General features: G+C 39.8%; 2 protein-coding genes across 5 annotated transcripts; both read right to left on the bottom strand.

Annotated features, from left to right (window-relative positions):
* Positions 1 to 21,155: 21,155 nt before the first annotated feature.
* STK31 (serine/threonine kinase 31) lies at positions 21,156 to 57,981 on the bottom strand. Of its 2 annotated transcripts, XM_080582685.1 has the most exons (23): positions 57,530 to 57,981; positions 57,361 to 57,413; positions 55,831 to 55,929; positions 54,735 to 54,809; positions 53,894 to 54,052; positions 52,141 to 52,496; positions 50,417 to 50,606; positions 48,433 to 48,548; positions 47,448 to 47,607; positions 42,707 to 42,829; positions 39,920 to 40,099; positions 38,243 to 38,359; positions 37,096 to 37,215; positions 36,472 to 36,603; positions 35,044 to 35,145; positions 34,008 to 34,088; positions 33,579 to 33,704; positions 32,763 to 32,888; positions 32,381 to 32,467; positions 31,386 to 31,535; positions 29,538 to 29,663; positions 27,468 to 27,536; positions 21,156 to 22,838 (listed from the first exon to the last, which is right to left on the bottom strand). In XM_080582685.1, exons 1-23 carry the CDS (start codon positions 57,555 to 57,557, stop codon positions 22,578 to 22,580), a joined length of 3,036 nt encoding a protein of 1,011 aa, XP_080438811.1. In that variant the 5' UTR covers positions 57,558 to 57,981; the 3' UTR covers positions 21,156 to 22,577. The 2 variants fall into 2 exon arrangements, with proteins under 2 accessions (XP_080438811.1, XP_080438810.1); XM_080582684.1 differs by lacking the exons at positions 54,735 to 54,809; positions 55,831 to 55,929; positions 57,361 to 57,413; positions 57,530 to 57,981 and having other exon boundaries at positions 22,701 to 22,838; positions 27,452 to 27,536; positions 53,894 to 54,082.
* Positions 57,982 to 59,313: 1,332 nt separating this feature from the next.
* On the bottom strand, positions 59,314 to 70,633 carry FAM221A (family with sequence similarity 221 member A). Of its 3 annotated transcripts, none has more exons than XM_080582687.1 (7): positions 69,199 to 70,633; positions 67,326 to 67,499; positions 66,663 to 66,853; positions 64,207 to 64,413; positions 63,303 to 63,413; positions 62,512 to 62,600; positions 59,314 to 61,218 (listed from the first exon to the last, which is right to left on the bottom strand). In XM_080582687.1, the coding sequence occupies exons 1-7, from the start codon at positions 69,201 to 69,203 to the stop codon at positions 61,156 to 61,158; spliced, it is 840 nt and encodes a 279-aa protein (XP_080438813.1). In that variant the 5' UTR covers positions 69,204 to 70,633; the 3' UTR covers positions 59,314 to 61,155. The 3 variants fall into 3 exon arrangements, with proteins under 3 accessions (XP_080438813.1, XP_080438812.1, XP_080438814.1); XM_080582686.1 differs by lacking the exon at positions 69,199 to 70,633 and adding an exon at positions 68,835 to 69,156; XM_080582688.1 differs by lacking the exons at positions 63,303 to 63,413; positions 69,199 to 70,633 and adding an exon at positions 68,835 to 69,158.
* Positions 70,634 to 72,089: the final 1,456 nt, after the last annotated feature.

Below are 72,089 nucleotides of genomic sequence, written 5' to 3'. Positions count from 1 at the left end.
ATTCATACAGGAAAAAGCAATCAAGGAGTTCATTTGTTTGGGTTATTCTTGCCTCACGGTGTTGGAACAGACGCTCAACTTCCTATTCATTTTTTCCAGCAAAACCAAGTGATTACCACTTTATTTCCACACCCAAAGCTGAAATAAAAAACGGGATCCCACGCACTCCTTGTGCAGCCTCTACAGAGTGACTCTTTTTCTTGGAACAGGTTACAGTAATATGGACTTTCTTAGGCAAACGCTCAGCAAAAAAAAAGCAATGACTGTGATCTCCTTTTCTATTTTATGTCCTGAAAAGGCAGCCCAAAGGGGTTTTGTTCACTGTAAGACTTCTTTCTGTTTAATGCTTCTGTCAATAAAATTTGGGGATATCAGAAATATCTCCAAAACAACCCAGAGATACCAGGTAGGAAAAAGGTTTCTAAATGTCCACATCAACAGCTTTTCTTCCATTTGCCAGCACTTTAAGATAAGTCTACTTTACATAAAACATATAAAAGAGAACCATAAACAGTCTTAAACAATGAACCATGTGTCCTCAGTTAACCAGTTTCATTAGCTTATAATGCATGATCCTACTAATACTGTTCTTTCAGAAAAAAAACAGTGTTAGGCAAGATAAAGATCTTGTAACACAAAAGCAAGCAGCAAAAATTCTGGATGTAGCTCTAGTACATCTTAGAAGAGTAATGAGTAGTCAGACTCCTTTTCCCTTTTGCAAATGATTAAATCAATCACTTAGGAGCTTCACCAAATCCCTTCTCTACAACAGGAAGCTCCAATTAAATTAGTTATTAAACCCAATTAATTAAAGCTGCACAATTTCTATACAGATGCACTCGGTTTTGTGTGAGTCTTACTTGCGTTCAACCCTCTTTCTAATCAACGTAAGTAAAATCAATATATGAGAGTTAATAAAGCTTGCTGATAGTTGAAGGATGAATTCCAAGTCATTTAGTTATAGTTAATTTGGAAGAATGTTCTCTACTACACAAAGCCTGCCCAAATTGCCATTTTCTCTTATCTGAGAATCAATCATCCGACTTGATGACAAGAAGGGGTGGGGGGATACATCTCTTCACTCTACAGCATTAAATGATTAATTAACGTTTTCCAGGTAACATTTTAAGTGACAAATAGGAGAGCTTAGACTGTAACAACTTGTCAGAGCTTGAGGAAAGCCTCCTATCACACAGAACGGCCACAGCTGTTTAGCAGCAGCAGAAACTGAGCTGAAGAACAAGGAGTCCAGAAACACAGCCCATATCACGAGAGCCAAGGAAGAGCTTCACATTCCCCTGAGAGTCAGCCCCACTGAGCCAGTCTTATCCATATACACATGTAGGCGTCAGAAAATACAGAATTTAATTCTGCCATTGTAGACAAAGCCCTGGTCTTCCTGAGGCATGGAGACCAATGCTGGTGAGGTCTGAAGTTTAGTCCAAATTTGCCCAGGACAACAAATCCTAAATTGCAGTTGAATTCTTTGTAACTGCCTGCAGCCGTCCATGAGCTGCCAGCAGGAATAGCAATGGCTTTGTGTCAGCCAAAACCCTGCAAAGGAAGCAGCATGGCCCTACCCTTTGGTGTGAGCACCAAAGCAAGACCTTCCATTGCTGGGAACGACACAAGCTCCCACGAGCTGCTCTGCGCAAGGCCTAACACAAAAAGGTTTGCTGTAGTTTTGACTCATCTTCCCTCTCTTCCCACAAGCTTTTCTGAATGTTTTTCATTTATTTCTTTTTTTTCATTCCACAACTCTCACATCTCCCCCATTCATTCCCTATCCCCTTCACAACCTCTCTTGCCCTTCTCTCCCTTTATCTCCTGCCTTCCTCCAGTCCCCTCCCCATTTTTTCCTCTCCTTCAAGTCCCTTTGCAGGCACTTGCAAATGTGACTGCTCAGCAGTCAAACAGAATAGGAAAACCCAGGCATCAAGGGAACCTTACTGCTTCGGCCTAACCTGAAATAGACTGACACGGGAGCAATTAGAATGCAATTTTATGTAATAAGATGATTTATTCATTAGTACAAGGCATAGATAAAAGCTTATGGCTGATGAGAGAAGCAGGTTTGTTACAGCTGTCAGTTCCACCAGCAAAATGTATTAGTCATTTCATTTTTCTTTTTATTTTTTTTTAAACACCAAAAGCATCCTATAATTATGTGTATGTGCCCTTCCTTATAGAAGGAGGCTTTGCACAAAGTTATTTTCATAATAAAATAGCAACAATTAAAGTGTCATAAGATGATTGGTCTGTCAGCGAGTTTGATTGACCCGCGTATTCCTGATTTTTTTTAATATTATTTTCTAGTTTCTAAAAGATAACAGTAAGATTTTGGTATCAAAATATCTATCTTCTCCACAGTAGAAAGGTTAACAAACATCAGGTACTTTAAGCGTGCTCTTGGCCAACAGACCTACACAAAATTTCAGATGAATTCTTTTCAAGGCCAGTGTCGGTAACAGGAGTGTTCTTTTCTTCTTGTTTTTGAAATAATTTCACCACAGCCCAAGTACCAACACTAAATCTCTTCTAAAGTTGTCCTTCCAGCCAAGACTGATGAGTAGCAGAGATCACCATGAAAAATACCTGCACCACTGATGGCATGTGGAAGAGACAGCAGAGCTTTGGTTCACCATCTCACACACTAGCCACAACGCTTGAGACTCTGCAAAAAGCAAAGAGCACTCAGCTTTACCTTTCAGTGATCACAGCAGGAGCACACAGTTTCCCTTTTGCAGTAGCTCCAATGCTGAATTCGTGCTGGACGGGAGCACTCAAAGCCTGCCCCAGTCCTGCAATGGAGCACTTGGACCTGAGCAACATGCACAACACAGCAAGGCTTCAGACCCCAAAACAAACAAACAAATGAAAAAACTGACGCAAGACAACAAGAAGGTTCCCTGGGAAGTAAGGAAAACCAAGGAAGACTATGTTCCATTTGTGGATTTCTCAGTGCAAGAAGGCCAGGTTGTTAACCCCATCTTGAATGAGTTTGGGACTGCTTTAATGTCTGACCTAGGGAAATTACTAGAGAAGGCAAATGTCTTCTAAAGACCATGAAGTCTTCATTTGCAGAGCAGGTGCTGTGTTTGCAAAGGGACCTGTAATACGGAGGCTTCATATTAAAAAAAATAAATAAATAAAAATAAATAGAGAACATAAACACCTTAATTCTGTTTAAAACAACTCTTGTTATTAAGTGCTGTCATTAAATGCCCTCTTTCATTAGTGCTCTTTTTGTGAAAGAAAGGTGTCAGAAAAAGCAACCCTTTAAATAAAAATAATAATTAAAAAAAAACACTCAGTATCTTCCTGGTGTTTAGAGTCCCATTCATAGTATCCCTTTGTGCAAGGACACCTCTCCCCTCACCAGAGGGAAATAATTCTCCACTCAAATGTACTGGTCTCGCAACACTATTCAAAATAGAGGTACACACAATAGGTGAAGGGGTGTCTGCCTGTATTTAAACTGCAAAAGCAATACTTAGAAATAACAAGGATTAGTCATACAGCACGCAAGACACTTTGTTCTGTACTTTATGAGAAAGTATCAATTACAGGATGGAAGACAGCAGTATAGCATGGGAATAGACTGATGCTCGGTACAGACCACAGTGAGCAACGCAACCGATAGTCTCCATGGGCTAAAAGAAGAGATTTCTCAGAAGAATTCCCGCTTCCATTTCAGTTTGGATCTATGTTTCATCATGGCTGACTCAACACGAATCACTTAAGACAGCACATCTACTAAATTCTTACAACATATTTTACTATTTAGAGGTGGAAAAGCATTCGCGTAGTTCACTGTAGGCTTAAACCTGACACACATTACGCTCCCTTAGAGATTCACCGAAGCATGTCCTAAAGCCTCTTGCCAGCGGATGGCTCACATTTCCCTTGCAACAGCTGTATCAGGTGTTTTCCCTTCTTCTGTGCAGACTCCATGCCAGTCCCCCAGTTGAAACTGAAAACTGTGCCTCGTTCCCATTAAATCTGTGAAGAGATTTACCTTTAAAATAACAGGTCTGCCCTCAGTTTCAATGGCACAGCTATTTGCTCAGGCTCTCTAACCAGCTTTAATCTGTCATTTTTCTTCCCTATTTGCTTGCTTTTAGCACATAGCAATGTACCTTTCTAAACAGCTCCCAGATCTTTTTTCCAGTTCCTACATTCTTCTCCAAACCCCTGTATTTGATGCTAACAGTCTAAAAATGCACTGGTCAGAACCATCCAGATGTGATTACCCCAGACCAATACACTAACAGGCTCACGTTCCTCGGGGGCTAAATGGCTAGCATAGTTCTGTACCTCAACCTCACTGAAAGGTAGCTGAAACCAGATACAGAATTAGACAACTCTCAGTGAGATGAAAACCAGGAATTAAATGCATGCTGTTACCACAGCTCTTGAACAAGTTTCATTAGGATGCCATGGGATTCCCATTTCATAAGCACAGAATCACAGGATGGTTGAGGTTGGAAGGGACCCCCGCTCAAGCAGGGCCACATAGTACAGCAGGTACCCCCAGGACCATGCCCAGCTGGCTCTTGAAGTTCTCCATTGATGACCTTTCCAGGCAACCTATGCCAACGCCTGGTCACCCCCACAGCAAAAAAAATGGTCCCTGATGTTCAGACAGAGCCTCCTGTGTGTCAGTTTGTGTCCCCTTGTCCTGTCAGTGGGTAGCAATGGCCTTCTTTGCACCCTTCCCTCAGCTATTTATATACATTGATGAGATCCCCCCCCCTTCCTTGAGCCTTCTCTTCTCCAGGCTAAACAGTCCCAGCTCTCTCAGCCTTTCCCCACCAGAGAGACATTCCAGCCCATCATCTTTGGGGACCTTCGCTGGTCTCCAGTATGTCCACATCTCTCCTGTACTGGGGAGTCCAGCATAGGGCACAGCACTCCAGACGTGGCCTCCCCAGTGCTAAGGAAAGGGGAAGGATCACCTCCCTCAGCCTGCTGGCAATAGTCTGCCTAATGCAGCCCAGGATACCAGGCAGTAAGGACTTTCTTGTTGGTTTTGTTTGGTTTTCACTCTTTCCTTTAAGACTAGGACTCTAGATCCAAGACTTGTCACCCAAAACTTGAATGTCTCAGCTGGAAGCCATTGTGTTTCCACTAGTTCTGTACAAAAATAAGATATGCCTTCAGAGCAGTACCTTTGGCAAAAGCATCCTGCTTCTCAAAATATTTCAGAAAAAATCATTTGCTCTATTAGATACAGAGCATCCAGATCCTAAGTCAGCAGGTTCTGTGGCAATGAACTGACAAACCAAGTCATCTCCAGGGCCAGCAGTGCTGGTGCCCTTCCACTCAGATTAGCTGTGGATATCAGGCAATGTCATGACTAAGGACAACTGGTGAGTTTGCAGCAGCCTTCAGCATGTTAGCTTGAAGATACAGCTATGTGAGTCATAAACTGTCTCTTTTAGGAAAACATCAGTACAAATATTCCTGCTCTCTATATAAAAGGCACTGCCATTTAAAGGGTTAAGGTGCTGATATGTTCAAAGAAGTGATCAAATACTGCATTGAGGGTGTAATGTAAGAACATAAAACATATTTTGCAAACTGTTGCACCAAAACATCCAAAGATCAAAGTAAAATCCAACAAAAGCAGGACCATGTCATGCTGGTTCCATTAAAAAAAAAAAAATTAAGTGATATATATCTTTGCAGAGACTGCTTTACTAGAAATTTTTGTTCCAGGTTAGTGATACATCCTGAAAAACATATCCCCACTTCTCGCACAGGTGGTAGAAACTAGCACGAAAGCAAACGCTGCTGTTGAAGTCAACAGGTGACATGCTGAATTACACTGAGAATGAATAGCCTCCTCCTGCCAGCAGGCAAAGCTGCCGTACAGTTATTGATTCAGCTGCACTGAGGTTTTCAGGATCCCTGCAGCAGGCAAGTGACTGCCCACAATGAAGCAGCATCCAGAGGTTCCTCTCAAGACTCTGTGGTTGTTAAGCCACAGAAGAAGTTCATACCCAAAGACCTTATGCTCTGATTTTTTTCTAAATCATGTGGAAAAAAAAATGGGTAACAAGTAAGAAGTGAAAGAAAGAGAAAGACTGAAGTCAAAAAGATAGGAGACTACAAGGTCTTACAGTGTATAAGCCAATAGCAGTTCCAGACTGGATTTAAAACGCACACAGGAAACCCATTATCTGTAGCTGCTGCTCCGTCTGGCCACTAGCCTAATTTCTCACCAACATCACAGAAGTGTTACTCTGCATCCCAATTCATTAAAAGCATCCAAACTTCCTACAGAAATATCCGCATAAGTGCCATACTTTCTCATACAAGTGAGAAAATTTCCCTTTGGTTTACTTGCATCGAATATTTTCAGGCTCATACTTGCCACTGACGCTGCAGTCACCAAGATCACACCACGTGAAAAGCACTTACACACCCACGTAGCTCTGCAAGCACATGTCACTACGTTCAAACATCCTGCTCAGGGCATCCAGCGAGGGGTTTTCCCTTTTCTGGGGCAGTGGGAGAGTAGCCTGCCCGTGTCGGCTGAAAGAACCGTCTCCAGCATGCCAAGGGAAGCAACCCTTCCCCTCTGCCCAGCACCGGTGAGTCAGCTGGAGCACTGGACCCAGTTCAGGACTCCCCAGTACTGAAGGGACACGGACATATACGAGCAAGGCATAAAGATGGCTACACGGACTGGAGCATATGGCACACGAGGAGAAGCTGAGAACTCAGCCTGAAAACCAGAAGGCTTAAAGGGGAGTTTATCCAAGTGTACAAATATCTGATGAGAGAGTGTAAAGATGACTGAACCACACTCTTCTCAGTGGTGCCCTGTGAAAGAACAAGAAACCATGCGCACAACCTGAAACACAGGGAATTCTGTTTAAACATAAGAAAGAACCTTTTTTTTAATTTGATGGCGGTCAAAAATAGAATATTACCCAGAGAGGTTTGCAGTCTCCATCCTTGGAGATATTCAACACCCAGCTGGGCACAGTGCTGAGCAGGCTGCTTCTGTTGATCCTGCTTTGAGCAGGAGGTTGCACTGGACAACCTCCAGAGGCACCTTCTAGCTCCATACATTCTGTGACTCCGTGAATATGTTGGCTCTAAGTGTCTGTTGTTAGCTTGAGTCAAACAAGCAAGCAGCACCTAAGCCAGAGAGACAGAAAGCACACATTTATTTGGCCTGCATAACCTTATCGCAAAGATTTATTATTTTTTTTAAACATTGCATGTGTACATTACACATCTGTCTACCCACATGCTTGCTAACAGCTGTGAGGTCTGCCTTGTCATGCCCTGAGTTTTTCACTTCGTTCTGGGAAATATTAAATTAAAATGCCAGCTTTCAGATTCGATACATTTGAGTGCTTTTTTGCATCTTTGTCATCAGCAGAGTTCAGAGACGAAGATCTCTGAAGATCTCAGATGCAAACAGGCTTTGCCCTAACATTTACTGACTCCTGGAGACAAGTAACTGAGTTGAGTCACAGCTCAAAAAAAGAAATGAATGCAAGCACATATACACACACACACACGTGTTTTTTAATCATCACCCCCAGGAGGTTGCACTTATTTCAACACTTTGAAAAAAGTATAAGGATTCAAACCCCTCTTCCTTCATGAAAAAAGTAACTACAAAGAAATACAATTCCCAACAGGCATTTTATACACTTGTTATAGAAAAAATTTAAAACGTGTCAGCATCTGGAGAAATCGAGTAGCTGCTGTGGCTGAAAAATGGTGCAAGTGAACCATGGACCAAAGCTAAAGGCCTGATGCTGTAATGAGGATTTTCTGCATCCTTTAAGTATCCTGTTAAAGTAAGGTTTGGGTAGTCACCTGCATGTGAACAGAGATCCCTTCTGTACCACTACATAGCATATGAAGTGATGCAGTGATGCAGCCCCTTGAAGTTACCCTTAAAGTAGAAAAACAAGTGTGGCAGAGTCGGGGATTCAGTGCAGAGGAAGACAAGATCACAACTTGCAGACTGAGAAATCAATGTAAGATAAATCATTTCATTAATGAACTGGAAAAATCAGTTTTCCACCCCATTTCTGCATGGGGCAGCACATTCCTTGGCATGGAGGAAATGGCACAGCTGTTAACTTCATCTCAAGAGGACACATACGCATCCAATATATATCCATGCCAACACCACCTCCCTTCACACCTACAGTGGTTCAAGAGACACACATCAAATCTAAGTGGTGTTAACAACTTAAATCTAATCTGCAAAAAAAAAAAACATTGACATTGATCTCTAGATGGTTGTTGTCTACACCAATACAGGACACTTTCAAAGGGAAAAAAAACAAACCTCAAAATGAGAGCTACAGTCAGACAATGGAAACTCATTCCACGCAAACTCATTCCCAATGCATTTGGGCATTTTGGTATGGCATTGCAGTATGAAACTTCACATCTCACTCTGGAAGTCAGATTTTTTTTTCTTCACTTCCACCTTTTAAAATAGCCCATGAAAAGCACAACGCAAGTGTTAAAAAAAAAAAAAAAAGGCAACAAATCAACCACTTTTTACATATTTTAAGTAATTAAAAGTGGGATTTTTAAATCAATTTCTTTTCTTCTCATGATTATCTGGTATATAAAGTGTGAACTGTAAGGTAAGATCTCACTCAGGTTCCAGACATCACCATAAGAACTATACGGAACGTACAAAAAATTTAACAGAAAACATTTCATTTCTTTTGCAAATAAAAAAATAAAACCTCTTTTGAAAAGCTGACAGCTTTTTATCATATTTTATAATAATAAATTCAGAAGTCTGCATTCTTAGATATTTCATTCTGATCTTTCCTTAATCCTAAAGTGATGAATATTAAACACTTGAAAGTAGTTTTGAGTAATCAAATGAACAGTGAACTTCAGAAAAAATCCTCGAAAACCCTCAAGTATTACCTTGTTTTTTTAAAAAAAATCTGTTTTTAAATAGGTCACTGCTACATCCTAAAGTTTTAATAATTCTTAATTAAGATGTATAGAATTCCTTTCAACACTCACATACACATTAAATATACACATTCTCAGAACAAAAACAAACCAGAAAAAGCCCACATACGTAGTTCTGTACAGCAAAATACGTCATAGCTGTGCTTTGACAATAGGGTTCCCTTAACATCACTGAAAGCAAATCTTTTGAAACCATTTCTCAGACCAACGTCCTGCTTCTAGCACAGCTCAGATTTTTCACTGATACTCCTAGGTCAACGCTAGCTTAGCAGAAGACATCCTTTGCTCAACCTCCTTCAGTGGAAGGCAAGAGGAAAACATGCCTAGACATGGCAGGATAATTATGAGTTCCCAGAAAACACAGCTAACTGGTTATCTTGTGAACTGGCATCAGAAAGCCCCTAAAAGTTGCATTAATGATGGAGAGAGGGAAAGGACACAACAGGAGGAGGCAACAAGAGGACACAGAGTGCTTCTCCTTCAACACACTGCACAGTTTCAGGTTCTGTTAGACAGAAGCCGTGCCATGGCTAACAAATTCCGATAGGGAATTCCTTTTCTTTCTGCTGGCAAACTTCTGAATAATTACTTGTGGTTTGGGTGGGATCTCCACAAGCAACAGGCTCAATTGCACTGAAGAGAAAGGTTTGGATTCCAGAAATCATCATTTGCATTGTACTTATCTAGAGTTTGCACCTCTACATTCAGTGATCACCATAGTTCACCCATTTACTGTAATAAAGCTTAGTCCTTAGACCCTCAGCATGGCAGAAACTTAGTCCAATAAAAGGCAGGAAGTTAAATCTTGGTAACTGCTCTTTGTCAATGCTATTGCAAGAACACTGACTCATAAGTTTCTCGAAGCACTGAAGAAAAATGCTGCTTTGGATCTGGGTCCATATACCTACATGAAACTCTGAAGAAACCAAAATCAGGTCTACCATAGAGACTTACTGCAGCTCTCCCTGGAAGTGGAGTGACAACTGTTGTTTGTGTCCCACAATAAAAATCCTAGGAGCACATACTTGCAAGGATTGCACTCCTGTTTCCTTTGTCTCTGGTCCGTTAAGTTCCATTTTCATGAAGAACGAACTCTTAAAAATCTATCACTAATTTAACAGTAACTTTTCGCCTTCGATTTTAGATGCATTTCTTTATGTTCTTGGCTTATCTCAGATCTTTCCCACATGGTGTAATAATGCAGACTTCCTCTCTGTACCTGATGAAGGCTATCCTATTTCAACACATACCATGTGGTAACGGTTAAACCAGTAACAGGTTTAGAGAAGCAGACTTCCAGCCCTAAACATGATGCCCCCTGTCTCTCACTCCAAATACACCCTTTTATCATTTCCTACTTAACGGTATATACCTTTCCATTACCATTTCAATTAAAACTTTGTAACTGCAAGAAACTTTACAAGTCTCCACCAAGAAACACTGGATTATTATAAAAACAAACAAACAAAAAATCATTTTTCCCATATACTCCGTAGAAATCAAATTTAATATTTACCAGGAAATGACAAAGGCATTGTGTACGTATATAATTTGGGAATTATTACGGTAGCCATACGTTATTGCAGAATCCTAAAAGAAAGTACACATACTTCTATCCATAGTATTCTGCTCTGGATCAGCACTACAACGTGCCCATCATTCCTGTGCAGCAACCAAAACACTCCAACACCAAACTTACACACAGCCAGACTTACACATCCTAGTCCCAACATGTTGATTTAAAAAAGCAGCGGAGCAGAAGTCTGTGCACCAACCCTTCCAGGGCTGAGTCAGTGTGCAGCGATCCCCTCCCACCCACCTCTCAGCCCCAGTGCTGGTGCACAGCTGAGGTGTCTCGTCATCTGGGCTCCAGCTGGCAGAGGAGCTCAAGATGCTCACTTTATTAACAAGTTACCCGAGAATCTGCTACTACACACAACGCACCCAAGACAATACAGAGCACTCCAGTTTAGTTCGAAGGAGTTGCATTTGCTAGTGCTATGCATTTTTGGCAGAAGTCCTCAGTTTTAGAACCTCTCTCTAATTTTCTAGAGCCACGGTCCATTTACACTACATACATACTTCAGATGTCTCCCTAGTCAGAGGAAAGAGGAGGAAATAGGATCACGGATATAAGAAGGGAACGGTATGAGGGACATGCAGGAAAGCCTGACGTGTTACCAGGAAAATTTCCGGAAGTTGTTAAGCTACGTGGAGCACTAGCAGTATAGGACTGCCGTGAGTGTAAATGCAAATGCAGTAGAAGTGACGGTAGTAAATATATTTAAAAAAAAAAAAAAGTAAAAATGTTTAATCAAACAATACAGCTTGGCCTGGGGCAGAGGCCAAAATGCTTTGTCTCACAGAAATCCTTGCAATTTCAGTCAAGGCAGGCTAGGCATTAGGCCTCACAAAGAGGTCTTTGCCACACAGAGTTGCAAAACTTTGAGTACACAGATGAGGAAACAGTGATACTGGTCCAATTTCACGAAGCCACTCAAGGCACCTGCTTTAATCCACCTCCACTCGGACATTTAGGCACAAACTGAAGCACTTTGTTAGTCCATACCTTGAAGTCACTGCCTGTGGGGGACTTAGAGCTGTGGCACATACTCTAACCAAATTCAGTACAATTTCTAGGGTCCCATCAGATGACTGAAAGGTCTTCCAAGCGAACCACCACCCTGACTGCATGGACACCACAAACAGAACACACCCTGCTATGACCGTCTCAACAACTGACCTGTGAGAGAAGGAACACTCCACTTTCTGTTTTGTCAATTCAATTCATGCAAAGGGCCAGGTGAGCTTATTTACCCTCTGCTGGTTCAGGATTCCCCCTTGACCTTTGATTTTCAGGCTTCCTGAGAAAGAGGCCGATAGCAACAATTCGGTACAGAGCTGATGGACCAAAACATTCTACATACTGAGACTCTTCTGGAACACTTGGTGCATCACTCCGTTTCGAAACCAGTCAGCTTGCAACACATCTTGTATTTATTTTTTTATATTACTCCTACCAGGGACAGCTGAACAAAAGCAGGTGTGTTTTTCAGAAGTTCACCTCGTGCTGCGGCATATTCCCCTGCCTTAAGGCAACTGTGACTAGATCATTGTAACCATCTCCGCAGCAGGTATGCCAAAGAAGCACAGCAGCTGGGGAATTGACAGCAAATGACAACTGCTATAGAAAAGGAATCTGTTTTCATCAGTGGATACCTTTTGGGAAAAACAAAACAAAAAAAGATGAGTTGCAAGAACAGAGGACAGGAATTTGGTAACCTCTCTCAAGTAGTAAAGTAAGTTCCACTTAAAATCAGATTTTTGGGGGGTTCCATGTAAACGTGGGTGTAAATGCAGCTTCCTACACAGTCCAATGACAATTTACCAGCAGGTGGTGCGTTATCTGGCAATTCTTTCCCCGTGGTGGCAGACTAGATGTATAGGCACAATACTTCAAATAGAATGTTTCCCCACAGGATGAGACATCCGTGGGTGTTTTCAGCCTTGTATCCAAACAAAGCTCAACGTATTACTAATCATATACCCATAACATTCTGGCCACAGAAGATGGTGCTTGCAGCAGCACATTTGAAAACTAGCTAAGGACAACAGGCCTCCATGTAAAATAAATTAATTTAAAATTGATTTGCAGCTCTATTCAACAAGACTTTACAACTGATAAAGCTTTTGCTTAAGTCATCCTTGCAGGCCAGGTCTATTATTTTGAGGGCTGCAGGTCTCTGCAAATGTCAAGCTAAACCTTCGGTACAGAGCAAGCCATGCGTGCAGCTTCCAATGAAGAGAAAAGGCTAGCAACAATTTAAGCTTTCTAGGGCTAGAACTGCAGGTGGATGTGGATTGCATGCAGTTAACCTATGTCTCCTCTCCCTATGATCTGCAAAAGGCATACTAACCCAGGTTTCCACATCTTAATTGACACAAATTCAAGACATTACTCCATGTTCACATACTATTTTTATTGAGGAAACCAACCTACCTAATAGCGAGCAAGGAAAAGTGATATATTTAAAAATATGTACTACAAAAGACATAGCCAAGTAGAACAGAAGAGTTATCCAGTCCATCTTCCTGCCAGATGGCTGTCTCAGTACAGTACTAGAGGCTTCAAGCCTCCTTAAGCAATGCCTAACTGTGCAGAATCAGAATGTTTCTTTCCCTAATGTCCACCCTCAATTTCCTTTGCTGTACAATTCAACCCATTAATCCTCAAAGGGCAAAAGTAGCAGTAACTTCATTCTGTTCATCTCTGTTCTAGGAGGCTTTTACCTCTTTTGAGGACTTAAAACCCACCCTTTCTTTACTTAAGTCTTTTTCTCACGTCACAGATCCTTGTTTGTAGACCTCAGTCTTCCTCATACACTTTTCTGAACCATCTCTGAGTTTTTACTCTTCCTTGATGTGTGATGTCCAAGTCTGGAAAGAGTATCTTGGCCAAGAAAAAGTCTACCAAGGAATCCCTCTTATTTTATTGAGAAGACATACAGTAGCACTGAAGTCACTAGAGATGGTTTTTTTAAGTGACCAAAACTCCTGTCATCCCCCACTGATTTACCCCAAAGTTCTTTGGCATTTAATTTGCTACAGCTAGCTCAACCTGATTTTGAGCTACTAGGATGATCAGTGAATGGTCAAAAGACATGATTTCGCATATTCTTTAAAATTGACCCAATCTTGCACAGCAGATTACCAGCAGGAACAGGGAGGTGATTGTCCCCCTGTACTCTGCTCTGGTGAGGCCACGCCTTGAGTGCTGCGTTCTGCTTTGGGTCCCTCACTACAAGGACACCGAGGCCCGAGGCATCAGTAAAGATGATACAGGGCCTGGAGCATCTCCTCTGTGAGGAAAAGCTGAGAGACCTGGGTCTGTTCAGCCTGGAGAAAAGAAGACTGAGAGGGGATCTTATCAATGTTTACAAATACCTGAGGTGTGGGAGACAGAGGGATTTGGCCAACCTCTTCTCAGTGGTTTGTGTGGACAGGACAAGGGGTAATGGCCACAAAATGGATCACAAGAAGTTCTGCACCAACATGCAAAAGCACTTCTTCACGGTGAGGGTGACGGAGCACTGGAACAGGCTGCCCAGGGAGGTTGTGGAGTCTCCTTCTCTGGAGATATTCAAGGCCCGTCTGGACGCCTACCTGGGCAGCCTGCTCTAAGGAACCTGCTTTGGCAGGGGGTTGGACCCGATGATCTCTTGAGGTCCCTCCCAACCCCTACAGTTCTGTGATTCTGTGTAATTCTGTGTGTGATTCTGTGAGAGGCTGGAGGAGGAGGTGCGCTGAGTGCCCAAGCAGCTATTCACCACAGCCTGTGGAGAGCCCACACTGGAGCAGATGTTACTGACTGGAGCTGCAGCCCATGGGGAGCTGCAGAGGAGAGCTGCGAGGAGGAAGGAGAAGCAGAGAAACCCCTGGGTACTGGCCATAATCTGCCCCCCACCTCCCCAGTGCGCTTGGGGCAGGCAGAGGAGTCAGGAGGGAAGGGAGGAGGCTGGGCATGGAAAGGGGGGAGAAAAAGTGTTGTTTCAGTGCAAGTGTTGGACCCGATGATCTTTCAAGGTCCTTTCCAACCCCTTCAATTCTGTGATTCTGTGAGGCCCTGGAGTCTGTCCAGAGAATGGCTATGAAGCTGGTGAAGGGCCTGGAACACAAGTCCTGTGAGGGGCGGCTCAGGGAACTGGGGTTGTTTAGTCTGGAGAAGAGGAGGCTCAGGGAAGGCCTTATGGCTCTCTACAGCTGCCAGAAAGGAAGGTGTGGGGAGCTGGGGATCGGCCTCTTCTCACAGGTAATTAGTGATAGGACTAGAGGGAATGGCCTCAAGTTGTGCCGGGGGAGGTTTAGGTTGGAAATCAGGAGACATTTCTTCTCAGAAAGAGCAGTCAGGCATTGGAACGGGTTGTCCAGGGAGGTGGTGGCATCACTGACCCTGGGGGTGTTCAAGGAAAGGTTGGACGTGGTGCTTAGGGACATGGTTAAGTGGGTGACATTGGTGGTAGGGTGATGGTTGGACCAGATGATCTTGGAGGTCTCTTCCAACCTTAATGATTCTATGATTTCAAGTTTATATGACATTTACTTTCAATTAAGCTTAGAAATGTAAAAAAATCTGAGGATACTTATTTTATTTTACTACGGCAGGTACAAAGATGTCAGTAATATGTTCATATACCTGTAACTTGTTTCTCCTCACCCCACCGGCTCCTGAAAAAGCAATAAGCATTAGAGAAAATTAATTCCTGTGAATGTTGGAAGTACTGATTTAGAAATCAGTCTCTACCTATCTACACGAGATTTCTGTGGAGCTTTTCAAACTTCAAAAAAGTTAACAGGTGGCACAGCTGGTATAGCACTTAAATAGAGGGGGCACACCAAAACAAATCATGCTACTTCAGGATTTTAAACTGAAAGTAAACCTAGAGAGGGTAATGAAAAGGTTAAATTTTCTCTAATTAAATTAGAGACATGAACTATTCAAGAACCTGAAAGTACTTCTGTAGTAGTGCTGATTTAACATTAAGCAAATGCTGATTGCTTCCCACTTAAGTCAACCCAGGATCACTCTAAGTGTCTGTGCACTGATCTATGGTGCAGGTCACCTTCAGCAAATGAACAAATGCATTTTAAAACAATTTCAATGAATTCTAAATTTTAGGTTAAGATAGTGGTCATTTGATAATCCGAATGTCTTAATCAGCAAGTGTTCCACTGCACTGCAGGAAGTTATTTCACAGATTTAAGAGGTTCGAGGGAGATTTACTACACGTACGTAGGAACAATCAAACCTGCACGCTCTCCTACGACCGGGGTGAGACAAGACAATTCTGCCACCTTACTGTTGAGCTATTTATCTGATGACACACTAAAAAAAGAAACGAATAGACTTATGAATCATAAAATGATACTAACTGCAGCGGATGATGAAATTCATGACTCAGGCTACTAAGATTACCGTGTTCCAAATTATACTACTTGCATTTCTTTTATGTATTCCTTTGCAGCTAGTATAATTTGTAGTTACCATCAATTAAATGACACTAATAAATGGAGTTTTAAAAGATAAAAAAAAATGAATCGTGATGTTAAAAAGCAAATAAAAATGTCAAAAGATTAACTTAGTATTATGCCTCAGGGCATTTATAAAGATATTAACACAACATGCAGGTCTATCAGTACTCTTCAACTAGGAAATGTTTTACATTTTCAGTAAACCACGTTCAGCATTTTGGCCCTTCTAACAGCAATAACAGGTGATTTCCTGCCACTGTGTTCTTGCAAAGGAGAAAAGTGGTAACTTCTTGTAGAGTTAGGACTCACAGGAAATAACAGCATATGGGTGGTAAATATAAAAACTATCAAGTACTCTTCAGCTGTACTGCTGAACAAGTTTCAGTGCACATTTCTTAAGCTTCCTATCAAAAGCCATCTTCTTTTAAAGTCACTTTCACTGAAGAGAAACACCCAGGAAGGAAAAAAAGTGGTGTTCAAAGACCAAGTCACAGGTATCCAGCATCTCCTTCAGTTCTCCAGCCGTGGGAGCAGATGACCACAAGAGTGAGGTTTGTGAGCCTGATCTTTAAAGATTAGCTGCTCCCTAGTAAAACAGGGGGACAACATGCAGCACAAATTCAAATGAGGCTGGAGGCCTACTATAACGTTGGAGGCTGCTTTGTGACAATCACTACGGCATACCCAAATGATCAGTCTCAGTTTATGCACATTAGCAGTCACATTACTGGCAAACAGCATCATGAAATAAACAACAGTGTCTCCAAGCAAACACAAGCACCAAACCATTCCCATCCTTTACGATAGTCGCATTTGTAGAGACAATGTAAAGAATTACATACTGAAGTACAAAGGCTGTTGAGTCAGTTACCACACTACGAGGCCCTGACAGCAAAAGATGTCCAAAGAAGTTAACAACTTCGCAGGTATCAGACAGTAATACAACACCATCAAACTCTGTTTAACAAAATATTTCAGAAGAGCACTAGCAAAAGGCCATTAATGTGAACATGCTGTCATCCACCAGTAACAACTTGGCAGTATCTTTTCACATGATGCGTGGGAAACTGTGGCCCTAGCTGTACCTGCAATTCAGGAACATTTTCACCTGCTCCCTGAGCATCCTGCATTAACAGGCACAAATGGCAGACGCTGCCCAGATAAGCCTCAACTCTCCAGTGCTCCTCAGTATTTAAAGGAGGAGAGGCCTCTGGGAAGGTAATGACTATGCACATCCTTCCCATAAGAGAGTTTCATAGACCATTTCAGTTTAAAAAAAAAATAAAAAATAAAAAAATAAAAAATGGTGTATTGTTCAGTGTGAAGCTACCTGGAAAAATAGGATTGCGTACAAGAACTATCTGTCAGAGGCTTGCCTCTCCCCCACTACTCCCTTGGTAGAAGTTATTGCTGTCAAGAAGTATCTTTCACGAATAATGGTTGGTGTTGTAATCAAGTGTACGGTCACATACTAGAGAATCTCACTCCCTAATAGAAAACAGGAAATGGAAAACCTGAACCAGAGGAAGCAAAAACAGGAAAGGGGAGAAGTAGAGAACAGAGACTGCCAATAAACAGATTAGTTTGAGCAGTCCCTGAGTAGTGAGGTACAGCACAGAGCAAAAAGGACAGAAGGCTCAAAATACATACATACATACATGAATGAATGCCAAAATAGAAGTCTAATTTGTTAGACCTGGATGCTTGAAGTAGCCGTGTTCCTCTGAGCACACCCTGAAGCATCCTTAGGCCAACAGATGAGTTAAAAACACGCAAACAAAAGGTTCCAACTAGACTTAAACAAAGAAAAAACAAAACAAAACAAAATAATCAAAAAAAAAAACACTCACTTAGAACAGGGGCAGGGAAAAAAATTTATCTAGGAAAAGTGACAGCCAGAAGAACACATGAACAACAGCTCCACCTCTTGCTGGCAAGGACAGAGGATAAAAATTTCAGGCAGAAATCCATGACTGATGATCATATGACAACTACACACCTGTAACATGAACACTACCAATAACCACCCTTTCAATAACCAGCCTTCGGCAAGTGACTAGCATTGCTTTTGTGGAATCATTGTTTTGACAGTTATCTTAAATTAGGAGAAGGAAAAGTTACTTTGGAATAGATCTGCAGTTCCCAACAGTGCCCTTCAACTTTAAACAAAATCCTACCAGAAAAAAAATGCTTTCAAATAAAAACCAATTCCAGTTCTAGCAGCCTCCACACGCATATTCTCAGCAGGCATTTACTTTTGAGTGCTCATCCAGCTTTAATCTCAAAAGTTGGACCAAATCAACTTCAATCTATTTTCTCCAAAGAAATTCTCCTGGTTATACACAAACTTAACATTGTATGCAACTTTTACACTGATCAAGACTCCTTAAATGTTTGTACAGACTTGCAGCCACTAGGACTTGCACAGCATGTGGACACTCTGCATGCTTCACACAAACAGCAGGAGAAATTTGTGTGCTGTTTATCACTTCAATTCCCCCTACTAAACCTTGAGACACCCAAAAGACCTTCCAGTGGATATATAACACTTATATGCTCCTTCAAGAGTTGCCCACATGTCTAGTCTACTCCTGTCTTTGTGAGGAATAATTTAACTCAGCACAGGGTGCATATGGTAATGATATTAAGAGCTTTCATTTCACAGATTTTCAGGTTCTGGTCATCACCATCATGGACTACCTTTGAGAGCAACAGAGAAACCGTATTACCAGGCCGAAGTCAGGAAACAGAAGAAAAGATCAAGGGGTTGTCTAGAAGCAGAAGTTTCAGAAACCTGCAAAAGATTCAGCAAGTGACAGCGAGGACACAATATGTGTTCCCTCAGCCCCTGGAACTAACGCCATGCAGCTCTATATTGCTAGAAAGGCTCTAACACATTTAATATGACAGGTACTCTAGACTACACCTGAGAGAAGAGACAATCCAAGTCACAGTTGGTAAGAGTCACGTGTGCTGTTGAATATTTATAGGACTGATACTTGGCATCTCAAAGCCTCAAAGCTTACACACACACCATGCTCTTCCACTTCAAACAAGGACTCTCTTCAGAGCTGCCAAATCTGCCCCCATCCCACGTAATGACACCAGGCGCTACACCTGTTGGCCTTGCTGAAACAGCAGACTGCTGAGCTGGAAAAGGAGATGATAAAGAAGCCAGGGGGCTCTCAGATTGCCAGATTAGTCTCCTAATAGCACACTCGGAATACCAAAACCTTCTGGTCTATCCTGAGACTGCTGAGATGAGACTGTCCAGATCCTTTCTGCTTGACCATTGTACCAGTCATAAGGATTGGGAGAAAAAAAAAAAAAAGGCTGAATAGCTGTAAGTCCACAAACAAAGAAACATGTCAAGGAGTGAAGAAACATGTCAAGGAGTTCCTGCAAGCTCTCCCAGCTCTGCTCAGCAAGTTTCTACCTGCAGGCCCTTTGCAGCTAGCTACTGAAGTAAAACAAATAAAAATACACTTCACTTCTTTGCACAGCAAACAGTTTCTCTCTCCACTTACTGGTGACATGCTTTACAGCAGTAACACACACACCAGACAAAATGGAAAGAAACGATCTGAGTTTTACTTCTGAAGATGCACCTACATAGTGCGATCTTGATGTATTTCCTTGCAAGCTGGGAAAATGAACAGACTGCAGATGAAAAATCTCATCCAGGGAAGTCCATGAGGCAGCTGCTATGAGGGAATTCAACCCACAGACTATACAAACCTGCATTTATCAGGAAAAAAAGTTAAAACACCAGTAAATGCCTAGATAAAAGACTATTCTGGAGTACAAAAAAAATCTCAAAACTGCACAGACAGAAATGTTGAATAGTAATGGAGTGACCAACAAACTACATGGAAAGATGTAGTAAAGTTATTATGGATGTTGGAAGGAACATGCAGATTAAGAGGCAGTGAACAGAACAGCTGGAGTCTCAAGAAGTGACAACGTGTGAGCATTCAGAGAGGAGTAATTCTTCATCCAAACTATGGAGATAAAAAAATCTTCTTCACTCTCTCCGAATCTGCTGAAAGTAGTCCCCTTCCCACCGTAAAGACAATCCTATCCGAGCCCTGCAGGCTACATTAGGTAGAGTCATAGCAAGTGATTGTCTGCAGGTGCCTTAAGAAAGCATATCCTTGTATGTGACTTTGTTAGCAGATCTACAGGTTAGAAGGTGACTGCAGCAGGTGACTTGGGTATGATGTCCTGCACAGACGCTGAGACTGATACAGACATCTATCTGACTGGTGGGCACCGAGGCCAGGAGTGCAGAGAGAAAACTGAACAAGTAACAAGGCTACTGTCCTCATAAAAGGAAAAATATGTATGTATCAGCACCGAGACTTGGAACTGTAGGGCTATCATTAGAGGCCATAAGACGACATGAACACCTTCGAAGTAAGTAGAGCTGCTGTCATGTGTCCAAGTGAAGCAACAGTTAGCTTCTGAAAGTCCCCCATCTGTTTGGTCTGCACAAGGACACTCCTAAAAACTGCAGAACACTGGTACCAAGGAAGAGTGAGGTAAGTTTTGTTTGAGCTTCTTCGTAGGAAAACCTAGTGAGTAGAGACACTAATCCTACAGCATCATTTCAAGCTCTGTTCTCCAAGTTTCCATCTTCCAGACAGAAGAGATACAGTTTAAAAAGGTATGTCACAAACTGAACAGAAGGCAGTCCATTACAATGGATTAGTATGCAATTTCAGCAGGATAGCTGTGCAATGTGACCCTGAACCAACCTGTTTTCTTAATGCCTCTGGCAAATAAGGAAAGAAAAGAAAGCCAGAGCTACAAAGTTATCATAGGAAAGGTCAAAGTAGAAATAAACAAAACTGGTGACACTGAGAAACTGTAATCAATGCTTAATTCAAATAGAAAGGCTGTCCCATACCCTGACACTTGTATGTACCAGAAGCTTTTAAAGGCTTAATTGCAGGTTTTATAAATAATTTCACCTCTCATGTTAGGTTCCATGTGTAAAAATCAGCTTACTTCAGTTGGTGAAGAGATTTGGAAAAGATTGCAGTTTTTGAATCAAGCATAAACAGAGACTTCTAGTTTCAGAAAACAAAGGTTAGTAGTTATGGGATTTAAGAAGTATGCTTTAGGTTGCATGGACATGTGCAGAAAAACTGGGCAAAAAATTTATTCCAATATACAACAAGACACAAACCAAATGGAACTCAGTTCAGTGTTTACATTAATTAAAGTTAGCCTTTTGTTAACAGTGAAAGGCTACAATCAGATTTGGGAAGTATCTCTCAAAACTGCTACCAGTTGTTTTCATTGACAAAAAACAAGGCATTATTCTTCTGCGATTTCAGTAATGAAAATACATTTAACACACTAACCAAAAACTCTAAGTCCAAAACATTCTTAACAAAGGTTTTGATATCATTGATTGTATATGCAATACAAAAATTACAAAATCATTATAATTTAATGAAAAAGGACAAAGCATCTTACATGCTACTCTGTATTAAAAAAAAGTGATTTAACAAGTCTGTTTTCAGAGATGAAACTGCCAAGGTGACATCATCTACCCACTGTCCATTACTGTTGCACCTGAGGGCTTCCTGGTTTCCCTACTGCTGTGTCTTGCCCATTACATACTGGATTTCTACATTCTTCATCTAACAACGTGCAGCTTTAGTAATTCCTCTGCAAAATACTAGTCTGCCAACAGCACTGTCCAAGAGCAACACCCAGAGGCTAAATATATCTCTACAGAAACTCTGAACATTTTAACCATTTTTTTTTCTGAGAAAAGCTTCATGAAGATAAGCAACAATTTCCTGTAGAAATAAAGACCTGACAAAACTCTTTCAATGGTAATGTTAACAGAAAAGTAAGTAGGCAAACCCACTCAAAATGGCATTTTTATAGCTACTGTGAACAATGAGAACAGATGATTTACAGACACACTTATGTAGAGCAGGCAGATAAAAAGTAATTTTCGCAACATGCATGTGTATAGCATCCTGGTTAGCACAGCAGCACTGCAAAAGAGCAACTAAAATGATGCTCTCCTGAAAGTTAATTGCCTTTTGCAAATGCAGAAAAACAGAAGAGCGGCAGCCTGCTCCCCATTTCCTTGGCCAGTTGTCAAAGTTTTTTCTTCTTAAATCTTGAAGGCAAGTTGCTGTAGAAACACCTTGAGTACTGAACAACCTGCAACTAAAAAGGTAATACCCTAGAGCATCTCTAACAGGGATATCTAACCTACAATTGCAGCAAGAAGGGGGACATAAGACTGGATACAAAAGCGAGTCGCTACAGCTTCATCTTAAATACTTCTGGCATCTAATATGGTTATATCCTGTAAATTTAAAGCCTACATAACAGACAAATAAAAAAGACTGACAAACTAAGAACACAATCAGGAACACCACACTTACATCTCTGAACTCCTATTTAGAATCAAATGTACTCTGAAGAAAATGCAGTTAAGGTTATGTAACCCCAGAACATGACTGCACCTACCCAACTTTTTATATTTTGAGATTTCAAATCGGGACAACTGATTTCAAAAATGAACAAAAACAGAAGTTTCAATCAAACACATCATGGACAAGTTCCTTATCTACTAGAGTAGTGTCTATCCCATTCTCCTCAGAGTTAATTTTAATTGCATCTTCCTTTTTATCCATCTTCTCAGAATCATGCTCCTTGTGTGGCATGTGCTCTTCACCTGGTTGTGATGAATCTGGAATCACATCAACTAAGAGGAAGCAATCATCTGCCAGCACCTGCTCAGCTGTCAGTCTGTTACAGCAGAACAAATTCTGAAGAAGAGATTTAACTTTATCATCCTACAAACAGAGGGAGAAGAATTTCATCAGCAAAGGAAACAAACGTGATTCCAAACAACAACCAAGTATTTGACGAACAGGTCTCATAAATGCTTGCAGCCCATGGCCCTCACAAAAGCTTGTACCACAGCACTCTCCATGGTCTGCACCCTTCACAGACATGGTGCTTGTTAACAACAGAATAAAAGAAAGCTTTCGGCACCAGGTCTGCCAACTCGGTGCCAGCAGACTTCACAGAAGAGCGTGAGTTATGTTTTAAAACACTAGCTTCCCAGCATTTTAGAGAAATACAGAATCATAGAATGGTTTGGGTTGGAAGGGACCTTAATCATCATCTAATTCCACTCCCCCACACCCCGCCATGGGCTCTTGAAGTCTGCTTTTCTACTGAGAAGGAACAGAATGGGTGCCATTCACCTTCTACGACATCAACTTTTAACTCTGTCCTATTGATTTCTTGCAGAGCAATAAAGTAAGAAAAAAAATGAAGTAATGGGAGTAACGGGCTCTAAATCAACAGCAGCTGTTTTGCTATTAGGCCATCACTTACACTTAAGCTGTTTGGACTTCTCAGAAGGGATTACGTGCCTAAATGCTTAGCATATTAACAGTGCTAGACTCCATGCATAAAACACAAGAACACAGCTGCTACCCATATGCATGCATGTCAGCTGTTGAGGAAGGAAGGGCACACACTGGATTTGAAGAAGGGGACTGCAAGAAAATCTCAAATGATGACCTAGAGACATAGATTAATAAAAACCTATGTAAAAATAATCTTCCCACAAGGGGGCGTTCATGTTTGTAGCCTCTGCAAGCCAGCATCGCCTCTGACCTGGGTCAACAGAACAGCAAAGCACAAGATACCTGCGCACCACCCCCCAGCTATCTCCGTTTCATCCAGACAAAAATCTATGATGCAAAGGAATGTACACAAATTGTCAAAAATCTGGAGACAGAAACAAGCAGACAATTTCCAACTTTCCCACTGACCGGCACAGTGACTCAGGAGAGACCACCTCTCCCTCCAGATAATCTGAAATCTGGGTGGAAAGACGAGATCTGAAAACTGTTGAACTTGCAGGCATACAGGATTGTTAAATAGTTACAAAACATTCAAAACGCTTAAAAGAGAATCTCTAGTTAAAAACATTCAAACATTTGATGCACTGAAATGCAGAAGTAAATCATGCCTACACGCTTCCTTGGTAGAAGTAAAAATGAAGAAAGCCCAGGCATTTAAAGAGCTTGAAAAGTTTTGTACTTCCATATTCCCACTTCAAAAAAATATCAAAATATCATCAGCAAGTTTCCCCTTTTCACCATTTTCTCACACTAAGGAAACCTGAAACGGATCCCTTAAGTAATACTGCTGTAGGACAACATTTCATTGTGTTTACTCCAGCTGATTTGATCTTATTTACTCCTTTTAATAAATACACAAAACTGAATGCTGAAGTACGCTGAATACTGAAGCTCAGCATGGTGAAACGGAAGGTACAAGATCACGTCTCTAATCACTGCTTCTCCTCAACAGCTACATAAAATTAGTATCCCCTTGTTGAAACTTAATGTTACCTTCCTGCATTAATTTTCCATTTCCTGAAAACAAACAAACAAAAAAATTTAATGGTTGCAAGCATACAATTCCTCTAGGCATGAGACTGAGATGGAAGGGAAATTACCAGCCTGTCAAGGGCCTGCAGATGGGCATTGAGATTAATTCTGAATAAGCTGATTAAAGATAAAGTCCTTAAAAGCAAAATAGATTTTCCCCAAGAACTGGGACAAGGATTAACAGCCAGAGGTCTTTGAGATTCCCCAAGAAACTGTTGAAATATATTTATTAGTATTGCATTTCTTAGTAGAACCCTCATGGATGTTCCTGTGAACTGCAGGAGGAACAAACTGCTGTGCAGCAAACTTCGACAGTTTGTGCACATGCACGCACATGTATCCAGGATGAATCCTTAAACTACCAACAAAGATGCATTGATTAGGATTGCATCACCTGGCAAAGTTTTTAAAAAAGAAAAAAAGCTGCTTCTTTTTATCAGTGAAAAAGTATTAAGAAGCTTGCTCTTACTGAGAACTGTAAAATGAGTGAATCCCTGCTAAGAACAATAATGAAGAACATGTTGTTCTTCAGATAAAAGCCAATATTGCACTTCAGAAGATACCTATAAGAAAAGAACAAAAAAAAGTAAGGGAAGCTGAAACCAGACACTTATGCAGAAATCTTACAAGCAAAGTGAACCAATTCCTATTTTTATGTCTCAAGTAGCTCTTTTCTATTTCCTCAAACAAGTTTTCCTTATGTGTGAAAGAAAGTTAGTTTCTTTCAGAATTTAAGGATTATTATGCACAACCCTAAATGATGCACTGGACAGATGGCTCTGTGCAAGTTTTGTGGAATATTTTTGAAAACTGTAGAGTTTGCACTAATGATCACAGAATCTTGATGAATCGTTAAGTACTGAATCTTCTTTCCTACAGCACTACGTTTCATGAGACTCATTTAATTTTTAATAAAAACTGAGCAACTATAATGAGGAATAAGAAATGCTATTTACACAAAGACCTCACTGCTCAAATGCTACATTTTTTATTCCTTTATTTTTCACGATAGTGTCACACTGGAATTAACTTTCCAGACGGATTTGGTAGGCAGTCCTGTGCTTTAATAGTAGCGATTTCAACACTGGAGAACACGGCTGAAAGTTATTAAAAAGACACTGTAGAGGATATCAGTGATCTAATGGAACAAAATTATTTAGAGCACTGCGCTATGCAGTGATACACAAGCTACCTGGCCTGGACATTGGAAGCACTACAGCTGTGTTAGCCTAATACTGTATCATGACAGTTTCTGAGCTTAAATAAAGAGGATACACTAAGCTCAGAATGAACACAACTCTAGTAAATGCAGACCAATTTTTGCACCATGTTATCCTAGATAGCTTTGCAAAGCACTCACATCATTAATACAGAAGTACAACCAATAAAAAGATGGATTTATTAGGGCTTTGTTTTCCCTTGCTAAAACAACCAAAACTTACCTGGCCAACAGGGACTCTAGTATTTCATTCTACACTTTCCACTTAAAGTATTTTTCTACTTTTCTGAGTAATATGGAGACTTACCTCTAATTCCTATATTCCTTAGAGAATTCTGTTTATTAACACTTCACTTAAAAACTAAACAGCTTGCAGGGTTTTTATAATAGTATAAGACATGATTTAAAGAGTCTCACAGCCTTCTCCAATCCAAAATCAAAGCTATCGAAAAAAAAAAAAAACTCAAAGGCAAAGTTATCACTTAAAGAGAGGTCAAAAGAAAAAGCATTATGTTAGAAATATATCCCCGTAATTAAAAATCACAAGGGTAACCCACTCAGAGGAGGTGGGAAGGGCAAGAAGACAAGAACAGGTAACTAAAAGAGTCCAGCAGAAGTTTGAGGTAGAAACTAGTCTAAGCAAACTAGTGATTTAAAAAAGGCCCCTAAACCTCCCAGAGAATTTCTTTAAGCTTTATATGGTGGTATAAAAGTTGGAAACATGTAAGAGATAAGAAGAAAAAGGAATCACCTGTAGCAAACATAGAAGTTGAAAGCAGGGAAGAGAAAAAGTCTTAAGTCCTGGCCTGAGGACTGAAAGCTTATGGGAAAGAGTAAACCTGTGTGCCTTCATATTTCTAAACTTAAGTGTCTAACTCTGAAGACAATCCTTTGCTTTCTGATAGGTAGCATCCCATCTCTTGGATGTTAATCATGAGTAGATAACTTTATAGGCTTCTCCTTTACAGCCTATGCCTTTGTCAACCTGAGTATCTCTTTCCTTTGGTTTATTTTCCTCCAAGGCATAGAGAAGGCCATACAATTATCTACTTCAAAGGTGGGGACCTAAGTTGGGAAATACGAAGGCACGCAGGTCTACTCTTATTTTCAGAAGTCATCAAGACAGTGGGCAAGGGTAAGTTTCAAAAAACAGACTGAAAACATAGTTCAAGGTGGCAACAGTTGCTAGCATAGGGCAGGCATAGAACAGTGGCTGACAAAAAACAGTGAAAGCAGCAACATTAGATCTTATCACTTGAGGTCCTCTCACATCTCTGCACTTGTTTGAGGCATTTAAGAAAGCTTACATTTCACACACACACAAAAAAAAGCAGAAGATAAAGGGTACACTGTGACTTTACAACTGCATTAAGTGACTAAAAGGGAAATTGGCTGTTTTATTAATGCTCAGGAATTGTGCAATTATGTAGAAGACAGAAGAACAAAGCCAACTTCCCTGACTTCGGAAAAGACAGGCTTCTAACTCCAATACCTCCTTCAAGGCACGACTGTCAATGATTTATTCCCCGAGTCTGTAACTTGGTGTCACTCAATTAAAAGTTATCTATGAAGTTGTTCCTTCTAAGGTTGGACTTAATATTTAAGAAAATCCTGGGATTTTATACCTTCTCAAATATTACTTTATTTTTACTTGGTATTTAGAATATCCAAATCAGAACATTTTCTCAACCCAACACTTCCAATCAATTTTTGTTTTTCCTTTAAAAAAAGGTATCAGTTAATCACCTCTGAACAAGACCAGTCTAATCTACCTCACCTGACAATCAACATACCATGCCAATCACATCCACCTCAGGTGTTCCATCTTCTTTTATGCCAAATTCCTGGTTTTGAATGCAAAGCTGTAAATTAAAAGATACAAAATATGTAACATTGTTTTACCCTTTAGTTTAACAAATATCAGTCAAGGAGATTCCATGTTTCAAGTGAAAATGGACTGTTGTGAAAAATGGGCAGGGGAAAGCTTTTTTGTAGTTTCACAATAGGGTAAAATACATAAGTGGCTCACATTTGCTTTACACAGGAAAAAAAACAATAAAAACAGTATTAGAGAAGAAACTTTTAGAAATCAAAAGAAATAGACTTTTTAAAACATGACTCGAAGTCCATGCCTAATCTGTACATTTAATTATATAACCCACAGCATTTCTTAAAGAAGATGAAGTCTGCTGTAAAACAGCAAACACGAACCCTACATCCATAAGCAAACTGAAATTTCCCCAGCCCTTATTAACGCCTAGAACCATGCCTGTATACAGCATTTTTCAAAACCTTGCTTGCAAGTTGATCTGAAAATGCCTCTATTCTGTACAATTATAAAAACAATCGGAAGAAGCATGTGTTTTGTCAGGGCTGGGCTCCCGTGACACAGAGCAGCTGAGAACTCACAAAACCCCTGCTTCCATCTTAGAAGTAGTAGGGCTGCTCAACGAGGGAGAACAATTTCAGGTGTCTGCCATCAAACTGGCAATTGCTGAACATAAGACCAGAATATGAACTAGAATTTTCCATCAAATGATCAATACAACACCAAGACTGAGCTGGAGATTTGTTACACGTGGATTAACATGAAATTCAGCTGGAAAGCTTGGAGATCGGTTTTCAGAAGACTGCAGATCTTGCTGCATCCCAGATATTCTCTTCGAGCAGAGCCAGCCATTGCTAGCCCTCCATTTGTTATGGTGGTTTAGGTTTTTGTTTGTTTTGTTGGTGGTAGGTTTTTTTTTTGCTTTACACTCACTTTATTCATTCCTGCTTGTAAAAATAAATTATTTTTTTTTGAACAGAAGATTTGAATAGTGGCACTGAAAATGTTCCAACAAAACCGTACCACATTAATAAGTTATAAGCATCTACAGTATTAAGCTACACTTTAGTTCATCTATTTCAGAAGAAAAATTACTTAATTTTAAGCAACTGCTCTATATTGGGACAAAAACATAATGAAGAATGACTTTTCTAAGAACCAGCTTCATCTTCTCAACACAGGTAACTGATAACGGCTACTGATCAACTTGCAGCTTATATCCCTATCACAGAGTGTTTAAAGATAGCTTCAGCCATCCCTTCTGTGCCACAGGATCATTGTGCAGCTGATGGAACTGCCAGCGTCACTAATCTGAACCCCAACTGGTACTCAGTGAACCAGCTCCAATGGATCAGGTGCAAAAATCACTGCGTGGGAACATCAACACTCGCTTGGTAGCTCATCACTTTTAAAAAAGTCCAAGAGATTTGAAGTTTTCCATTTGGAACACATGACACTGGGACCCTGAGCTGAGGAGGCAGCAAAACACTAAGAGAACACAAAAAGGAGTAGGAAGAGGAGATGCTGCATAATGCGCAACCTAACACAGAAAAGCAGACTGCTTTCTCCTCCCTGACGCAGCACACACTAAGGAACAGAACACCCATCTAAGGATAGTTAGGATGTCCTGAAGGATATCCTTCACCAGGGATAAAGTCCTATCCTTACCCAAATCAAAAGATAGGGATGATCAACAAACTGCCTCATAGGCAAGGGCACAAGAAAAGAATCAAAAAGGGTTAAAAGGATGAATGAGAAGCATAGGAAGAACTTACAATCCCCAGAATAAGGAACAAAAACATAGTTTTTGGTCATGTAACTACAAATTACATTGTATAACTTACAGAAAAATGCACTGCCTTCTGCCCATAAACTCCCATTTATTCCACACCTACCACTCAGTTTAAAATATGCACACTTACTTCTCCAAAACATTCGAAGTAGAATTTGAAAATAACATTCATCTATTGCTGTTTATGAAGCCTGCTACAGTTCCTCAGTTTTATAAGAAACTCTCTCATAAGCCATAACTTACCCAGAACAGAAGGCAGCCATACGCATACATGTCAGAGGCTGGAGAAGCTGGCTGTCCCATCTTCAGTTCAGGAGAAACTAAGCTCAGGGAACCGACGACCATTGTGCTTGCAACAGCACGTTGTTCCTATGGGGAAAAAATTGTACTCTTTAAGTGAAACCAATAGCAGATTGAAGGAGAGGTATCTCCCTCTCTAATTTAATGGATCAGACAACTTTATCATAGCATTCTGTGCTGACCCCGAATGAAATGTAAAATCCTCCTTTACTGGTGGAAAATACGGGGTGTAAAAGAGAAAGGAAATAGTCACATATCTACCATCTGTAACTGTAATAGAAAAATAGTGCTGGCAGATTTTACTCCACACTGGAACTATTAAAGGTCATAAGGTAATAAAGAATACAAGTTACAAAACTTCTCAAATTAGAAGAAAAAATACAGAAAATGGTTAAAGACATTCAGTACTACTTTGGAAGACTTTAGTTCTATTATCAGTTCTGCCAGTTTTCCCATTTTCCCCTGTCCTTTTGGCCTTCACTTGAAACTAGCTACTTCCTTCTTGCCCGTTTCCAGCATATTTTAGGACTGCCTACTGCCAGAATAAAAGCTAGACCCTGAGTTTCAACCTCTCTCCATGACTGTAGCCACCACCAGCTACAGCCAGACTGCAGGAGACAAGTCTCCAGATTGCCAAGAGTATTCAGCAACACAGCTCTGCTCATCAATTCGTGATCAAGCAGAAAGCACAACCATTGAGCAGTGCTGTGACACTCCCCATAGAGCAGGCACAAACTGATCCGGGCTGTGAACCACACGTGGAACTTTCCTGCTCCATTATAACCTAGCTGCAGGAAGGAACAAAGATATGAGGCCCTCTTCAGCTCTTGCAACCTTCAGATGGCACCACCTACACTATGACCTTTCAAAAAATTCAGCTGGCAACACTTTTAGAACCTCTCTCCTTTGCATGCTGAAAACAGAAATTTATTTGCTTGCTGTCCAAGTATGACAAGATTCATTAACAGAGAATGCACTGACAAAACAGAGATCAAGATTCTTAATAAAAATTAATATAATACATATATATAATAAAAATAATGACATAATGTAACACAATAATATTATATAAACATTGCTATAAAAAAATAAACAAACATGAAGACCTCTAGCACCCAAATGTGCTCAAATCAACTTCAGTTTAGAAAGTCAAAATGTGACAACAAAAAGATACACCAGTAGTGGAGAGACTTTGCCATGTAAACTAAGTAAAACAGTAAGGGAGTAGATTGTGTTCTTAAAGAACATTAGGCTTTCCCCAAGAATGATTATGAAATTCTTTACTACAGAAACCGAGGACTAAAGAAAAATACATACAAATACAGGTATGTTTATATAGGTTAACATGTGTAATCTTGTTAGTTTACTGAGACAGGTCAAAACACACAGTAGAACCTCATTACCTATCACACAGAAAGGCAAAGTCTTCATACAAGAGCTAGATTATTCTTTCCTCAAACAAGTTCCTACTCTCACCTCTGCTGATGCTCATTACCAGTAAATATAGAAGAGAGCCAACTAGCAAGTACTGCAACTTCTGTATTTTTCTGTTTGTTTTCCTTAACGAGGGCTCATGCTCGGTAATTCTTTTCTTCCACATCCAAGACTAGATTGTGTTTACAAAAATCTCAGCAAGACTCAAACCACCCAACCCTATTCAGAACATGAAACAGGAATCCTACTGCACAGCACAATGTTTATCAATCGATCTTATGTAGTTCATCTATTTTGATACGTAACTGACTAAAAGTCACTAGGTTGTTTTTTTTTTTTAGTTGGTTTTTGTTTTACCTCTGGTTTAGTGAAATCAAAGTCTCCAACAATTCCTTGTTTTCGATTCAGAGCAAAAATGTTGTTTCCATGCAGAGATCCATGTACTATATTAGCTCCATGCAATGTTTGAAGACCTTGGGCAACTCCTTTCATCACTTTTAATGCCTCCTAATGATTTAATTTTGGTGTTCATTACAAAGATAGATATGGAAGAACCAAAAAACAATATCTAATGTTTCTATTCCAAAACTAAGACAGATTTTATTTATTTTAAGATTGCATGCATTCAAAGTTCCTGACAATTGTTTTATGAAGTATGGATTAATTCCCAGTAAGATTGTGATGACCTGCACAGCCAGTCATCTGATTGTTTTGTCTCAAACAAAACATAATTACTGGTTAACAATTCACTAACATTAAACAAAAATAAAAAAATAAAATCACGTAACATATTTTGCAATATATATATTTACGAGTGCCTCCACGTTAACGAGCAGAAGCTTTTGAGTTGTCAAACATAACTAGGGAAAAAACTGTACTGGCTTCTAGCTACTGCTTCTCTGAGAAAGGTTGGCTGGCCAAAATGCCAATGAACAGTGTGGGAAGGAGGGAAAGGAAAAGAGAAGAGAGAGCAGAACACCTCCTGCACACACATACACACCCCGGGGCCTCCCCCCGCCATAATTCCTCTAAACTTCAATACAAGAATGCCTGCACTTACAAATTTAACGTACTCACTCTAGAATTTTTGAAGTGTACTAGCAGTACAGCTGAGGCACTGATTTTAATAAAAGAATAAAGTGTTTCCAAGCAAAAGCTCGTTTAGAAAATGATAGCCTACTGCTTGATCAAATGCTCGTCAAGCTATGTTGTGCAACTCTGTACAGTCACTGGCAGCCACCAAAGGAAGACCACTGCTCACACACCTCCAGCAGCATAATATACAGCACAATGTTAAGAGTTCAGTCCAAACACATAAAAAGGAAAATGCTGGTCATCTCAGTTATACTTACTTGTAGAGTCAGAGGTGTATCAGCTTGTAAAGCTCGCAGACTTGCCCCCGGGTAGTATGGGACCATTAAGTACACCAGAGGATCAGACTTTAACAACAAAAACAAACAAAAGTTTAAGAATACATTCTTTCCAATATCAGGAACACTGGAAAATTTAACATGCCTTAAAGATGTGTGATAAATCAATTGATGCTTACTAAGAAAACAGTTCATCTAAACTGAAGTCAGAAATATTTTTCTGATTCAATACTCCAACTGAAAAAAATATCAAAGCCTTAAATTCCAAATTAAAAGTTCTTCTGCTTAAACTTAAAACAAAAAGCAAAACAAAAAACACAACTAAACAACAATAAACAAGCAACATTATCAATCTGAATCTTGCCTTGCAGAAAAGAAGAAACAACAGTTGTAATAAGCCAGATTTCTCCTTTTGTTGATTCCAGGCCCTGTGATACTTGGCAACTCTTTCAATCACTTTGCCTTCTGAGCTCACATCTACAGAGTATCCCTGAAAAACAAAACAGAAATACCCAAGCTCTTACTCCTAATATCTGTAACATTACTGCACAACACTTTTTTAATTAAAGAAAGGCATAATGTTAGGTTCCATCAAATAACTCTCCTCTATTTATCACAAAACTCAGTAACAACTGTCATAGATTGCTTCCATATTTATAATACTTAGAAAGTCTGTAACAACAAAACAAGAAGCAAGTCTCCCATTTAAGAAGTAAAAAAAAAAAAAAAAATTCAACTATGCCTCCCGTGATACTATAACCCTTGGTTTCTCAATTGCTAGCACAATGGAGAAGAAAAAGAGCAAGGGGAGCAAAGCAGTTCCTGAAGTTTCACAGTGATGTATCATTTGGAAGACAAAACAGCACTTGCATTTTTGGAAACACGAGTAATGAACAAGTTAAAGGGTTCACCAAATACGAGAAAGAACAGACAGCAGAGGCGAAGCACTGCTCACTACAGCTGCCCTCGAAAGAAGTGAAAAATCGGTAAGTAACAGGAAAACAATCCAGACAGAGGACAAGGTCTCGTGTTCTACAGGCCCTGACAAAAAAAACACGTATCAGAAAAAGGTTGTTAAATGCAGAACTACAAAAGGAACAGCAGCGTTCATTCGGAATCAGCACATTCCCAGGTCGGGATCTCACATGCAGCGCTAACTGAAAGCCAGGACCAACATTACCTTTAGAAGAACCTTCTGATCCTGGATTTCCGAACACACTAACGGCCGCTTTGTGCTCAGCTCCTTCATAGGCTCGGCATCTAAAAGGTCTCGCTCCAGGCTGTGCGACAGAAGTCCACCTGAACTCTGAAGCACACATACACACAGACAGCCAGAGTAAGAGTACAGTATTAACAGCCAGCAACACTCACAGGCTCTAACTCTCTCTTCTCTTCCTCAATCAACTTAACAAAGCACAAACACAGTGGGGACTTGTAAAAAACGAAGTGACCGCATCTGTTAGCGAGAGGCTGGCTGCACACAAAATGTCACTGTAAGGCAGCTAACAAAATACTGATCACCACCCAGAAGGGCAGGGAGTGGGACACACAGCCATGAGAGTGCCTTAAACAATAACTGACAGTAGATTCAATCACAACCTCAGCTTACCATATAGCTTAGAATTCCTGCTTCTGGATAAAGAAGGGGCAACTCAGGGAACCATTTCTGTACCAAGAAGGAAAGTTTCTCCTGAATGAAGGAAACAAGCTTCAGGTCATTAGCTTCTGACACCATATACACTAACATTTGCCATGTTCGGACCAGGACATTCAAATGGATATCCATGCCTGTTCCACTTTCAGTAGCACCATGCAAAATAAGACAGGGAAGGGACAACACCCCACCCCACACACTAATACAGCATTTCAATATGCATAGATAGATTTTGGAAAGCTCTAAGGGTCAATAAAGTTAAGGCCTTGAAGAGCTCACGTGCTACGAAGGAAAGACATCCCCTTTTTTTCCTAAAACAGGCTTTAGTAGGCCTAAACGAAGGACACGGCTTCACTAGAACTAAACAAAAGAAAACAGAAATCAAGTAGTAACATAGATCAAACCACTCAAGCATCTACAGATCTCACACAACCATAATGCAAGGTAACTATTTTGCACAAATGCTATGTCTGCAGAGGTAAGATACATCGTCATCACAATCCCTGGTACTCTTCTACTTCCTTAAAGGTGATGGTTTCAATTCTTCCCTCCATACAGAGGACTTAAAGAAAGGGTGATCTCCTTCACTTCAGGATAAAACCCTGTTTTACTCCACTCCTAGGTAAACATTTGCCTTACTTGCACAGAACAGTCTGTCTTCAGTAACTGAGCTTACACTTTAACCTGCAGCTCTTCTGGGTCAAGAACTGCAGCTCACATTTTCTCTCACTTCACCCCATTTGGGGGAGTGGAAGGGGATGCAAAGAAGTGTCTGAAGAGACTATGTCCAAACAGAAACAAACGAAAAAAAAGAATTGATCAGCCTCCCTTCCGTCTCCCAAAGATTTTGTCAAAATAGGGCCACCTTAACATTCAACACTAAAATTTAGAAAATGGGATTTTTGTATCCACGTCATACATTAAAAGCAACTGAAATGCAGATGTGCCTCGCAGAGCTTTATTTTAGCTGTCTAAATAATTTAATACTTACATATTCTTCACGTTCCTTGTATATTTCCTGAAGAACCCCATTTCGCAGAGCAGCAATTTCCTCTTTTATTCTTGTCATTTCAAGCTCACTGCAATCATCAGACTGCGTTAGGAATAACAAAGTTAGCATACAATTCCCATTCTGCTATTATACCAAACAACAGTTATCTACTATATCAGGATTAAAAAGCAGTTTCAGTATCACAGTTCTGGAGTTAAATGCATTCTGAAGTTTCAGTCTCCATCCTGGAAACCCAAGGGATTCTCTTAGAACCTAATCACAGGGAAAGGTGCACCATTTATTTACATAACAGACAAAATGTTCTAGCCCTTTGCCTACTCGTTTCTGAAGTCAAAGAGCTTTTTTTTGTTTAAAAAAATCAGCTGACCCCATATAATCATAACAGAAACATCGTTCATCTACCGGCAAAGCTACGTTCCTGAATTCATTCACCTTTTTCTTCCATAAGTGCAAATTTGCCTCATGCCACCTCATTTATCAGGAACCCTTTTACCAGTGGCTTTCATTGACGTCACTCATTTTAAATCCCTCTTGGAAGCTCACTGCCCCTTCACAATGCTTACAAAGACACACATGCAGGTTTCCTTTCCTTAAGCATCTCCAGAGTAATTAATGTGTGATCTATGCACTTGTGACATTATCAGTGCTGTTTATTTGATTTAGAGGTAATATTTGCATTCTTTCAACTTCTTTGAGGGGCAAGGGGGAACCCTGAAAATTGGAACAGACATTGACTTCTGCCTCCAAAAGGGAGGTACGCGCGTTATGAACAAAGTGGACATGGCTCAGAAGGAAAGCTTTGCAGGTTAAGGTAGAGGTCTAATTTACTTGCTGTTACACACTTGAACAGAAGAGGTAAGACAGACCAACTCCAGGAAAATGAGCACTACGCACACAAGTATCACCCTGCAGAGTGATCAGTGTCACAGGCATTACAGAAAAAGTAAATCACACAACCAGCAGGGTAAAAACAGCAGGACCAGACTATGCAGTACTTAGCAATGACGGCCACCAGATGGACCCCTTCCCTTTCCTTCCCAGAAGGGCTCCTTTCAGAGCCGTCCCAGACTTCACAGCAGCTGCGTTTTGTGAAGGATTTCCCATGATTTTTAAGATAGTGTTACCTAACTGCAGTTCCTAGCTTGACATGAAGAAAATGCAGGTATTTAGCTCCTCACACCGCTAGTTAAAAGCATCGGTAGTGTGGCTAGGGACTGAAAAAAAATGTCTATATAAAGTTAAAAGCAAATTCAGCTCCAGCAACTAAGTCTTGACTGAAGGGACACTTGAAGAACGTATCTTTAAAGCACGGAAGGCACAAACTGTTCCATGTAGTTACCACTGATTTGGACAAAGTTCACGTTCCTAAACAAATCTGAAACAACAAAAACTGTAACGTTTTCATACTTCCTCAAGGTTGTTCTTTTCGGCCAGTTTCCATCTTAAATGGGCCTTCACGCTTTTCACATTTTTTTTAATTGATAATAAGTTTTCAATATTAGGACTTTTATTCAGCCATTCCTCCGCTTGTTTTTTGAACTAGGAAAAAAAACCAGAAAAACATTCAAGCATTCTGTTTTAATATGCGTTAATCCAATATATTAGAGAAACTGCCCTAAGCCTATCTGAATTCAGTTTTCAGGGTTTTTCCCACAAAATAGTGTTTCACTGTGTTTCGTTTTAATGACATTAACAACCTCCTGGAAGACACTCTACTTAACCTTGGTTCCCTTAAGTTACATACTACAGATTTGTAATGAATCCAGAGATTCCAGCTTCCATCATTAAAAAAAAAGACAAGAAAATCACACAAACACACCACGCTTTGCATTTAGCTGAAACAAAGCCTTGGCTGAGGTAACGCACAATTGCTATTCTCAAACTTTAACCCAACCAATCTCTCATCACCAACTTACACCTAGAATTTCCATTATAAAATTAAAGAGAAAAAACAAAAGTGCATCTTTTAAAAAAGTGTCAGAAAGTGCTACTAATACAGGTCAGTGTGACAGAAATAAGGCACAAACTAACCTCAACACTGGCCAAGTATCTGTTTTGTATGACAGTGATCAGATTCTGCTCTTGACGAACTTTATGCACAACTTTACTGTATGCACTCATAATTATTCTCTTCTCTGCCTCACCATGCTCCTAGATTGAATTATAGACACAGAGTGATATTAAAGATTGAGTCATTCTCCATTCATACAATCAATGTTCCGTATGTAAAACCTTTACTGAGAAATTCCGGTGTTACTGGAAAAACTTGTCTATCAGTTTTTCCTCTTCTTAAAGACGACGAAAGGAGAAATTAGCAAGTCTAAGAGTTCATCCAATAGTTTCAAGAAAATAAAATCCATCAGCACTTCCATGCAGAGGATCCATTTCATATTCCACATGCTATGAGGGAATTTTTTTCATTTAATGTTTTTGAGGATAGAATGGTTTAATAGATATGAAGCATCGAAGTAAGCAACCATTCTTGCAAAGGAGTCACTGGTTCTGTTGCAGATAGTAGTCAGAAGCAGGATAAACTGTTGGTGTGCTGTTCTATGGTTAGAGGACAAATTCAACATTTGCTGGTCATTCTCTGGCACACAAGGGGCTCACTACAGAGACAACGCAAGTACCTCAAAGAGTCCAGCAACAGAGAACCGAGGAAACACTGAACAGGAAAGGTAAAGAACTGGAGAAAAAGTTAACGCAAGCATCAGAAAAAGATTCCCAGTGAGGCAACACTTGCCTCACTTGCTCCATGCAAAAAGGAGATGTATACCATTTTGTCACTAAGACTGGAAACAGAAAGTTTATCCACAAACATCCACAAGATGCAACAGAAACTTACTTATCTATATTTTCAGCACAAGCACCAAAACTCAGAGCACCTCAAAGAAACGTATGAGCTTCTCTGTGCATACAGAGGGAAGCACCGGCTTTCTCAGAATCTCTTAGTTCACTAAGTCACAGAGTTCAGTTCCTGTAACCCCAATCTGTCCTCTGCCTGTTGCCTAGAAAACATTCTTTTCTCTCTAAGGAGCAACCTTAGTGACTTTTTAATCATACTTCCACACAGAAAAAAAATGCTGTTCTGTAGTGAACAAACTTGTCTGGTACTTTAAGAGAAGCCTTAAACTGAAATCAAAGATGCATAAAACATACAGAAATGCTTAGAACTTACTGTTAAGTCAGTCTTCAGTTCTTTGCAAATATTCAACTCAGCCTCTTTGAGAACTTCATCCACATTGACAGCCACTTCCTCTAAATCTGAAGATGCTTCTGATGACAGGTCAAAACACTTCAAAGAAAAAAAAAACAGCCATGTAATTGAAAGTTAGAACTTAGCAAGAAGACAGCAAGAACCAGCAAAAAAAATACAAAGAATGAGCACTACTGGAAACCTAATCAGAATTTCTGTCAAGTATCACCTTTAACTGCCTGACACTTGAGTGATATAGCAATTTCTAGAATGAATGTAGCCATGATTCACCAAGCAAGAAGTTGAATTGTTCATGGAAAAGTTCAGGTTTGAAACAGGTAAATGAGTTCATCATTACATTAGCAAACTTTAGTCACTTTTGTACTTCAGTCACTTGCATATATGCAGAATAGCACTTTGAGTTGCACACAGCAATCACGCAAACCCACCTGCACGTATGTTTTCCCAGTCTAATAACTGACATGGTTATAAATATCTGCAAGTAATTCATAAACATTACGCTGCACACAACACGCACCAAGCCCACGCTGCTACTGAACAGTATTTACCGTGAGGTTAAGGCACACTGTTAATCATAACAACATCTGGCCACTGTAAATGGTCTGGGTAAAACAAAATGCAAAAATCTATTCACTACAAAATGGTACAACACTGATGGATTATGCACAATTCACGTGGGCAGGAAGGTTACACTGATACTATCCGAGAATATTTACACATGAAAGTGCAACAGAAAAGGCAATCAAGGAAGCTGGGTCTGCAGGAATAAAGAAAGAGCAGCTTACAGTCTTCTCAGTAAGAGTTCAAAACTCAGCAAGAACACAGGTATTAAGCACAGAAGCAGAACAGCAAGAAAGTTACTTCCCAACTTTGCACCTTTACAAACAGAGCTCAATGATAACCCACTTCCACAGTTTATCTCCTTTTAAGACAAATGCCATGTGTAGACATACTTGCTTCAATGCTCCCAACTTTCTACAACTCAGATCAAAAGAGCCCAAGCATCCATGTGGTATTTCAGCATCAAATATCGTAGGAAATGCAAATAAAAGGGGGCAATTTATTTGCATAAGTTCTCCACATTCAGTATTTCAAACGAGAAAAAGATTATATATTTGTCTGCAACCTGTATCTAGACCATTTTGAGTCAGATTGGCTTCTCCAACAATGTTAAGTCCTCATTTACATTGCTCTTTCATCTCTTTTAGCAGCCTTTATGAACTAGCACCTTTTAAAATCTTAAATATTTCTATCCAAAGGCTACTTGAAGGGACTAATGAAAGTATTTCAGTCACATAAGGCTTAGACAGAGTATTAGATAAATTAGACAGAGTTATGGTTGCATAAAAGCACTGATCTTTAGACAAAAGACATCCTTTCACATGCAAGCATAAACCCTCACTTGGTACCAGCTCACCGCAAAGGTATGCTAAGCACAGAGATAAATTAGCACTCTGTTCTTCAACACACACCTTCTTCCCCTGCAAGGAGGCGTTGACATTTAGTTCCGGTGCTCATATGCACAAGCTCCCTGCCATAGACAGCTGTCCCTACTAACGACTACTGCACACAAGCTTGGTTAGATGCAGCGTCATGCTTCATCTTTTTCTGTGACGGAAGTGGACTTACTTGACTTACCTTTAAGATACCACCGAACAAGTCAATGAGAATTTGCAAAGCAGCATCTGTATCATTTCTGATGTGAACAAACTCCTCCGTTTCAGCACACTTCCATGTAAAGAACTGTTGAAACACTTCCTCAGAGTCATTCACTTCACAAACCTGACCATAAACCATCTCCAGAGAAACAGACAATTCCTGTGCATCAAGCAAAGCAAACAAAAACAGCAGGTTTGCAAGCCAAAAGAATTTTGTGACAGTATACTATAGATAAAAATCAAGACATTTAATGCGGAAAGACTTGGTACTACCTCCTGACATAACTTTATTTCTATTACAAAATCCTTTCTGCATTAAGTGAAGTATTTTTTATATTCCACTTTCATATCTAGTAGCAGCACGTCTATCAGAAAACATAATGCAGAAAAGGATCTCACATTACAGAGTCTGATTCTCCCTCCGAAACACAGAAAGAAAAAACACCACAAAAAGCTTAGCAGATCATATCATATCATTCGTATTCTAGTCTCTTCTACCTTATGGGCCGGACTGTGAAGTTATGCTCATTAGGACAAAGAACAAAAAGGGGTTCAGTTTATAACGCACCAGAAAGCAGCCTTCCATGCAACTGGGTAGAAGTCTAACGCTCAAAAATATTTGAGCTGCAATGATGTTTGCATACAACTTGCTATAGCTCAAGAGGTAAAATTATCCCTACAAGAGGAGATTTGACTGGACAAACCTTTGCTTTTGTAATAATATGCCACGTCTTTCAGGCTTACAAAAACAGCTAGTCACACCAGAAGAGCACCTGCATGTATTCCATCATACTGTCCTCAAGCAAAAGAGTCTTGTAAGTCCCATTTCCTCCCATTTATCTTCCATATAAACATACTTCCCTAAAGCATTAGTACCTTGATCAGCAGGATAACAAGGTACCATACAAAGACTGCTCAATGGCCCACATGTACACAAACCAGTCTCCTAAGTGTGACAACTCACATTAGGAGGAACAAGCCACTGTAGGCTTCACTGTGCAGCAGAGGAAACACACGCTTACAGGCAGCTAACATCGAACAGCTGACAACTGTTCAGCTCGTACCCCAGCCTGCTTTGGAGTAACTTACATACATATCCATACTCTCAACTTTCCTCTTAACCAATGTAATATTACCACTTGGAAAGTGTGCAGCTAAACCCAACTGCTTGTTTCAGTCCCAGTCAGTTGGACTCAGCTGGGAGTGAAGCTTTTGGAGTTTGTCTGTAGTTCAGGCCAGCAATGGCTCTTACTGGAAAGCATAAAACATAAGTCAGAAGAAATGTGCGATGGGGTGGGTTTGCAACGCACCACCTCAGTGAGACAGGCATTAGTTCCCAAGCTCCTGTTGTTCTGAGACGCACTGAAAAATATTTTCTCCCAGACAGTACAACTGTGACCCTCTTCAGCTCTGAAACACGGCAACCAAGGTTCTCACTGTTTTTTGTCAAAGAGGTTATTTCCATTCTATTTGGGAAAGCTATTCCGATCATCTAGCTTGTAATACAAGAGAAGACCTTCAACACACTAAGCTAAAGCACAAAACTCATTTAACACACGTGGCCACATTTCAGTACTCCTTCAAATATTTTCAAAAAAAAAAAACTATTACAATTTCACTGCAGTACAATTATCCAGAGGATGTTTAATGTCTACCACCTAGTGGATTAGCACAGCATAACCCTTAAACACACACTACAAACACACCACAGTTTTCCTGTTTGAAGAAGCAGGATCTATGCAGGGTCTCCAGTGATAGGAAGCCATGAAATGCTACTCATCTAAACTGTAATTAGATGCTCATCTGCATATCAGACTAGCACCAAAAATAAGTGCATCAAAACATACTTGAATGGTGTTTAAAAATAATTCCACACTTTACTTCTATTAATACTGCTCCAACCTTACACAACTCTGCACGCTGCCTGTAACCGGGGTGTTTTTCATAGGAACCCAATCTTGTACGGGCGTAGGAGAATAAGCCTCCAGAATTTCTACAGACAAGCTGTTAAAACTATTGCTAACCTTTTTCCCTCTCCAAAAACGCTTGCACGATCAAAATAAAAGCAAGCAGTATTTCTGAAGTTTAAAAGAAGAAAATGTATTTCTAATAACAAAGCCCAGGAACACCAGTTTGATAATCCTACCATTGGTAAGACTATTTTTCAAGAGTTCCTACTGCATCTACAGAGTCTATCTCCTCATTTACTCCCCCACTTTCTGCTGTTGGGTTCACTGGGCGAGAGAAGACAGAAGATCGGGGGAGAGGTAGAGGGAGAGAGAAGGCAACTCCCAGTATCGACGTGACATTCTGTACTGTTTAATGTGCCTCTTAGACAAAAAATGCTTTAACCACTCTGCACTTTGCCATACTAGTCCAAACAACACAGCCAACTTAACAGAAAGAGCTAGGAAAGCTTATAACCCAACCATGAAATGCATTGACTTGTTAACTGTAGGTTCTCTCTAATGCTCACCTTCTAAGTTTTCCGTGCTTTGTGAATTTGTTAGTCACCAAACACAGCACAGTAAGAGAAAACTCTTGCCCAAACCCAAGATAATTTCCTTCTAGAAACAAAACATCCCGAAGACCACGATCACAAGTAATATTGAGAACAACATGTGTCAGATCTACAACTTACCTCAGAAGTATAATCTAAAGCTTCATCTGCTGCTGTTGAGGTCCCTAACTATAGGGCATTTAACGTTTAAGAAACATCTCCAAAGGTTCTCAGTGTTTCAGAATTAGTAAAAAGCTCCTGCCCTACCTGCAACATTCTTGAGCGCTCAGAGAGGAACAGCTGATCCACTTCTGAAATAAATTCATTAACTGCCGAATACAACTTCTGTTGCACCTCATTTCTCTTGATAATCAATTCAGCTCTTTCATCCTATGCAGAAGGAAAAGCAAATGAGCAACTCACACCCAGATTCCCCCTACACAGAGTGACCGAAATAAGTGGTAACCCTGTAAAATATACATAGTACACAACTGATGAGAATGAATGAAAAAACTAATTTGCTTTTGACACCCAACAAAATATGTAATACATCTGTAATATGAGTATGTATACACAAACAGGTTCAGAGTTTTTGAATTTACTTTATCCCATGAAAGCTTAGAAGATGACTAAATCAAGAGTTTGTAAGTATCCAAAGAAGAGACTAGAAACCTTTTGTCGGTAACAGACGAATGAATTAGATCCAGTGGTTGGTAACTGAAAGATGGACAAACTAGCTATGAATAAAAATTCAGGTTGCAGCATACACCATTTTAAAACTTAAAACCCAGACTAGCAATTGAGCAGATATTATTCAGCCAGACAGTAACAGACTAAATTAAGTTCTACCAGAGAAGTTAAACACAAAGTATTGTTTCTGCAGTTAAAAAAAAAAAAAAGCAAAGAATAAAAAGGCAGAAAAACAACAAAAATTGTTTAATAGATACTTCTGCACTTTCTGACATCTCTGGTAACCAAAAGCACACACAGTTTTTACAGACTTCTTGCTGTTTTATGCATGTAAGACATGAGCCAGCTTGAAAAAGAATATTTAACACACTGCATAAAAAATGTATAAGGATGCCTTGCCATAAAGAATACTTTCCAAGACAAATTTCTGCAAACTATTGCTTCAAAAACTAGAGCAATGGAGACTTAAGTGCAGTAAAAGACTCAACCAAGCAACCAAATTCCAGGTAATACTAGTCCAAAAACTAAGTAAATTCAACAGTCTACAAAGGACAGAATGACACTCCCGGGAAGTCAACACACAGCTCAAGAGCTACAGGACAAGTCTCCTTCCTCAATCTACCATTTAAGTGGGTACACACAACAGTTCATGCCTCATGGAACACCTGCTACGTAACTTCAGAAAGCATTAAGCATTTTAGAAGCATTTTACAAGAAAACATTTTACGTTTATAGAAGTATTTTGCAAAGACTTAAGCTCATGACAACAATAGAATTAAAACTCCTTTAGAACAGGACGAAGACTTCTCAAACTACACCTAGAAAATTTATTCTGTGTCTCAATCAATCTCACACCTCTCAACAAATGAGCAAAAAAAAAAAAACACCACCCCAACCACCAGACCTAGTCATGCCAAATGCCCATCTAGCTTATTTTGTTTCAGAGAGCTCCAGCAATGGGGTTATTACAAAAGACTGTAAAAGTAGGATATGCATGGTGCAGTCACCTGATCAATGCTTTCTTGCTTTAAAGACCTCAAGACAAAGATGCATCCCCTTGCACAGATACGTTCTAATCCACTTTTTGAGCCTATTTCTACTTTTGACCTCAGTTTTTCGCTTTCGTTAGTGCAAATTACTACTTTGCAGTATATGAAATAGTTAAAACTAGCTCTGGCATCAGCACCTTCATTAATTGCTCCCCAACTTTTTCTTTTTAAATTAAATTTACAACTAAATAATAAATGTATTATTATATGTATACTACAGTCTTCAATAAAGCAAATCTTGAATCAGCTTCTAGTTCTAAACCATAAATTAAGCAACGCTCCATAAAATACTGCAGTGTCTGAATATACAGTATTTTTGTTACATATATACACTGCGTTACCTGCCTATATTGCAATTAGTGCAATTTTAATCATTTGTGTTTCTTTGTCTGTAAAGCTGCCATCCTGCCAGTAAAGTTTTGTAAGAGAGCTGGTTACGTGATCAGCACCAATATCCCTCCCATTTGAGTACGTATCCTTCCTATACTGAGCACAGAATTTACATCAAATTCTATGATTATTTTTGGAAACATTTGAAAAGTACTTTCACTCCAGAAGAACTACCTTTGTTATTTTTATACAAACCATGCGCAAGGACTACCTCAGTTCACTGATTATCTTCTTACGTTTCCAAGACATCCACTACACAAATACCTTATTCAGGAACAAATAATTCAGTCACCCATCTTCAGTTGGAGGTAGCATCCAGACATGAAATTAATTCAATTAATTCAAAAAATTCTTCATTAAAGAAAAGAATAAAAATATCAAAAAGAATAAAACACAAGAATACCACCACTACACATTTCAAAGATTAAAAAAAAACAAAACAGGAGTAGTAATCAAGTTAAACCAGCACTAAAACTATGAAACCCCAAAAAATTAATACTGAAATGCCATTTTCTCTACATTCAAATTCTGTTGGGTTTACTCACCTGCAATATCATTTAAGATGTATTACACTTCTCCTAAGGCAAGACATTTGCTCCTAAGAGCTTACAAACAAATGAGACTTGGGATAGGGAAAGAGGGAGGTTAAAGGAGTTGTACATTGCTTACGCACCAAAGAGCAAGATTTAACTTTGCAAAGCCAATTTTGACAGATAAATTGACAGATTAAACAGAGTTAAAACAGTCTGTTATAGTTTAATAGCCAGCTATTTCACCCATCTATTTGGGTTCACTGGGCTTCCTGGGGTACCTCATTTTAACTAAACAGGAAACAAAGTTAGTGCAACCAAATATGTTGATGCCACAAACAAAAATATTTGTTATCTTACCTATTGCCAATATAATTTAAGAAGGGATGACAAGCAGAATAGCAAGCACACCATTTTACTGTGTGCATCTTGGACAGTTATCATATTTGAAAATACCGCAACGAAGACTCTAGCATGTTACAGCACATAAAATAGATTTTAAGCTAAAAATGATTCTCACGGGGAAAAAAAGCCAACACCTACACTGTATGCTAAAAACAGGACAACATTCCTAGCACAAGATACTCGTTTATTTCCGGTTAATTACCCTAGCTTTAGCAGGATGCCACCAAAGCTCATGTTATGCACACTTCACCTCCCGAAACCTTCAGAATACTTGAGACATGTTCTACAAGACCCTTGAAATGTCCTGCTTCCAGCTACTACCAATCCATCATAAAAAATAAATTAATTCTTCAGGGAGATCTACACTTAAGCACACTTTCTCATTTGCAAATGCTTTGCAGTTCTTGGGCGCTCTGGGGGATACCTGACACTTAGCAGAATTCCTGTCTTCTGAACATTTCCCAATTTAAAATAGTTGTGACACTACCATGACAGCTTTCCCTCTTCAGACAGCAGGAATTTTCAAAAATCATGGCATGCTCTTGAAATGTCTTAAGATTTTGTGCTGCCATTCATTTATGCTTTAGTTTAGGCAAGCAAGAACAATGTCAGAAGTGGAGAAAGGGATTCATTTCTAAACAAAGCCAGGCTATATGAGGTCACACCTCCCCAACACAAACACATGGCTAAAAAAACACATGGAAAAGCATGGTGTTGCATTTCCATAGTATTTCAACTATTTTAACAGTGTAACACACTATCGCGCATCCTACAGACGTTAACTTCATTGTTAGCCGCCATTCACAGCTAAAAGGGCTGGCAATATTAAGACAGTCTAACATATTCCAACAAATATGTCCATCAGAAAAACCTCAAGCACTCTTCAAGAATGAGATCTCTTTTCATTACGTTTCTCAGGGAAGAATGCTGCTTGCTGGGACTGTCAACTCAGAGAAGGAAAAAGGAAAAAAAAGAACTAGCTATTCTTCTATACATTATTGGCCTATACAAGGCAAGGCCAAAATGTCCATATTAACAGCTTAATGTTGTCATGTTTTAACATCTAAGTTTTTAGTACATAAAAGAACCAATTTTCACCTACAGCAACTGAACATGTCATGCTACAGTTGTTTTAATACCTTTCCCTGCACAAACAACAAAAACAGAACTTAATTCAGATCTCCACGTGGCTTATTATTTTTTAGTCTATTTCATGCGCTATTAAATTCAGCGCAATGCAGCAATTTCTCCTAAGCAAAGATGTTTAAAAGGGTTTAGGTTAGAGGTGAAAATACTCGTAGGTATTTGCTGTCATTGTCCCAGCTGCACAGCTACCTTCCTCTCCCTGCCTTACCACAATGCCTGCCACAGAGCAGGCGACCCTCCTGTTCTCAAAAGCAGCACCTCCTTACACGAGAGAAACAGTACATAAGCATTTTTATCATCACAGCCATTTCTACGTACCCAGGCAGGCTTGTGCTGATTGTTGCTGCTGGAAAGCTACACTAGATGGCATCTTTCCCCTGTACAAGCCCATCTTCCAACACAACTGCCATTTGCATACTGCTCTCCCTGCACACCTCCATGGGAGGGAAGCATATACTAGTGTAGTGGCATGCTCCTTTATGAAAGGTTTTAAGGATACACCAGCTGCACAGCTAAAGTATTTTATTTTATTTTTTTTAACTATTACAGAAAATAAACCCTTTAGCCACCATGCTCTGATGTCTTTATAAAAATCGTGGGTGTCAAAAAGTCTGCATTTAACAGAAAAATAACACTCCATAAACATAGCAGCTGTGACAAAGGTAGCAAAACTCTGATGTTACCTGGCAGAGGTTTCCATTCTGTGCTCATGATATCAAGCTACGCTTACAAGACTAAAATACTCTGTAAACAGCTATTAAACTACAGTGTTTGTGACAAAAAATAATTCCAACCTACCACGTTTTGGCATAATTGAATCATCTCTTGAGCCAAGTCATACTCTGTCCAAAGCTTCTGCAGTTTTTCCAAGGAACACGGAACAGTGAGACATCCTTCTGTAACCACTTTTATGGCTTGTGAAAGCTGCTCCCCAAAACCAGCATTCTTTTTTGCGTGCCTAAATTGTAAGGAAGAAACAGCACTGTACCCAGAGAATACCTTATCACCAGAACTCGAGCATTTTAAAAATCAATGCTATTTAGACCTCTTCAACATAAGGATCTTGAGATAGCACCTGCCATGTTAACCTAGTTTCTTCCACAAGGCAGTAGCAGCAAGTTGACTCACTCAGCTGTTAAATCCCTTTTTTGAGGAAGGAGGAAGTACCAAGAATACATTCATTATACCTCAGTATTAACATGACTCTATATGGAAATACTCTCTTGCTCTTAATGTCTCTTCTGTCTCATTTCCTCCCCTAGCAATTTCTTCATTCATCTGTCACAAACATATAAACCAATGTATATTACACAGAGTCCTTCTTAAAGGACTTCTTTAACCTTCTTAAAGGTTTTGTCCCTTCTTTTAAAACTTGAGGGGCAATTTTGGCTACCCAGTGAGACACCTCTATCAGCAATACAGAAACCTAGAGGGACTTCTGACTGCCCAGGTACTTTTAACAATTAGCTGCATTTACTAATGAGCATTTTCCTTTAAGATGGAATCAAAAGATCTTTTAACAGCCATGGCAAAAAAACGGAAGTTAACTGAAGTCATCTGATGAGCATTCAGAAGCAGGCAAGACGAATTCCAATGTGACGAAAATCTTAGGTTTCAGTCTTGGTCTTGGGAAAGGGTTGTTCCCAAACTCTGTACAAAACACTGCCCTTTTTTTTTTTTTTAGCAAACTACTTGGGAAACGAAAAGCATGCTTTCAAGAGATATCAAGAGATAAACACGGCAATGACAAAATGTACTACTTTAGAAACAAATAAATACATACCTTATTTCTTTCAACACTTTCACATTAGCAGCCAAATTTCTCATTTTTGTTCCAATGTGATTACGGAAGGTTTCCTCAAAACGTTCAGCAGTTTGCCTGGATGCTTCCTTCTCTCCCTGAATCATTCATTGATTTTGGAGCAATGTTTCAGAAAAAGAGGTAAAAGAGAGTCAGCTGGGGTTACTAACATGCAGACCATAATTTAGACTTTTAAAAAACAGTTTAAAAACAAAGAGACACAGCGAGACATCTTTGAAACACTAACAAAATCCCTAGAAACACATAAACCAGTGAGAATTTTTTTTTTGAATAGCTTCTTAAGAGTTGACAGTTCATTTTCTTCCTTTTGTTTCAGTAGTGATGTGTTTAAGCATGTTTCTTCAATTACTCCCCATTTGCTAGCAACTTTTCAGACAGTAAAGAACTGTTTTGAACACACAGGTATTTTTCAGCAAGGAAAATTTAGGGAAGTCAAGTTCAGGACCACATTAAACTCCTTACTCTCATAACCACACCTCAAAACAGTGCAGAAATAACTCTTGCCGTATGTACAACCATCCTGACCTTCCCACAAAGAATTTTCTCAGAACAAAAGGTAAAAACAAGAAAACCCCCATTAGGCTGTATTCCTCAAAGGACTGCCTAAGTTAAAAGTGCTTGCTCTCATACTACTGGAAAGTTCTTATAAACCCCATTTTAGGTAATAATATAATCTTTTCTAAAAAAAAAAAAAAAGACCAAAAAAAAACACATCACCACTCCTGCACAGAAGGATTTAAATAGTTGTGTATTAACTGATGAACATTTAGAGTCTCATGACAGTAGGGCATTTTTGAAGTACCCCTCGAAGTGGCAACCATCTCTTCTAAAACACATCATTGCCTACTTCAGTGTTTTTAGCTGGGAGCAAAGATTGTCATACTTCGAACATACACAACTTTTCCTTTTAAAGCAGCTCACTTGCAGTCAGCACAAAAAAGTAACTAAAACTTGTAGGAAGCAGCTTAAAAAAATCATCAGGATATAGAAAGTAAATGTTTTTAAGAATTCCTTGAATTCAGGTAACTTTTCTTGGCTGCAGACCCATATCCTGCTGTTTGTAAATTCAGATGCAGAGGAGTACACAAACACAGTAACTTTACTTGATGAAGAATCTGTACTGTAATAGGTTAGGCAGTGTATGTAGAAACACAGGTATTCTAGGCAGAGGTAACTGAGTAGCAAAGCTGGCTGGTTGTGAGTAGTTTTATTACCCCAAGAAAAAATAGGAAAGAGCTCTGAGCAATCTTAGGCTTGGGGTTGTCAAATAGATTGGTAAAATGACAGATTTTCCTCCCTTATCTATACAGGTAAGAGTTTGCAGATTTTTCTCAACTCATGCAAGAGCAACATCCTTTCACACAATCTCTTCTCAGTACTGCCTTTTATCACACGCAGAATTTTAAGCCTACTGGTAACTAAGTACTGGGCTTCTCACATAGCATTAGGTAGGAACTTCCCCTGGAAGAAACATAATTACGTGGTATCTGAATCATTTCTATTAAGCAACAATTAGGGAAACAAACATTTTTATCCACTCCTAAAATTCAACAGCTGCAATGATTCTGTGATGCTTTGGAATTTTCAGCCCAACATCCAGAAAGTTGCTTTAGCCTTTAAGTCATGAAAAAAGGCACGGACGACATCCTTATAAACAAAGCATGTTTTTCATCACAAAGTGCAGAACTCCAAGCTCAAAGTGAACACCTAGATCCAAACCAGCAACTGCAGCAGCAAGCCGGTACACACACCAAGGCAGGGCAGCCTGGACTGCCACAGAGGTGGTAACACATCGCCAGCATCTCCCTGCACGAGTGGGAGCTGAGTCTTTGGTCAACCAGTCAAGGCTGCTGGATTCCAAACAGCAGCGCAGAGCCCTGACAGCAGCATGATGAAACCACATCTGCAACCAGGAAAGAAGCACCTTCTTTGCAATTCCACATACCTGAAGTTCACCTTTCAGCTGCTCAACTTGCAGCTCTAGTTCCTTCTGCCTCCTCAAGAGATTTATGTTCTCCTTTCTGAGAGCTTCCTTTTCCCCTTGAAGCTTTTCAATCTCTTCAGCCAGCTTCTGATCTGGTCTTACTTGCGCCAAACTTCTGTTAAGCATTGGGGCCGAAGCTAACATTTTTTCCCTTTAAAAAAATTCAGAGAAATTAAAAAGAACCCACTATGATGTGTATTTTTTCATGCTACGGTAGTTTCAGTGACTACAGAACACCACGAAAAGACTGTAAGAGCATCTACACAGTTACTCTTTAATTCTTTACCATTTTTTACCCCTCTCCACTCTTCAGAGACTGTTACACAAACAAACAAAACCAGCATACACACATCATTTGAAGACAATACTTCCTATGTTTTCACACCACTAAATCAAATGTCTTTCCCATCCGAAAAACATCTTACGGTACCACACTGCAGACCCAGAAAAGCCAATGTCCATCATATTTCAACTCTTCTCCCTACTTTTGCCTCTTTTTAACAAACGGATTTGGAGAATACCTAACTCAGAAAACAGGCCAGATTAAGAGTATCTAAGTATCCACAACGAGGCACTTCACTATGAACGTGGACTTTTTGGAAGAGCCCCTCATTTCATATTTGTTAATGGCACAGACTTGCCTAAGTCATCTAATTATAACACCAATGGGAATAGGATGCTAGTATGTGGAAGGGCGTGCCCTCGGGAGCTTCATTAAAGTGTCTGAGAAGCTCAAATTATGGAACAACCCGTTTGTTTTTTTGGGGGGGGGGGGGGGTGGGGGGGGTGGCTGGAGGGGGAATGTTGTGGGGTGGTTTTTTGGAAGAACATTACTTCTTACATCATTGCACCTCTCTGAATGCCAAGCACCATCTTTTCCACCCACAAACGTCTTCCTCAGCAGCCTGTTGCCATGACAATCCTAGCAACTGTAGGACAAGTTTATTTTAAAAGATTTCCGACAACTGTAACTGCCAACTTACCACTGCCTCTTGTCAATGTAATTACAAGTTGCAGCGACATCACTATCCCCTAAAGCTTACTTCGGACTGCAATTGCTGGCTTTATTTCTTATAAGCACACACTGTTACACTCCTACACAAATAAATAACCAAAACATGTTTGTCCTGCTAGGTGAATGTACTTTTACATTACGCATTTGTGTCCAATGAGTTTTTAATACGAGTAAATAAACAGGGAATAGCTACGAGGAGTCTCAAGGACAAGCAAGTGGAAATTACACAGATGCATAAACAAACATCACTGCCTGTCACTGCAAAATCTTTAAGAGGCCTGATATCTTGCAACCTTCGCTTCCAACTAAGGTTCACTGCATCTCCTCCTCTGTTTAATAGCTGCTACCCCTTCCTTCTTTTTCAAAATCCCATGTTAAGATATACAAGAGAAGTCTCCCTGGAAAACAAACGAGGAAGAACAAGCTACCCAACATGCAACAACACTAACAGCTTTTCTAGAGACTGATGCCGTAATTACAACCACCACACAGACTCAAATATACTTCCCTTCCGTTCAGTACCAGTATTAGTAGATGCTGGAGAGGCAGAAAATGCACCTTGTATGTTAGATGCTCATTTTCCCCTCCAAACTCACATCTACACACACCCCAACAACCAAGCTCATCAGGTCACTCACACAAACCTCTCCCTGACACCCCACTGCCTTACTTTGTGGCAAACATACGGTTCCCAGCAATGTTCTCACTCCTTGTGCTGGCAGACATTGGGTCAAAGAGCCCACCTGGACGGCTGCTCAGGGCACGACCAGGCCTGTTCACCCACAGGGGAACTGGAACTTTTATCTTCTGATGCTGGTTTTGCATAACATCTACTTCTCTCCGTTCCTCATCTTCAGCATTTCCTAGAGATCTGCATTTTTCAGCAAACCCTGCCTTGGCCACTTCTTCTCCAATGTCTACTTTGTCACATTCTGCCTGGACAATAATGATACCATCCTTCTGCTTGACCTTCTCTCGTACTTTTATTTCTTTTTCAAAAACTAGGCTGCCCAAGAACTTCTTCCCCTGTAAAACAGAATATGTTCAAGTTGTGTACTGGTCATTCTAAATACTTATTGTTGAAATCAGCCATCTTTCTTCCATGAACAAAAAAAAAAAGACATGTTTAAGACCAAAGCCCAAAGAGCAGAACAAAATACAGCTTCCTATGTTTAACACGTTTATTCTGAAACAAGGAACATCCGTACAACGACTGTCTCTGATCTAATCTCTGTCAATGTCAGACTGGACATCAACAGCAAACTTCCCTCAATATTCAACTCCAAAGAATTCGGTATCATTTATAGGTGACGAGTCCAAAGACTCACCAACTCTCAAAGGAAGTTGGCAACACAGGGTTATCCAAGTCTTTTAAAGGATACCAGACCAACTATTTAACATTATTACAAAAATAACGTGGAAAGATATTTGAATTACATTGTTTAACAGCCTTTCAGTACATGGTCCAGAGGCTGAAAGAGAAGAAATCAACAAGTAAATTATTATGTGCACCTACCTTCTTGTAATCTACCTTACTGAAACCACTCATTCAGAGATCAGGAAATGCCAGAATTGAAGCTGTCATTTTCATCAGTAATAACAAAGCATAACAGCTTTGAAAGACTGGGGAATACGCTCAAGACCTTCAAAAGGCATCCGGCAGAAAGTTAGCTTTCTACCAAGAGGGTTTTTCCTTTCTGCTCAACTAGTTCTGAATACAAGCTGGTTTTGCTTAAAATTAAGAATGGAAGAGGTTGGAGGCAGGAAAGGGGCATAATTTCAAACAACACAGAGCCAAAAAGAAAGCTTTACCTCAAGTAACAAGAAGTGGTGAAAAAACAAAGAACACGGAAGCAATACCAGAGATTTTCACCTGTCGTAAGCACATTAAGCAAAGCCAACGGGACCACAGTGGAGGAGACCATACACACTGGGTCTCGGGATGTCCTCTGAATGGCACAGGGATATGACAAGGCAAGCACGACAGCCGGTCCAGCTCTTCTGACAACTGCTGTTCTCAAGTCACCAGTTGGTGAAGCATGAGCAGTACCAGCAACAAGCCTGAAGCGTAACTTTAGGACTGGAAAATGAGTGGTGCCCAGGAAAAGGAGACCACCACTACTAAAACAAGACCAAGGGTGCTGAACTTTTATCAGTCCTGTTGGCATCAGCCCCTGAGCCTGCAGAACTGTAAAAGCATATTCTAAAATCACCTCCCAGCACATTCTGAACCAATTTCTAACAAAACATTTTCGTTTTTGGAATATGGCAGGGCAAGAGATCAGGCAGTGCTTCACGGCATGCCCTGCTATCCTGGTTAAACACCCGTATCTTCTAGAACTCCTCCTGGTGACAGCATGCTGGTATCTGGCATCATCTATTACAAAGCACATCGTCTCAATGCTTCAAAATCTGTCACTCACCTGGTCAAACATGTTTAAGTTCTGATCAGCTGGTATCCGCAGTCCCCAGAGCCTGTACTTCTTGGCAACGCTCGGACATTGTAAGTTTGCTGGAATTTCAACTATTTCTGATCTATTTAGAACCTCTGAATTTCCATAGTCAATGTATAATACCTGACACTGCAACAACATAAAATGTAAATAAGCAGAGGCTACAACACGAACCTCCTACAGAAGTGTGTGCTGCAAACTAAAATATAAGCATTTTAACAAATGTGCACAATGCAAGTACGACATTTGAGGCAGAGATCAGAGCCCTCTGTACTAAGCCTAGGATATACCCTTCAGAGGAAGGAACAAAGTCAGAAAGAACACACAACTCGGCACCCACCTAAAAACAGAAAACTTTCAGGCAATCTGATGTTTGCAAACCAACCAGCCTGTTCAGGAGTTATCATTTTAAATAGGAACTATTAGCTGTCTGTGTCAGTCACCTGAAACTGAGGAGTAACCCTTTCAGTGCATTTGCATCAGTGCTAACATGTCACACAAAGACTGCCATTTTCACATCTCAGAAGTTTGAAATTAAATTGCATTGCTTAACAACATAAACTATCACTTGTGAATCTTTTTCAAGATGTACAAATGGCACTTTGCAACTATGTCATGTTTTGTGAGTCCTCCCATCAGCAACTTTCAAAACTACAGGTCACTTGAATTTATGCCATATGTGCATATTCACTGTTTTTTAAATTTATTCAGACAGCAAGGTTAAAACAAAGAGGGATGAATTGCATTTATTTCTATCCTCCTGCATGGAGAGCTGATAAACAAGTAAAAACAGTAAAAATATATTTCCTGCCTTTTCACTGTTGATCACTTGCTGTACCATACATCTGTACCAACATCTGTCTTCAGAAAAACACCCACCATAAATCTGAAAATTAGGAAAAAACGATCAGGAATTGCATTCTGAAAACATAAGCATACCTCAAGATGATATTCATAATACATTACAAATCTTCTTTTCACACTTCTAAAATTCTCCCAACAGCAGCATGAAAACAAAGTAATGCATGGTAACCTATCTCTCACAACAGCATATGCTAGCTGCTTCAAAAATATACTCCTCTACTCCACAAACAATAATGTGAAGAGTGCCTTATAACTAGAAAAATATCAATATTTTGTACAGCATGTTCATATATGCATTTTTCTACAAATGTATTGCTACAACATTTTACTGGCATTGACAGCTTAGTAAGCCGAACAAAGGAACATGTCAGGAACCCCACAATTGTTCTGAGTTTACTGTTGATGCGTTTTCTCCGTTTTAAGAGGAATGCAGAAGGTCATTTACCTGCACACACAAACAGTTCAAAGATAAAGCGTTTTATTTAAACCTTATTTTGCAGTAGGCCATCAGAAGTTCACACAAACACAGAAGTTACTACCACTCTTTGCAGGCTTAACTTATCATATAACTGCTACTAAATACGTTCTTATCTTCTTAAGAGCGCTTTTCCTAGCCCGCTAATACTACAGGTTTTCATAGGATCTTCCACAATTTTGAGATGGATCAACGCATCACGTCTCTGAAAAAGCACTGCTCTCTAGTTAAAGATAACCCATAACATACGCTAGATAACAAGAAAATTCAACATTATATATATATATATTTCTTGTAGTATTTCCTGAGTGGTTTTACATACATACATACATATATATATTATATGGCTGCATAATTTAATTGAAGTCTGAAGTGCAGAAAGAAATAAGACTTGCTCACACAAACCAAGCATTTTCTTTAGGAAAGCCAGCAGTTCTTAAATATTTGAGAGAATTATGACCCACAACATAATTAAAGATCAAGAGAATACCAGAGAAAATAGCTGCACAAAATTAAAGCTTTTACATCCAGGCAGAAAACAAACTCTACACACACTCAGCCTACGTACCTTGCTAAAATCAGGCTTGCCAAAAATTGCATTAGCCCGAGGACAAGCTTCTGCCAGCGCACAACTTAATTTCAAGAGGTCATTACATCTACTGATACCCTAAGAAGTGTAGAGAGAGGGCTTGAGTTATTAACTGTCACTTTTAATAGCTGCTTGATGGCTTACAACAGCCAAAAATTAAATCAAAACAGTTGCACGGCTGTTGAGACAAGTAACGCCCCACCTTAAGCTTTCAATCGTCATGTTTTCGTTGAATTTGCAAGCCTGCTCTCATTTTCCTTCAAAAATAAATGAATGAGAGGCAGGTAACATACCCCAGAGAAATAGTTCACAAGAATATTTTTAACAGTTTAATGACCTGATTCGCAGGAAGTTCACAGATCTTATTCATCAATCCTGCCTCACAAATTTCAGTGTGTTTGGTGTTCTTTTTCTTCATAATACTAGAAGACATCAGCTTTGGCATACCCCTCATTTTCCTTACTTGCAAGACTTGGGCTTTGGTTCAACTAAAAGCAGCAGATTCTTTCCAATTACAACTTGGTATCTGAACCACTCACTCTTAAGACTGTCAGTTCCAGTAACATGGCATTTATTAGTTGTCGTCCTACTTGTAATTCAAAGCAGAGAATCCAGAGCTCAGAGCAGGAAACAAAGCATTAATGCAAGTAAATATTCTGTTGTCCTCAAAAGCCCACTCCTAACTTTTATACCTTACAATGCTAAATAAGCCACCGTAACTGAGTCTCAGAATCCCAGGGTATGAACCCGAAGGAGAATGAACCATCATTATTATATTTAAATTTAAAAAAAAAAAAAAATCAACTAAGGAGGTGTTACATAGAGCAAGCAAAGCTTGGTCTCTCTCCCCTAATCCCTATTAACAAGGCAAATGGCAGCACCTCCTGTGACTGGTCCAAGCTAGGCAGTGCCACCTAACATACGCTAGTTATAGTTCTACAGCCAGCAGACCAAATAGAAAAGGTAACCCTACGGGCTCCTTCTGGATTTCCCCCTCTCTCTGCCACACCTATTAATGAACACTACTCTTCCCCCCCCCCCACTACCCCCTCCTCCAACACCCTCCCGCCCATTTACACAAAACTAGAAGGGAGCTGGTATCTTCAAACCAATTCCCTATTAATTTTGGCTGAAACTGCCCCAAAGGCTCACTTTGGGAAGGGGAATCATCTTCAGCAGGTCTCCAGCTACCTGCTGTAGTATTTTGCATTTAACATCAAATACTTACACACATATTTTTTCTTTTTGCATAGGGACTACAAAATATTTGTGAAAACCCAGCTACAGTTCAAATGGAGGGATAAACAACTCCCTTTCATGTTTCAGGAAAAATGAAGTAGCCAAATTCAGTTTAAAATAGTACAATACTTGGAATTCTGAGATCTAAACAAACGTATTTTTTTTTAGGACTTAAACACTACCAGTTGGTCTCACTTCCACAGAAACTGTCCATGGAGGGCAAATAAGATGAAGCACTTGAGTTAAAACCAAGCAGCTCTTGAAATTCACCTGTGCCCAAAATGTTATGGCATCTTCAATGTGGCAGCCCACAACATCTTCAACTTGAGAGAGAAAAAGAACACAAATGGTAAGGAACATTTAATTTATTCCTGAATGTAAGATTATGCTGTTGGTGATGCATTTTTTTTTTTTTTAATAGAAACCAGCCTCGCATTACCTTTGCTGCACTCTGCGTCTCCATCCATGACAGCAGGTCCTGAGACACCACCACACCCCTTGGGATGTTCCTCACAGACCCTGCCCCAGAGCCCTTCACAGGTCAAAAGCGAGACCCCAAACCCTGCTGCAGCGCTCACCACCACCTCACCCACCCCTTCCTGCTCTCCCACTGCTTGCCCCCAGCTCTTCACCAGCGCCACCACCGCGTCAGAGCCCCTTTTCTTTGCTAAAAACGCGGTTTTTACTCCACGGAAAAGCGCCGCAGGGTAGAATCCCTCCCTCCCCGGCCCGGCGCTACCCGAGGCGGCCGGGCACTGCCGCTGCCGCACGTGCCTCCCCCACCACCGCGCATGCGCCCGCCGCCAGCCCCGGGCCGTGAAATGGCGGCCCCGGCCCGCTGGGGGGGACCTGGGGCGGTGCCCGGGTGCCTCATCCAACCCCTGGGGGGTTTGGGGAACCTGAAGGGCTGTGGTTGCCGGGCTGATGGGAGGTGTGGCAGCTTGACAAAGGGGTTCTGCGCTGATGCTGTTACTGGCTGTGAATTCACGAGCTGCCCTTCCTCCTAAACCTGAGAAAGACGTACATTTTACAACCAGTATCACGGGAGCACGGCATCAGGAGGAACTCCTCCTAGGATCACTGATCAGTCTTTATTTCCACAAATAGCCATGTTACACCTAAGTCTTTTCAGAAGGGGATGAAAAATAGTGAAAATGTGGTCTGTACTCTTGAATGTTATAACGGCAAATAATTCCTCTGAAAGCCCACTATTTAAAACATGGAAAGTGCTTAAGTGTTGCATAAGACCCATGCAATTACCCTGTAATATTTCAGAGCACTCTGTGACAAAACCCCAGAAACATTTCTCCTGTGCCAGATTTCTTGGATTAGAGTCAGGAATGGTTAATGTGTCTGGCTGAACAACAGATATATGCCCACAAAGAAATCATACAGATGAAACGATAATTTACCCATCCCAGGACATTATGTTCAAAGTTCATGACTTCTCTCAAGAAAACAGATCACCAACAACTACATGTTAAACTGAGCTCTTTATTTAATGATCACTGGCAATGGCAAACACTTTGGCATCTGGTCTCTGTTTTTACTTTTACAAAAAAATATATTTTTTTTTTAATAGAAGTACAGAGAGATTTTTCAATGGAATTGGAAGTCGCAAATTCAATCCTTCAAAATGATATTTTTCAGGATAATTTCCGATTGGTTACTTTAAATAAAAATTATTCTGGTTAAGTCTGCAAATTTCACTCAGGACATGACATCAGTCTCCAGTTTTCACAGCCAGCAATGTTAGGAAATATATTCTACCTTTTTTCACATATAGATAATAAAAATACTGCAAAAAGTTCTACACAAGCAGTACCAAGAAGTCAAATGTAAGCCTTCTAGTAACAAACCATATTTTTTTTATTTAGAAGTCATCAACATGGGTGAAAAGTGGTCAGAACGCCTAAGCAATATTTAATGCAGATGGTATTTTTACAATCCCATCCGTTTTCCAGCTATAAAGAATTATTATGAAATAAAGGTAGTAACTTTGTAGTGTCATTTAGGTGGAAACATTAAATATGTTTAAGCACTGAATAAGATTTTACAAGATTAACTTTGATAAAAAACAGTTCATAGTGATTGAAGTATAGTTTAGTAAGACTGAATTTGGGCAAAGCAAGTGTTTAAAACTGGCAAGTATTTTTAATTTTAAAAGTTAATAAAAGTAAATGTTATTTCCTAAAAGTGGAAATAAATAAGGGATAAATATGAAACTATTGAAATAAACTTCCTCTGTTTATCTTGCAATAACCTCTTGGAGGACTGAAATCAAAATATTTTTTCTATATTTACAATTTTTTACAAATGTTATATCCATTTTTTGGTTTCTTGTAATTCTACTGTGAAATTCCCATTTGCTTATGAGACTAAATAGACCTACAAAAACAATTGCTTATTAAGACCAGAAGAGGGAGCTCAAATTAGTATTTTTATTTATTAAGGTAAAGCAGTACGTACCCTAACAGTGTAGAATTTAATGGTAAAGGTACTTTTTAACATTCAGTATACACTTCCATGTATTGTTTATCTAAATTAAGATAACAGATTAACCTCTCTGTTTGGCATCACTAGTAGTGAATGGCAGCATAGCTCAGAGTTAAGTGAAGGTAAATGGCTGTTACCCCTGATTGAATTTGGGCAATCAAGTCCTTATTCCCTTCGCACTCCCATCAGCCACTGTATGACCCGCGTGCACTCCCAAGAGCCTGTCTTCCTTCCCACAGCTGCTATTTGAACAGAAAAAAGCAAGTTACCTAAATGCATTCAACTTCACCTCATTTCCTCTGCCAATAAGGCACACAGAGGCATCACAGTGGCATCAGTTCTCTGACATGAATCAAAGCTTTTAAAGTTTCTCCCAACCCATGCTATGAAGTCTCAGTACACACATACCACCTAGAAAGTCTTCAATCCAAGAGACATCTTCAAGTACGTTTAAGGACAAACTGATTTACACCTTCCTGTTTTCAAGGGAGCCTAGCAAAGTGGACTCGGGCACTGTTTTCACCTCCTAATTCCAATCACGTTGCAGCCTCAGCCAGGTACTCACTCTGTACTATGCTGCTTCACAGATTTAAAACGTCACACAAAGTTACCAAACTTTAAATTTTCACACAGATGTTCACAACCTTTAATACAATATTTGCTGCCAGAGCTGTGAATGCGTACAAAGAAAATAAGAGGACATCTCCCATCTTAAGGGACTCGGTATTGGATCAGACACGATGAATCTGAGTCTGTATTGGATTAGACATGATGAAGAGAATCTGTTGGTTAAGGAAGTTTATATAAATAATGTATAACTGTTTGTTTATGTGCAGTAAATAGCATGTAAATTTCCATGTAATGTTTTCAAAAGTTCATTGTAATGGAGTCACTGTTACAATAGTATCAGACAAACAGAATCATGAGAATGGTACAGAATCCCTACAGAAATCTGGGAAAAAGCAGGCAGCAAAATCCCTTCAAGTACCTAGCAAGTATGTGTGGCAATAGTTTTATGGACATACAGAACTTCATGTGTAACAACTACTTATACGTTGTCAAGAACAGAGCCTAGAGAAGTGTGACAGACAAAAAAATGTATGTTTGAATTTTATGCAAAGGAAATTAAACCAACATAAATGAAAAAAAAAAGATTTAAGATTAAAATGTTGATATTAACAGAACAAACACAACCATTAAAAATCCATGAAAAAGATGAGTTGTAAGGCTTCTATAAATAAACTACATCATAAAAGTCTAATGGACATATATTTTCTTTACCCTATTACAATGTAATATTTTAAAACATTCTTATTCTCTCAGTACTTAAATAACAGTTTGGTAAACCTTGAAATATGATTTTCCATTTTCAAAGGAGTATCTGCATAACAATTCCAGAGACTAGAAACTCTTTAATCAAAGTGCCAATTTTATTACAACAATTAAAAATCAATTTCAGCAATAGAGCAAAACCAAATAAAGAAATGAAGTAAAAGCAGGTGCAGTGAAAAATACTCTTCAGTACAACAATTAACGCTGTTCCACATAATAAATACTTCCTCATTAATCTCATGGCTTCTTTGATCGCACTGGACTTTTCTCTGTTTGTTTAGCAGCCTTCTCCTTTTTCAGCTGTAACAAAGAAAGACACAACAGTGGTTCAAGTTAATTTGCAAATAGACTAACAATGCAATATTAAACCTCTACAGTCAGTCAAAAATTTACCAGAGTAATTTATGAGATAGAGAGCGCTACAGATTATTATTAGCCCAACCCAGAACTGCTCACTTTTGCATCATGTGACAAAGGAGCACTTCTATAGCCCTGCAGCTACTCCCCTCTTCAAGCCAAGGCTGCCTTTATCTCTGGTAATGGCAGTGGAGGTATTTATGTATCCCTCAAGGCCAAAGTGCCTCACAAATGTTCATGGTTTAATCTTTATCTCAATGAAAGTTAAAGGTGTTTTATTCCAGATGTCTAACAGACACAGTAAAACCAACCAGCATGCACAAAATCACAAAGGAAGTTTGTAGCTGAGCTAGATGCTAAACCTTTATCTCAATGTCTCAATGTCCAAAATCCTAGGGGGAAAAAAATTCTAGTAATTTAGATTTAACAGCAACGTTTTCTCCTATAAACTGATGCCTTTTTTCTATATTTGCAACAATTTATCACATTTTGAGATGATTTCCAAAATAAAGAAAATTATTTAAAATTTCACAAGGCTAGCACAGCTTTCTCATTAACAAACACAACTTTTTGCAAGGAGCGAGCATAACAGTAATTAAGCTTTTAGGAGTTAGTTGGTTATGCAACATCACTTTACAAAAGAATTCATAAACAGTAAAAAATGTGCTTCCAGCTACGATGGTGGAGCTAAGAAACTAATGTGGGGAACAAATAGGTATTTAAGCGTCTAGGTAAAAGTGCAGGACATTTGAAGTTAAGATACAGTCAGTGCAGTAGAAGAGGCACCTCTGACTGGGTGATTCAGGTCATCTAAGAAAGATGCACCTGATTTAGCACAACTACACAGACATTCCTACAGTAAGGAAAAAAGCATGAGAAAGTTTTGTAAGTGACACAGTAAACACACATCCCTAAATGCTACATGGGACTTTCTGTGAGTCTGTTTTGTTGTTTCTTTCTCTCACACAGTAAAATACTTTGTTTTTATGTAACAGAGAGTTAAGGGAATAAAAATATGCCCAGTTAAGGTAAATACCATCCCAGAAAGTAACTAATGTCTAAAACCCTACAATAGCACATAACTGTATTTCAAATCTAATTTAATGAGCTTGTTTTTCTCAGGAAGAGAACAGATGATATAATGCATTTAAATACCACTTAAATCATATGTTCATCTTTGTTGCCCATCTTTTTGTGAAAATATATTTAAGTTAAGCAATAAATGTGGTAACTTGCCCGTTCCTGATAACGTTTTTCAAAATAAGCCATGTCATCTTCTTCTGAACGCCCTTCATGACGAACTTGCATCGTGGCAGTAGAACAACCTAAAGTGGAAAAAAAAATCATTAACAGTACCCTCTATTCCAAAAGTTATTTTTAACATTTGGAAAACACATTTAAAAATGAGAACTCAAAATGGATGTAGTAACGTAGTAAAACACCTTTATAGACAAGTAACAAACCCTAGCAACTGCAACTAAAGAGCATCCATAAGGACGCACTCTAAGGACAGCAGCTACATACGATAAGCAGACTTGAAGGAGTTCAACAGTGATACTAACTGCTTAATATTTACACTAAATAAGAGACATAAAGTAAGCATAACTGATCCCTAATTCCATGCAGAAGACTTTCTAGCAGAAGGCAGTTTCACAGGATTGAACTGAATCTGTGCTATTCAGATATGATGAGCTTCTAGTAGGAATCAAAATTAAAAAAAAAACACGTATCCAACAAATAAGTGACACCATTAAGAGGGAAGATACAAAATTATATATATATATAAATAAATATTTAACTTTAAAAGCACATCGTGACCAAAACAACAAGCAGTAATAACATAGTAATTCTAAGCACTTCTAGTACAGGAGAACTGTACTAACTTTCCAGATAACTAGGCTTCAACACTCGTTTTAATATTTACCTTTAATTTTTATCCCTAAACATATTAAAAGTCATAAATAGAACCAATTAATTTTATATGATATACTTATTGTGAAAGAAGTATTATCCTACTAATTTATCACCTGCTATCTGTGAGATGTTTTGAGTAGAACTAGAAGGTCCCTGAAATGCTTTTAGAAATGGATGATCCATGCTGGTTACAGGGGATTCCAGAAGTTCAGCAGAAGGAGCCCCTGTTAAATAATGAGTTGAATGAAAAAAAAATTCACTTTGCAAGGTGCATTGAAAACACACATGATGGTGTCAAAACAAAGCTACAGATTCCTATGAACAATGCTCTGTGCAGACCAAATAAACATGAGTTAAGAAAAATGCTACAGAGGATAGCTTCAAAAGAAATCAAAACTTTGGTTCTTCACTTTCTACTGCTATGCTATAGTTTCTAAACTTCAAACAAACCCATGAAAGCAGATCAGAATTTGAGAAAGAAAAGGTGTGTATAAGGAAATAATAAATAAAACAGTCTCTCAGGATAAAATGAGTTCATTACTATATGACACAAAAATTTAGAGCAGGAGAGGTTTCAAGGTCCTATTTTATTTTATTTTATTTTTGTCCTGAACAGGTATTCATCTATGACTAAAAAAAAGTAATGCTGGAACAGTATAACTGAGGAGGACTTGGGCAGTATTAGGTTAAAGGATTAATGTAAATATAAAATTAAAATATTAAGAGAAAACAGTAGTTATGGAGTTCTTTCTAAAAGATGTTCCAGTTCAATGAGAAGCTACTGTGCTGAACACTAAAATTATGGATAAAACATTTTTATTTTTTTTATAATTCACTACAGGAAGCTGGACGGGATGGTCACAGTGGACTGCTGAAAAGAAAAAAAATCTGTCTTTATGTCTTACTCTTATTGATCCAGTTCACCTTCAGACTCTGAAAGTCTATGTTGAATGCCTACTTTTAAAAAAAAAAACTAGTTGGAGAAATCAAATTTCATCTCAGGTCAGCTGCACTTACCTATTCCGCTGTCATCAAGCCTCATGTAGCCCTCTGCTAGTGAGCTAAAACCAGTCAGTCCCCCCATAGCAGCGTAAGGAACGTCCTGCCCCACAGGCTTTCCTTGGGCTAACCGCTCTTGTTTAGTTTCCACTACTGTTTCATGTGCATACGTTGGCTGACCACATCCACAGGTAAAGCAACTGTGAAATCCCGAACACTTGGAACCTAATTAACAAATAATAAATGTTATGAGTGAGATGATAACGGAATTTATACCTCATAGTAGACAAAACAGTATTTCCCAAAACTGATCTTGGCAAAAACTGGAGTTTCTTCAATGCAAAAGTATCCAGCCACATTTTCTATGTGGAGGTTTGTAGAAGATTTGGGGCAAAGTAATCAGCTTTCTTTGCTGAAGCCTTTCACAGCCTCATTTCATCCCAATACAAAAACGCTTTATAAAACAGAAGGGGTGAATGTGGGGATTAGATCACAGGGTCATGCAGTCTCAGGGTCTCATGCAGTCAAGCTTTGAGAATCTCCAAAGACGGAGATTTCACAGCCTCTCTGGGCAGCATGGACCAATGCTGGGCTACCCTTGGAATGAATTTTTCTTTCCTAATATTTATTTGGATTTTTTTATGTTGCAACTTATGTCCACTGCCATTAGTAACACCCTTCTCTTTCCCTCCCCTGATGAAAAATAAAAACAAAAAAATTCTGTCACTTAGTAGAAAAGACAAGCTGCCAGCATTTTGGCTGCATTATCTCCAACTGGGCACAGCGAGTGTCAATGCTGCATGGCCAGAAAACTTCTAATCACAATGCATGATAAGAATCATCAAATTTAAACGAATTTTAAAATTAGCAAAATTATCCCGGTATGAAACAGAGGCTATGCTAACAGCAAAGGAGGTGCTACACAGGAGTACCATTAGACTGCCTCTCCATGTGTTTTTTTAAGTTTTACATAGCCATTAGATAAAACTGCAATGGTTATACAAATGGCACGTGACATTCAGAAACACAGGGTGCAGAAATAGATCTGCCCCAGCTACGGCTAAGAATAAATGTTACCAAAGCCCTGCTGGAGCAGTGATGTGAAAAATAAATCGAAGAGTTGCAAGCGTTTCATTGTTCATATTAGTCTGTACTACAAATCTATTTATGACCTGCCTCTAACCAGTCCCAGTTACAGTTCATTTTGCAGAGTACCAAGGAAGATTTTTTTTAAAGAAGTGTATAATATGCTCAAGAATCGCATTCTTGTAATTGTTAAAGGTTTGCTTACTTCATTTGGGTCATTCCTTAGTAACTGAGTTCTTACTCTATATTTTGATACAGAATACAGTAGATAAGATAAAGTGCAACAGCAGTGTTTTTTCAATTTTAATGATATTACATCTCTAATTTATCTACCACATTAGATTTAGACAACTGGGCTAGACTAGTGCCAGTACAATAAAACAACACAAGTCCAAAATTGAAGCAAGTCTTGGCATTTCTTTGCATAATTTTTGAAGCTCTCGGAAGTGCCTGGTGTTTTTGAGGAACACCACAAAAAGTGCATAATGTAAATGATTATTAAAAACGTTTCGTTCTGAAGGTTCAGTTTGAATCATCCAACTGCGCATTTAAGCCTTACGCATCACTTAGAGAAAATTTTTGAAAGGCTATCATATAAATATTTTATGTTTATTCTGTGGGATATGATTCTCATCTCATCTAGCAAAAGCTGATTATGTTTTTTTTCACTGTGCCCATTAAACAGACTTTGTGAGAGAAATTTACTAGTATTATAGAATTCTAACAAAAAATCTTCAGCTTACATAATTTGAAGTTCCACAGAAAAACATCTTTATGAATTATTTAATCTCCGTGGTTAATAATTACTGGTGCTTCTCGATCGAGTGAAGCAAAAAGCTTCCTCTTACTGCCTACCAAACATCTTGCTTAAAATTCCATTGCCATTTGCATTTCTGGACATACAATCACTATGTTTGGGAACTGCTTTCTTAGACTGTTAGCAGTAGTACTATTTAGGAACAGTGCCCTACTTCCTACTGAGTTGAGAAAAAATATAAAAATACCCTAATGTTACATTCAACCAGGCAATAAGAGGAATAGAGATGAGCACTTCTCTCTTTCAAACTACTAAATTCAGGTAAAAAAGTCACATGTATGCAGCGGAGGAAGGGACACACTGCAAATGGGTTGTTTTCATACTGCCTAATTTTAGGTAGTTAGACTCCCCATGTACCTAACCTAATAGTTGATGAAGTTTACAGTCCTTCACAGAAACTGGAGAACTCAGGATGTTGTTTGAGATCTTCCTGTGTCCTATCTCCCATCCTTCTGCAAAAATCAGAACGTGCATCAGTTAACCGTGGAGGGCAAACCTACTACTCCGGGCAGAATACGGTTCCTGGTTACGTTTATCAGTAAAGAATGCTGCAAACATACATGTAACTTACAAGAGTTGCACGAAAATCCAGGCGCTGCACTGTGCTGATCAGCAAAGTGTTTGCATCTACAGCGGATGGGCTGTGTGCCGTTTAGAGGAACGTAGTGATAGGACTGGCACTGACAGCGGCTCACTCGACATGGCACACAAATAGGACGGTCCTTAGGTATCACTTCGTAGTCCGTTTTGTGTTGTTTATACCTAAAACAGGCAAAAATAGTAACTTACATATCCTTGTTAGTATTTATCACAAAACTAACTGAAAGGCTTGTAAATTTGCTTACACGTTCTGGGTTGAAGTATCTTTAATTATCTTAATTACTGCTACTTACTAATTTTTATTTAGATACATAGTATCAGATGCTTTTACATCCGTTGTATAAACATTACAGATCCTTATGTTTCATTTTGATAACACTATCAGAATCAATCTGATCTACAATAATTCATGCCTTAAAGATGAATTTATTGAAGACTACAGAATTGTTCTGGTTTCAAAAAAAGTTATTTAAATTTAGATTTTTTAAAAAATCTTATGATTTAAAACCTGATTTTCTGAAACTTCATACCTTGAACTAACTTGCCTATGCTGTACTTCAATGAATCTGGAATATTTTTATATTTCCCTAATTTAAGAAAAATACAACAGTGCAGAAAAAGACAAGAAACCTACCTGTGAGTACAAAAGCACAGTGTCTCTGGTCCAACAAGCTTACAGTCCATGCCAGTTGGCGATCTCCAGCTCACATACAACCTGTTCTGTAACCGAATGGGTAATACTTTTCTTTTGTACTCCTCATATTCCTCAGGGGTAAAGATTTTTCCTCCGTCATCATCACCTACAATTCTGCAAGCATGTCAAAAAAAGAAAAAAAGAGGAAATAAAAAGAGGTTTCTCAAGTTTGTTTTTTTTTTCAAACAATACATAATAGCACTTTTAATGTAAATACAAAAAAATCGTATCTTTCATAGTACTCTTGTAGTAATATACTTCTAACAAAAGGAGGAAAATAAAAGGAAAAAAATAATAAACCATGAAACTATGAAGCTCCTTTTTATACTGCAGAAAAAAACAGTCCGCATTAAGAGTTGTGAAATCAGCCTGCTCTGCTTGAGCAGCTTCTTGAGTGGTCTCTAGCAAGTCACTTCACCCATCTACACCCAAGTCTGTACTGCAGACTTCTATCGATTGTCTAATCTTCATTGAGCCTGAGCAAGAATATTTAACTGTAATTTGGGAAACACCAGCACCAAGGAAACAAACAATACATCTAAGCTATCTTCCAGTTTGCAAGAAAACCATGTTAGTTTCTGCAAAAGGGTTGGAGCTGTACCCACACCTCCGACAAGCCCATTTGTTTGCATGACCACTGCACTCAAATTCAGTCCCTGAATAGCTGGGACTCTGGACCAACATCCAAACCCTACATTTACGTAGACTATTGAAGACAATAAGTAAAACCTGTAAAATACAAATTACACTTAATTGCAACACTTAACTAAGCTGCGGCATTGTTTATTAATGTCTGTAAATATTTCTGTTGTTATTTGCTGGGTGTACTTGAGCATATGAAATAAGCGATCCTTTGTGAAATGCTCTGTGGATTTGTACGTTATGGTAGAATAGCAGGGCAATGTTTCAGCACGTCACTGTCACTGCGTGTCAGTGAAGTTGGCACCTGCCTGCCTCGGTGTGTAGCTGCGTATCTAAGAAATACCACTCTGATGCTTTACTGCAAGCTTGCTTAAGCTAAATCGACGCGTTTCAGTATAAGGAGTTTGTGTTTATTTCTGCTGAAGCCTTCAAGAGGAGTGACAAGCAGGTTAGCAAAACCCCTTGGGAGTACGAGGGCAGGTGTTTACACGCTGCCCAACCCAATTCGTGCTGCGCGCACGCTGCAGCTCCGGCACAGGTCACGCAGCCGGCAGCTCGTCCCCTGGCTCCGCGTCACAAAAAGGCAATTTCGGCAGGCACACAGGCCTGAAGGCGAGACACGGCGTTATTTCGCTGCCGAATTTCACCCGGCGGCCAGCGCTTGCGAAGCGAGCTGACACCGGCTCGCTCGTCAGCGGCCCTCCCGGCTGCTCGAGGCCGCCTGGAGCCTGCCCTGCCCCTCTCCTCAGCAGCCGGCCTCTGCCCCGGCTCCCCCCTGGCCGAGCCGCCTCGGGCACCGCCGCTCACCTCCGGTACTCGGCGAACTCCTCCAGCGCCGCCTCCTCCGCCCGCAGCCGCTCCATGGCCGGGGCCGGGGCCGCCGTTGGGCCGCCCGCGGGCGGGGCGCGGTCCGTCGCCCTCCCGCCCCCCGCGGCCGTACGTTGGTACCTGAAGGGTCCAGGTACCGTACCTCGGAACGGCACTGGCACAAACAGCGGGGCACCTTACACCCGCCGTCCTGCTGGCCAAGGCACCTGTGCCCCCCTCAGCGCCGGTGATTTCGCTGGGGTGACATTAACTGGGTGTCGGTGACGGAGCCGAGGCAGGGCTCAGGATGGCGAGCACAGGACCTCCAGTGAAGGGAACCCGCGCTGGATCCCCTTACACGTACCTCATAACTGCCCTGTGACTGTCCTGCTGTCACCAAAATCCCTACTGCGTGCCCTCGGGAAGCATCGCTCTGGTGATCTCCGCTTGCTCGTAGCGGACACATCTGCACTGAGGGATGGTTGTTGCCTGGGGCCGCGTAACCCACTGGTGCTGCCACACAAGATGGTTTCCATGATCATCGCTTTTCTCTGCGGTGCAAGACGGTCTCTATCTGTTCGGCTGCTACACATGGGCTCAGAGGCACAAATTTTCAACAACAGCAATATTAACCATAATAACACGATCACCAGCAATTGTTTGACTCTAGTAATAGCGTGAATTTCCAATTTTAGTTACTCATTTTTCCTGTATGTGAACGGCAAGTCTCTCCTACTATACTACAGCCATCATCTTCCTAGCAGGCGAGAATCCACTGCCATCACTTCAGTCCCATGAGGAACAGAGAAATTTGTGGGTGTTGGTCAGGCTCCAGTAGCAGCCAGTGTTGTTTAACCTTTATATTCCCACTCAAGCTAAACAAACAAGCCATTAGTTACCAATTTTAACGAGTCCCATGCTCCAGCTAATATACATCCCTGTTTGCTTCTGATTCTGCTGTTATGCACTGTGAACAAATAAAAGGTCCTGGAAACGTACCATGTGAAAGAAACGCTAACAAATCCACGCATGACTTGTCTTTCATTCCATATTCAAGCAATATAATGCAAGTCAATAGCATTACTCAGGTTATGGGGGGTAGAAGTACAGGGTGTGGTTTGTAACTGCCATGATTAGCTACAGCCAAGTTGAATATTGCCAGGTGGCAAGCCTTGCTGTGGAGTATCTGTTTAGTTTTGCAAAGTTTATGAAGAGGAGGTGTTTTATTTGATTGACTGATACAATGGGAAAAATAGAGAAGCTTTAAATAGAAAAGCCCTAAGCCAAGCTTTTCTTCAGGTTTAGCTTTGACATACAAGGTCCCACTGTGTAATAAGGGTTCTTTGCTTTCACAGCCTTATGAGTGGATGGATGTTAAAGATGCTAGCAAAAAAATATGCGCTATCTCAAACGTTAAATTCATTTCCTGACTTAAAATTCTTGTGTTCAGTTTATTAGACAAAAATTATACACCAAAGAAGTTACAGACTTTGTGTAATGATTACTGAAAATAGATTTCTGAAAATATGATTTCAACATGTGTGACCATTTCTCCGTGCTTTTCCGCTATTCCAAGTTTTTAATTTCTAGTTTGAGTAAAAGGAGGTAATTTTGTAAATAAATCCATTCTAAAATATTTACTAGAGAGGCCCCTGGTGGAGCAGGCTGTCCCCCTGCAGCCCATGGGTCCCACACGGAGCAGATCTCCACGCTGCAGCCCGTGGAGGAGCCCCCGGTGGAGCAGGTGGATGTGGCCTGGAGGAGGCCGCGGCCTGTGGAGAGCCCCCGCAGGAGCAGGCCCCGGGCCGGAGCTGCAGCCCACGCAGGAGCAGGGGGTCTGGGACACCTTATCTCAACTCTTGAGGCCTTTCCATCATATTTTTTCCCCTTTTCCATTTGATGAGCAGGAGTGAGAGAGCAGTTGTGGTGGAGTTCCGCTGCCCAGCAGGGTTAAAACACCTCATTTAGCACAGAAACCTCCTCCCCTGGATTTCTCAACACCACCTGCGAACCCTTCACGTATTTTTATACATCTTGATTCTAGAAGTTATCTCAGAAGATGAATGTATACCTATGGAGTTTCATTCTTGTGAATGAAGGAATCTAGAGAGGTTGCAAAGAACATGACTCCGCTGCAGCATCAAGGAACTCAGCTATAAAACTCTTAGGAGCAGAGACGGTCCCTATCTTTGTGACAGAATCCACAGCTATTGTTATAAATAAATAAATAAATAAATGTACTGTTTCCATTTACACAAAAAGTCTTGAAAGATTTATTTAATGTAGAACATGAAAGCTGCCTCTTGAAATCATAAATCTTACCTTTAACTCACCGATATTCTTTGAAAGCTTGTCCTCTATAAAGTTTTGTTCATAGTCCAAAACAAAAGGAGGCCAATTTAGGAAAACTATCAAAACCAAAGATGGTTCTTAGACTGGCAACCTGCAATTCCCACTTGCTCCTGATGCACCACAAACCACCACCACCACACCATTCCTCCGACGTGCTTAAAGGCTGCTGCACATAGGCTACAGGCTGCTATTTCTGATACTTACCACGCTATCTGTAAACTGACTGCTTCCTCGTGATAAAAATATGTCAATCATCATACTTTACACATAGCATCTGAATATGAGAGCAGAAGATGTATACTTTTCTTAATTGAGCTTAATTGTACATTAGCATAAGCTATGAGCTCTTACTCAGGTTGTCAGAATAAGACCCAAGAGTAAGCTTTTTTTATACAATAAAATGATACGTGCCTGTTGAAAAATGTACAGCCATTCAAAGAAATCTCCAGATTGTTTTGCACTGGGCAAGTCACCAGCAATGAAACAGAAGGTGAAGAGGGATGTCACAGGGACCAAGGCAGTGTTTTGCCAATGCTTTTCCCCAGAGAGAGATGAAACAACAGGGAGACTGTCAGGTTTCCAGCAGTATCTAAATAAGGTGACAGGGCATATGGTTTGGACATTTGTCCTGTGGCTATGCCACATGTATAGGAAATTTCAGTGGATTAGCTAGCACTGCAATACAGCATGGATGTTTTGTCACTCTGAGCTCTGAACCCAGAGTATGTCCTTAACTGCAGAACAAATAGTGGGAGCAAGTCATCACTGCAGTCAATACATCCTCAAGGAAGCTAGTTGAGGAAAATAAACCCACACAAAGCTGTCAGGATTGTTTCTCCAAGGAAAAGAAAGTTCCTCCAGTGACCAAAGTTTTGAAACAGGTGGCGGAAAGAGGAGCTTGAA

This window comes from Anser brachyrhynchus, assembly GCF_964034855.1.
Source record: "Anser brachyrhynchus genome assembly, chromosome: 2".
Classification (NCBI taxonomy): Eukaryota; Metazoa; Chordata; class Aves; order Anseriformes; family Anatidae; genus Anser; species Anser brachyrhynchus.
This window is presented reverse-complemented; position numbering and strand designations above follow the sequence as displayed.

What these genes read in the sequence shown, in the direction of transcription:
- STK31 (XM_080582685.1), bottom strand. Translation starts at nt 57,557, where the DNA reads ATGGATGGAGACGCAGAGTGCAGCAAAG. An exon ending in GCAAGCCTGATTTTAGCAAG is followed by an intron (nt 54,810 to 55,830) that starts GTACGTAGGCTG and finishes CCTAATTTTCAG; the next exon opens with ATTTATGGTGGGTGTTTTTC. An exon ending in AGCGCTCAAGAATGTTGCAG is followed by an intron (nt 40,100 to 42,706) that starts GTAGGGCAGGAG and finishes CTTGATGCACAG; the next exon opens with GAATTGTCTGTTTCTCTGGA.
- FAM221A (XM_080582686.1), bottom strand. Translation starts at nt 68,890, where the DNA reads ATGGAGCGGCTGCGGGCGGAGGAGGCGGCGCTGGAGGAGTTCGCCGAG. An exon ending in GAGTTCGCCGAGTACCGGAG is followed by an intron (nt 67,500 to 68,834) that starts GTGAGCGGCGGT and finishes ACATGCTTGCAG; the next exon opens with AATTGTAGGTGATGATGACG. An exon ending in AAAAACGTTATCAGGAACGG is followed by an intron (nt 61,219 to 62,511) that starts GCAAGTTACCAC and finishes TCTTTGTTACAG; the next exon opens with CTGAAAAAGGAGAAGGCTGC.